The 57,511-nt window shown below is 39.0% G+C and overlaps 10 protein-coding genes and 1 non-coding gene across 14 annotated transcripts; 5 read left to right on the forward strand and 6 right to left on the reverse strand.

The window, feature by feature from the left end:
- Positions 1-1,652: 1,652 nt before the first annotated feature.
- On the reverse strand, positions 1,653-3,561 carry LOC116206500 (16 kDa phloem protein 1). Its single transcript, XM_031539338.1, has 5 exons — positions 3,495-3,561; positions 2,998-3,063; positions 2,721-2,859; positions 1,940-2,075; positions 1,653-1,817 (listed from the first exon to the last, which is right to left on the reverse strand). The coding sequence occupies exons 1-5, from the start codon at positions 3,559-3,561 to the stop codon at positions 1,653-1,655; spliced, it is 573 nt and encodes a 190-aa protein (XP_031395198.1).
- Positions 3,562-5,372: 1,811 nt separating this feature from the next.
- On the forward strand, positions 5,373-8,115 carry LOC116193229 (gibberellin 20-oxidase-like protein). 2 transcript variants are annotated; one of them, XM_031522035.1, is made up of 3 exons: positions 5,831-5,931; positions 6,075-6,435; positions 6,513-8,115. In XM_031522035.1, exons 2-3 carry the CDS (start codon positions 6,080-6,082, stop codon positions 7,126-7,128), a joined length of 972 nt encoding a protein of 323 aa, XP_031377895.1. In that variant the 5' UTR covers positions 5,831-5,931; positions 6,075-6,079; the 3' UTR covers positions 7,129-8,115. The 2 variants fall into 2 exon arrangements, with proteins under 2 accessions (XP_031377894.1, XP_031377895.1); XM_031522034.1 differs by having other exon boundaries at positions 5,373-6,435.
- LOC116193228 (transcription factor EGL1-like) lies at positions 7,990-12,591 on the reverse strand. The gene is made up of 8 exons (XM_031522033.1): positions 11,960-12,591; positions 10,991-11,248; positions 10,737-10,833; positions 10,585-10,599; positions 10,308-10,364; positions 9,367-10,206; positions 8,743-9,195; positions 7,990-8,338 (listed from the first exon to the last, which is right to left on the reverse strand). Exons 1-8 carry the CDS (start codon positions 12,094-12,096, stop codon positions 8,267-8,269), a joined length of 1,929 nt encoding a protein of 642 aa, XP_031377893.1. The 5' UTR covers positions 12,097-12,591; the 3' UTR covers positions 7,990-8,266.
- Positions 12,592-26,197: 13,606 nt separating this feature from the next.
- On the reverse strand, positions 26,198-27,790 carry LOC116200500. Its single transcript, XM_031531351.1, has 2 exons — positions 27,481-27,790; positions 26,198-26,642 (listed from the first exon to the last, which is right to left on the reverse strand). Exons 1-2 carry the CDS (start codon positions 27,758-27,760, stop codon positions 26,422-26,424), a joined length of 501 nt encoding a protein of 166 aa, XP_031387211.1. The 5' UTR covers positions 27,761-27,790; the 3' UTR covers positions 26,198-26,421.
- Positions 27,791-27,880: 90 nt separating this feature from the next.
- Positions 27,881-30,070, forward strand: LOC116200486 (riboflavin biosynthesis protein PYRD, chloroplastic-like). The gene is made up of 3 exons (XM_031531336.1): positions 27,881-28,418; positions 28,840-29,138; positions 29,247-30,070. Exons 1-3 carry the CDS (start codon positions 27,918-27,920, stop codon positions 29,857-29,859), a joined length of 1,413 nt encoding a protein of 470 aa, XP_031387196.1. The 5' UTR covers positions 27,881-27,917; the 3' UTR covers positions 29,860-30,070.
- Positions 30,071-30,174: 104 nt separating this feature from the next.
- On the reverse strand, positions 30,175-32,086 carry LOC116200517. Its single transcript, XM_031531366.1, has 2 exons — positions 31,854-32,086; positions 30,175-30,552 (listed from the first exon to the last, which is right to left on the reverse strand). The coding sequence occupies exons 1-2, from the start codon at positions 31,968-31,970 to the stop codon at positions 30,436-30,438; spliced, it is 234 nt and encodes a 77-aa protein (XP_031387226.1). The 5' UTR covers positions 31,971-32,086; the 3' UTR covers positions 30,175-30,435.
- A 76-nt stretch (positions 32,087-32,162) lies between these two features.
- LOC116200491 lies at positions 32,163-34,364 on the forward strand. The gene is made up of 3 exons (XM_031531343.1): positions 32,163-32,494; positions 33,479-33,533; positions 33,642-34,364. Exons 1-3 carry the CDS (start codon positions 32,279-32,281, stop codon positions 33,986-33,988), a joined length of 618 nt encoding a protein of 205 aa, XP_031387203.1. The 5' UTR covers positions 32,163-32,278; the 3' UTR covers positions 33,989-34,364.
- Positions 34,365-34,600: 236 nt separating this feature from the next.
- LOC116200508 lies at positions 34,601-35,498 on the forward strand. Its single transcript, XM_031531359.1, has 3 exons — positions 34,601-34,789; positions 34,890-34,951; positions 35,151-35,498. Exons 1-3 carry the CDS (start codon positions 34,732-34,734, stop codon positions 35,274-35,276), a joined length of 246 nt encoding a protein of 81 aa, XP_031387219.1. The 5' UTR covers positions 34,601-34,731; the 3' UTR covers positions 35,277-35,498.
- A 3,284-nt stretch (positions 35,499-38,782) lies between these two features.
- Positions 38,783-42,492, forward strand: LOC116192057 (AT-hook motif nuclear-localized protein 9). 2 transcript variants are annotated; one of them, XM_031520471.1, is made up of 6 exons: positions 38,783-39,594; positions 39,846-40,302; positions 40,928-40,995; positions 41,380-41,511; positions 41,719-41,880; positions 42,063-42,492. In XM_031520471.1, the coding sequence occupies exons 2-6, from the start codon at positions 39,930-39,932 to the stop codon at positions 42,276-42,278; spliced, it is 951 nt and encodes a 316-aa protein (XP_031376331.1). In that variant the 5' UTR covers positions 38,783-39,594; positions 39,846-39,929; the 3' UTR covers positions 42,279-42,492. The 2 variants fall into 2 exon arrangements, with proteins under 2 accessions (XP_031376331.1, XP_031376330.1); XM_031520470.1 differs by having other exon boundaries at positions 38,783-40,302.
- Positions 42,493-45,197: 2,705 nt separating this feature from the next.
- Positions 45,198-45,270, reverse strand: TRNAE-CUC. The gene has a single exon. It is a non-coding gene; the product is annotated as a tRNA-Glu (tRNA).
- Positions 45,271-45,594: 324 nt separating this feature from the next.
- Positions 45,595-49,924, reverse strand: LOC116200137 (FT-interacting protein 3-like). Of its 2 annotated transcripts, none has more exons than XM_031530864.1 (3): positions 49,678-49,924; positions 47,534-48,981; positions 45,595-47,411 (listed from the first exon to the last, which is right to left on the reverse strand). In XM_031530864.1, exons 2-3 carry the CDS (start codon positions 48,932-48,934, stop codon positions 45,771-45,773), a joined length of 3,042 nt encoding a protein of 1,013 aa, XP_031386724.1. In that variant the 5' UTR covers positions 48,935-48,981; positions 49,678-49,924; the 3' UTR covers positions 45,595-45,770. The 2 variants fall into 2 exon arrangements, with proteins under 2 accessions (XP_031386724.1, XP_031386717.1); XM_031530857.1 differs by having other exon boundaries at positions 47,534-48,986.
- Between the last annotated feature and the right edge of the window lie 7,587 nt (positions 49,925-57,511).

Here is a 57,511-nt window from a genome sequence, read left to right on the forward strand (position 1 = left end):
AATCAGATTGAGGTTAGTAGGACAACGAAAGGAAATATCATCTCAATATGATCCTCCAGTAGCTTCGGAGATTGCTGGTTTAGTTGTTGGTGATTTTGGAGAATTTGATCAACATAGAGACATTATCATTGAACAGAAGGATTAAAAAGAATCAGTGATTTACATCCTTCTTTTATGGCTCTGCAATATCCAATTTTATTTCCTTATGGAGAAGATGAGTATAGGCTCGGTATTAATTATCGAGATAGTCGTAGAAAACATCGCACAAGACAATGTGTAACAACAATACATTGTTGACGCATTCAGTTGTATTGAAGTAAGATAGATTAAATTATATACGCAAAAACCAAAAACAACCGCAAAAACCAAAAACAACCGAGATCAGACGTATACCAAGGGATCAAAGATGCTATTATGAAGGTGATACAGATGGAGATTCTATAGGCAAGCGTGCCATATTACCTGCAAGTTTCACAGTCGGTCCACGTTATATGATGCAAAATTATCAAGATGCAATGGGTATTGTAGGACATTTGGGTATCCAAATTTATTGCTAACTTTTACATGTAATGCAAAGTGGATAGAAATTCATAATGCTTTAAGTTTGATGGTTGGACAAAGATCAGAAGATAGACTTGATATCATTAGTCGAACTTTAAAATGAAACTTAAAACATTCTTATTTCTGATTTGAAAGACAAGAAGTTTGGTGATATTGTCGCAGGTAAAACTTTAAATTATTCTCTTTCATTATTTAATTATTAGGATATCTTTTTAATGCATATGTAAATATAATCTTACAGTTCTATACACAATTGAGTTCCGAAAACGTGGACTACCGCATGCTCATATATTGGTTTGGTTGCATTCCGACAACCATTGTCATCTAGAAAGTGCTATTGATTCAATCATCTCTGCAGAAATTCCTGATAAAGAGCATGACCCTATTGCACATGAAATTGTCAAAAAATTCATGATACATGGACCTTGTGGGGCTGCAAATGTAAATTAACCATGTATGGTATAAGAAAAATGCTCAAAACATTTTCCAAAAGATTTTCATAATGAGAAAATCATAGATACAAATGGATTTCCCACTTATAAAAGAAAAGATAATGGTCATTTTATTATTAAAAATGGTAGGGGGCATTTATATAGTTTAGGATGCAAAATTCTTACATTTAATAAATTTATATATATTTATTTAACTCAAATTGCGAGGGGGGAGGGGGAGGATTTTATTTTAAAAATATTAAATATATGACATATAAGTCATTTTCTCTTTCTTATTCGAAACCATGCCTTGAAATGCCCCAAACTCATTATTAAGATATTGAATATTTTTAGGAATTAAATCCCATGTCATCCATTCACTGAAAAAGAAAAAAGAAAAAAAGATCCATGTCATCTCACCCTTATCTTTATCCTAAACCCGACCATCAAGCATAGCTAAGGTTCATTTAAAAGCAAATTTCATTGCCTCTATGCAGTGCGGTGGATTTGCTTGTAGTGAGCCTTTACATAATAGTGCACGTCGAACATTATATGTCAATTAAAACATACCAATTTCTCCGATTAACATATGAAAAACCGCAAAATACATTCCGATTAATGCTGTAAACGAATTACTGAAAATACTTGATAATCATTGAATTAATTGTTCTTGTCTTTAGAGCTGCTCTTGTGACCTAATTGAGGAAGGAGCTTCCACCATGAAATCTTCCACTTCCAAAGCTTCACCATTGATGTCCAAAATGAACTACTTTCTGACCCATACTCTGCCACATCTTGCTTTCTTTCTTGCACATGCACTTCCTCCTGCCAGAAGCAAAATCAAGCACATACAAATTACTCAGTGTTGAATCATACGATTCCCACGATTATGTATTGCCAAAAAAAAGATGCGTGATTTCGGATGCATATTCCACGAAGATCCTTACTTGGATGGTAAATTTGAACCCGATGACTATCTGCCCTTTATAGGAGTCGTCTTCGAGGACTACGTTGTAGGGAGATGGTCCCACCTCTATTGATCCAGTGTCAAGTCCCTCTGTTATCACCCCACCAAGGTAGATTCTGCATGCCATTTGCATTCATTATAATTAGATAAAATCATATTTATACTCTTAGAAATTAAAGGAAATCAAAATAAAAGAAAGCAAGCCATCTTCATTTGCGGCCTGGCCCGTTTAAAATTCTTTACACTAGGCCCAACTAAAAGCCCTATCGACATCCGGTCTAGGGCTTAGGGCCCACTCGGCCCAACAAGGTATTCATTTAATACCAATTATCGATTCCACGATAAAAACACTTTGTGATCAGAGCAAACCGATATTTAAATATATATATATATATATTTTAATTAAGTTGATGACATCTCGTGTTCTTTTCAAAAAAGTTAATAAAGAATCTTGTGCTCGATCATGAGAAGGCAGAGGTCCACTCGGTGCATGTTTGGTATGATGGAATATAAACGGAAATGTCATTGTATTCCTTCTAGTCCTATTTCGTTTCACTGCATTGAACATGTACTTTTATGTGTAATGACTAATAAGTTGTTAGTCTCACATCCGATTTAGACTAGACTTTTCGGTAATTTTTTTAATATTTTGGGTGAAAGGGGGGGAAATCCGGCCTTCGACTAGCAAATTTTTCCGAACATAATATTGATGACGACATAGTATACGTAATATTATAAATTTGAGCAAAGGTACAACTCACATGGTATCTCCAACGAATCCACCCCGCCTGAAGAATTCCAAGTCCATAATTCTCATCTTCAGGTAGGTTGATTTTCTCCAATGAGACATTGGAAATTCAAATCTGAATTTCTCATTCCACCAGGCTCTACTATCCTTCCCTGAAATAACCCCACCAAATATATTATAACAAAACAGTTAATAAATAAAGAAAAATAATAACATAATAATTAAAAGGAAATTAATTGCAGCATATAAATAAATCAAGCGGAAAATCAGAATGAAATTTGATTTATCACCTTTTGACACTTTACTTTTGTATGCTTGTCCTCCACATTCAGCAACAACATAATAGGCCGGCCTCCCTTCATGCATTCAGCCAAATTTTCCCAAGAGAACAAGAAAAACATAGAAATTAGAGGAGAAAAAAATGATTTTTTTTAAAAAAAATTCATATATGATAGACCAAGCTTTCGATTTTCGGGTGTTGATTGTTATGAAATTTGCATAGAATTCACAACATCTAACGGTTTGAAGTTCCGAATCTGGGCTTGTTTGGTTTGTGGATGAAATTTTAGAATCACAATTCTAACTTAATTCTACCAACAACAAAACAAAATAACTCATATAAATTCAAAGAGTGGATCCCATTTATACCACTTTTTTCACAACAAAACAAAATAATTCATACAAAGTCAAAGGGTGGGTCCCATTTATATCACTCTTTTTCAAAATCAAAATCTAATTTTAAAATCCTACTATGAAACCAAACGCAGCATAAGATTTTCGGCCTTACTGAGGAGATTTGTGTGTTGAATGCCCTTAGCATCAACGAGAAGAACTTCAAGAATTCCTGCCGTCATCTATTTGCTGACAGACACCTAACTATCTATCTATCTATAAACATCAATTGAATTCTATTCTGTCAACAATCAAAAGTTTTGAAGAAGAAGAGATTGTCTCAATGGGTCAGCTCTCTCTTTATTTAACAAAAATCATTTTTGTTTATTTATTGATGGATCAATTGAATTTTTTTGAGTTACATGTTTGCAACCCCTTAGTAATTAATTTCTCTGGTCATGATAGAAAGCAGTTTTTCTTGGCTTGTTTCACTTGAACTGAAGATAATTTATTAGGGAGCCATAATCTCACCGCAGCTATCCGTTGGGCTAGGCCGAGGCGGACTTTACAATTTCTTACTCCTTGGAACCGGTCGACGTCGACGATTTGGTCGAAACTTCTATAGCCCGTCTTTGTAGTTCTGTTTTGTATTTGTTTTATTTTCTTTTTCCTTGGACTCCAGCTCTGCTTGTTCACCGAAAAAACAAAAGGAAAGAGGAGCCATAATCTATTTCATACAGTTAACATCACTTCCTTCAGAAATTAAAGGAGTGCATTGCAGCAGCAAATGACAAGCACTAATCTAGTTAAATGGAGACGGGGTCATTTGTTTAACCACATCCCAGTTCAATGGTGTCCGGGCCGCAACAACCTACGTTGATGTCACCAGCGAACAAGGGTAGGTCGATCAAAGCGACGTCCCATGGGCCGCCCAAGGTTGGGTGAGTAGATCTTGACAACTGCCTGGTTTGAGCTACCCAAACTCGAGCCAGGCTTGAAAACCTCAATCCGAGGCCCCTCTTTGTCAATCAGGGTTTGAGGTCGCCAAGCTGTTGATACTGTAAGAAGCATTGAATTAGGCCATCATGGCTTGGGCCAATAGCCGTTGGGTGGAGGAGCAAAATGCATACCACTTAGTATCCGAAAATCTATCCGTTTGGTTTCGCAGTTAAAATCACAAAAATTTTAACTTTAACTTTAACTCAACACACTACACAACAAAAATACATATTTTCAAAGTCAAAATTTTTAACTTTAACTTTAACTCAACACACTACACAATCATTTGTCATTTTTCCACAATCAAAATCAAACGCACCATAATAGATTTTGTCTAATTTAGGTTTGAACTGAATCTATCCCACTAGGGATAAAATTGTTCTAATCGTGATTTTTTTTTTCACTCATAAGATTCGAATTTGAGATCTTGTTTAAGAGGAAGGACGGAGCATGATTGCAACTTCATTTTTGGTAGCTGAGGAAGTGGAAGAGGAAGTAGGAAAAAAGTGAAATTATGGGCTTTTGCTGTGCTCGCCTCATTGATGTTTATCCGCATGCCATGGATCCCAACATATCCACCTACGTTTAATTTTAGTACAAGTTTCTGCTCATCCTATTCTCTCTCCTTTTTAAAAAAAAAATTAAATTAAGTATCTATCTATCTATCTATCTCTGTGCTTTTGATAAGCTCCATGAAACTTCTACTAAGTCAAACATTTTCTTTTTCCTTTTCTTCTGGAGGATCTGAAAGATGAGGTTTCCTCTTTAGATCATAACAGATTCCAGCTTGGGACACATTCACACTGTCTTTTTTGTTTGATTGAAAGACAAAAAAAAATTGCTTCAATGCGTGTCTTTCAAAAGCCAAGACATGTGCTGCTCTTCTTAATTAACTTTATCTATTTATATTTGCATGTGGGATTACCTTAATCTTTGGCACAAACCAAGAGCTCTCCCAATTTCTTTAATTTTTTACTGAATCATGCTTGGGAATGAAGCATTAGAAGTGAAAAGGACAGTCAAAACCTTTTCTCCACAAGAATCCAAAGCTCAAGAATCTGCGTGCCAACATTAATTAAGCATCTGTTCGACAATCCTTTGGAGATACAATATACATATATTTTGCTTCACTGGACATGCTTCTTGAGATTACTGCATTTGAATCCGGGAATGGCCGGAGGTGTATATAGTCGAGTCCAGTCAAGCTCCACGTCACGGGCTATGGACAGGGAGATCGACAGCGTGTTGCTGATCGTGGGTCGACCAAACCTTCTAGGAGTTCCACTGGTTGACTTGCTTAACAGCAAAAACAGCAATATATCCAATTTTAATGTTGATGCTCCATGAGAAAAGTATATGGTCAAACCCCATGTGGTGCCAGTGCCCTTTAGTTAGTTACCATTCAATGTGCCAGAGTTGATCATATTTTATTGAGTGATGCCTCTTGATCATACAAATAAAACGGCCCCGTTTGACAGAGGATATAAGAAACAACTAAAACGATTCTCCAAGTGCAGGACTAAGGAATCAGATCCTCGAACACCGGCACTGTTTCATCCTCTGATTGTATCGAATCCTTTCCCACAGCAATCCTATCGGTTCTTCCTCAGCAGGTACAACTTCCCCTCAGCAGAATCTAGGACATGTTCTATATCTGCTGACAAACTGTCTCATCAGTATGCTGTTGCCACCCAAGTTTTGGTCTTGTTTCTTGTTTTCCTGGAACTATTTTGCATGATCTCCTTCTATGCTGCAGAGAACATGTCCGAAACGGTCCTCGAGCTTCCTGTCCTAGACATGTCTCTGCCACTGGAAGCTGACCAGTCTCTCCTCGCGCCTGTAGCTGATGCCTGCAGGAAATGGGGATTCTTCCTCATCACCAATCATGGAGTCTCCGAAGAGCTCTACTCCAAAGTCAAGAACCTCTGCAAGCAGCTCTTCAGCCTCCCTCCAGACACGAAGCTCAAGCTCGGCCCTTTCTCCTCCGTCAAGTCCTACACTCCGCATTTCATAGCCTCCCCTTTCTTCGAAAGTCTCCGTGTCTCAGGACCTGACTTCTTCTCCTCTGCTCAGAGCTCCGCCGATGTTCTGTTCGATCAACAAAAACAGGAGTTCTGGTAATGTCATGATAAGGCCCATGCACGTACTTCTTTTCCTTGCTTTCTTACCAATAATAAGAGATTCTGCTCGACAGCAACGTGCTAGAAGAATATGGCAGCAAAATGGCGGATTTGTCCAAGAAAATTGTACAGATAATGCTAAAGATATTGGGAGAAGGCTCTGAGAACAAATACTACGAGTCTGATTTCAAGAACTGTCACGGGTACTTGAGGGTGAACAACTACTCACCTCCAGAAACTGTTGAAAACCAGGAGGTTGAGGGGCTGGGGCAGCATACAGATATGAGCTGCATCACGATCGTGTACCAGGACGAGATAGGAGGGCTCCAGGTGAGATCACAAAGTGGCAAATGGTTTGACATAAGCCCCCGAGAGGAAATCCTAGTCGTGAACATTGGGGACCTGCTGCAGGCTTGGAGCAACGACAGGCTCAGGTCATCAGAGCACAGGGTCATGTTAAAGGCACCGAGAAACCGCCTTTCCCTTGCATTCTTCTGGTGTTTTGAGGATGATAAAGCGGTGACCTCGCCTGATGAGGTCGTGGGAGAGGGGAGTGTAAAGCTTTACAAGCCCTTCAGGGCGGTAGATTACATAAAATTCCGGGAAAGTAGCGATCCTGGAAAGTTCGAGAAAGTCGGCTTCACTGTCAAAGGCTTTGCTGGGATCAATCAATTAGATGTCACACAATAAAGAGCTTCTCTTCAAGCCATAGTCATGGACGATCGAGATTTCTTTATTGCTTCTGATTATGTCCTTGTGAGTTTGTATTTGGAGTATGAGCAGTAATCAGAGAAAGAGTGACATCCCCCTTCTCTTGATTCATTCTGCAATATTAACTTCCAACTGGCAAGTACTTGCTGGCACCAGAATGAAAGGAGGACCACATGAACGCGGAGTATAACGGCACTAACAGCTTGTTTGGATTGTGGGTAGTGATTCATAACTCATTCCTTCATAATCCGTCATAGTCTGCAATCTAAACAAGCCATCAGAGTCTAAAGAGTCGAAAGCAACAGCTGGTTTGACTTCATCCTGTTGATGTCTCCCCATGATATTCTTTTTGTTTCATAGAGGTTTCGTGTGACCAAAGAGAGATCTCACATAAATTAATGCAGAGAGTTGGCACTAACCATGCAACCAACTAGCTTGGCAGTTGACAGTTCAGTTTGGCATGAAACGGGGTCAAATGGCACCATTGGTCCTCCAAATTGGGGCTTTTTTCGATTTAATCCATCAACTTTTAACAATCAAATTGACAATATGCAGACACAGTAAGTACCCATTTTGCAATTTTACCTGAATATAACGCAGAACCCTGCCCATTTATGTGATGTGCAGCGAGAAAGCACGTGTACAACCATGTGTGTTCTTGCCGAAATATTTGTCGTAGTGGTCCGGCATCTCGAAGTTTTAGCTCATGAAAATGGAGCACTTCTCACAAAACTTCAAGGACTTGTTTATGCCCGAACTCCAAACCGGTGCTTGTATAGTTGAACAGATCATTGTCGATTTCTTATTGTCTCTAGGAAAGTAGACTGTTCAGATGCTCCATTACAGAGAAAAAAAAACTCATCCATTTGAATCAAACAATACATAGTAATGAGATTCATGCACAACTACAGCTCAACTACTACAGAGAAGGATTCAATTCATTACCGAGAAGGATTCCTACACAATGTAACACTACACTAGGTTTAACATCCGACAGGAATTAAACAACAAAGAAACTGTTCCACCTTACCACGTACTCTTCATCACAAGCGAAGATAGGTAAGTCAGGATACAGAACCAGAAATTCCAAAGATAGTTGCCTCCAAATCCTGGCCCCTCAGCAGCTGCCCATGATTTTCCGAAGAGCTTGTTTAATCATCCCAGCAGGCGATATTGCTGCTCCCCGAAACTGAAACGAAGCCAAAAAAGGGTCAAGATTTGCACTTAGAAGCAACTGTTTGGTTTGATAAAACCTGTCCATTGACAAATTTCCACTTAGACATCTTGAAGCAATCAAAGTAAATAAGGAGAATGCACTTACACTGCAATTTACAGGACATTTTATGATCTCACACATCCTATAGCAAGCTTTTTTAGTTATTATTTTTCACAAGGGAAATACAAAAACAGGAAAATATTCTTCCAGTTTCCTGGAAACAAACCGATGCAGTAGCTGAGTTCAGTCCCATACTAATATTCTTCAGCTTATTTGACAGTAATTTTGTTTGTTTTCAATCCTATAAAGTTTTAATGGTGTGTAAAAACTGATGATATGAACATTAGGATATACTGCAAATTGCAATAACCACAAACCTTAGACTCGAGAGTCAATGTTAGAACCCCATCGCTTGTAGATGATTGAATGGAGTGCGCATCTAAGTGGAGATTATTTATAACTTCCATGATATCGAGCAGTAAATACTCTCTATAAGGACATCTCATCTCGATGTGAACTTCCCTATCCTTAATGTGGACTTTCAGATCCAATGGTTGACCTTCTGTTGGAAGGGCCCTGTTGAACTCTGGGTTTTCTGTCTCATCGATATCGGAAGCCTTCCTCTTGGTAATCAAAGATTGTTTCTTCCCGTCACTGAACTTCCTATTCTCGTAGTTATCAGATATCTGCTCACCCAAATCAGGGAACTTCCTTCTTGCAGGTCTTCCTTTAAAGTCAGTTGAGTCCATACAAGATTCCAACTCCTCAACTCTTGTCTCGAGCTCCTTTAAATACAATATCGTATCATTAAGGATCGATGCTTTATCCACCTGCCGCAATCACAATCCAGTTGGTCAACACAAACGCGAAACCATTAGACACCGATTGAGTTTGTTATATTTTGATATAAAACAACATGCACCCCTTGAAAATCTAAAGCTACTAGGAAAATAAGTAAGTTAACTGAAGTAAAGAAGTCCTTTAATCACGAATGGCATTACCTCATTGATTGAAGGAACCATAGACCTGAGAAGAAGAAACTTTTCGTTCTCTTTTCTCTTTACCGACAGAACACAACCTCTTGCACTCTGTTCTTGTTGGTTCTTCGACAGAGAATGTTCATACATCAGAGGAACCTTAAATAATATCCCTTTCAGTATTTTCTGCTGTTCCTGCGGGAATCTATGTCCTTCAAACATCTTCCAGCTCGCAAAGCTAGATTTGCATCCACAACATCTTCGAAGAATCTGTGTCTCATTGGATGGTTGAGAATTTCTTATAATGGTAGAAATAGTTTTCTGGTAGTGTGAAACATCACCATCATGTCCGAGATCAAGGGAGCTAAGTTTCGAGTGGTTGCACTCTTGAAGTTCTTTCAGGTGAAGGCTCTTGGAGCTCTCGAGATTTGTATTCTCTGGGTTCACTATTGCTTCCGATATACAATCACTTGAGTTCATTGAACATTGGAACCCATTACTGAAGTCATCTTCGAAGAAATGCCAACTCTCACCATTGATGCCTTCGACCATGAAGGAGTCTTCTGTCTCATGATTGTGTTCACAACCATTAGAGCACTCGTCAGGTGAATCTGCAGTAAGCTCCATTTGGACATTCCCGTTTGGCTCAGTTGGCCTTTCTTCGATGTCAATTCTTTCTGTGGACGAGAACAGATTCTCAAATACCAAGTTGTCCACAATATTGTCGTCGATCTTCATTGTCATAGGATCCCTTTCATGATCACCATTTTGTGGAACTAAGGACGATTTATCAGAACATAAGGGCTTGGAGAAATTGAGGAGAGCTACTTTGATGTGTTGAAGGAGACTTGGGTCCTCTTGTACCTAAGAAAATCGGAGAAATTTTTTAAAAAGCCAATCACTCAGAAGTTGCTTTCCGAAAAACCACTAGGTCAATGTATTCTTCGGCAATTGAAATTGCTTACCAGTTCAGTCACTCCAAGCTCGATCACACCTCCAAGATAGGGGAAGCATACCACTGTCTGTACAGAGATAGAGCACAAAAGTGGAGAAGTTTGTTACAGTAGTGAGATAAATACAATCATTGCTTACAGTATCTGGTTTACACATGTTTTCTCCTGATGTGTTTAAGGGTAGGCTGTTCTGTCGCCGTGTATTGGAATTGGCTGCTCACATAAACAAGAGAGAGGAGCCCCTGCTAATTAGCATTTAACAAGAGATTGTTTAAGAGAGGAAAAGTACCTGAATAGATGCACTCTGAGATAAGTTATCAATATCCGGTAGAAAGAGAGACCCCGCAGAAAATAAGGAAAAAAAATGTCAGTCCACTTGTCAGGTAAACCATAAATATATTCTTAACAATCAAAAAAATTATGAGCCCTCGGCATACGAACCTTTGCAAGTAGTGAACGAGGAAAGACTTTGCTGTCTGCATGCTGAGCATTGCACAACCAAATTGTATTGCCATTTGCTAATGCTCTTCCGGCCAAACTACAAAAGCAACAAAACAGAAAGTTTTATTGGTATTTCATCATTAAACAAACAACGAATTCAAGAGTGAAAAAGAAGAGGTTCATTACTTTTGCTAAAAACTGGTTGAAGTTCACAGTTTATGGAACCAAAATGAATATAAGAGATCAGTTCGTACCCTTCACCAGGATTAAACACAAAGGACATGCAAACTAAGTAGTACCACTCCTCATCCGTGAGGTCCTCCGGAGACAAAGAGGCAGAAGGCCTCTTAGACTGTTGATTTTCGCTTTCTCCTTCCTGTAAGGCTATATAGAGCTGCCTTAATTGCTCACTCCTCTGCAACCCGAACTTATCAGAGATAAGTTCTCCTTCTTGGACTGTCTTCCTCGTCTTAATGTCTCCATTGTAGAACCCATCTCCCCATTGGAGAACCCTTTTTGAATAAAGTACAAGAAAGAGGTCATTTAATGGAAGAAACTGAACTCGTGGTGGAAGTATATCCGAAAACGGAAAAGAAATACAGATCGGAACTGTTGCTAGTATCTCCAACTACTGTAGAAACCTTAGACAAGGAAAGAGCTAGGAAATTTCATCAAGTGGGGTATCATAAATCTTCTTTGCTTCACAGATGGTCTTGTTCTTGAGAAGACAAATGCGAATGGTCTCCGTTGATCTCTTCCAGAAACAGCTCCAAACAATATTATTTTCTCAGAAAACTACTAGCTGGGATAGCTTCAAAAATAAGAACTTAAGTACTAATACCGCCTTATCATCTCGAAGTCGTTCATCTTTTCCTTTGGCTTCGAAAACATCAATCAGCTGGCAAGCTCTCAGCTCATGTGCTTAATAAAGACTGTATTACCTCATTTTACATCAAAGTTGATGAAACTTTCTCCTCAATAACCACGAAAAGACCAGTTTTAGCAGATCTAATGCAATGTCACTTTCTTCACCATCAACAACAAGCACTCCAGTAAGCAGATAACACCACCATTTCTACCACAGTCCAACATCAGTGAACCATCTTAAGGAAACTAAAACTCAGTTTGGCTTTTACCCAAAGATCCTATTTTTAGATGGCTCATTGGACAATGGACGAGGAAAACCAATTAAAGAATCAGGGAGGAAAGAAATTGAACCATACCCTTGCCGGGTGGTTGACAGTGACCAGAAAATAGCATAGCTCCACTGGATACTCCTCACAGCAACAGCAAGCTGCTTCCTCATATTCTCGGGCACCCCCTCATGAGTCCCAATCCCATTTGCCATCTTGTCATTCATCGCAATAACAGATAATACAGAGGAGAAAAAAGAAAAAAGATATTACTTTTAAGCTAATGCTTCACCAAACCATCTTTCCAAAAACACCAGGCATCAGCATTGACTTGATTCCCTTCTTGGGACGAAATCTCAAATGAAATCAAAGCTTGAGGGGAAGGAAAAGGTGGCTCCTCTGTTTGTCGTGGGATGGAGGAGGACCAAATCAAGTGGGTGTTTTAGCTCAGTTTTTGCAAGGAGCTGGAAGTGAGGAAAGTTGTGGAGTTTATACTGGACATTTGTGAATAAATTAAAAGTGAATCTAATTCTTCGTAAAGACGTAAGTGTGATCGAGTTGACAAACCGTTTAACTGCGTTGTAGGCTTGGAAACCTATTAAACAAACTCGTGTCATGATCAAAGTTTATAGACGCCAAGTTGAGATTGAGTACATAGATGCAGAGTGGAAATTATTCTCAGGCAATAGTATCTTGATATTTTTTTACTAAAAAAAAATGAACATAATCAATAAAATAATGCTTGAAGTGACTATAGAGGGTGAAGTCTATGAGTTTAAGGAGTGGGACAAGTATACAGAGCAAGTAGTCCCCCGATGATTTTTGCTTTTACCCCTTCCTGAGCTTTTTACTGTCCACCCATGGAAAATTACAGGAAAATCAAATTGTTAGACCAATTTCACCTATTAAACCAATTTCACCTATAACAGAATGTCATTAACATTCATGCCCAGAATTACGTACATTATATCCTTTACTAATGATAAACTCATTCCTTTCAAGCAAAAAAAAAAAAAAAATACTCATTCCTTATTTATCAACATCAGCCAGATCTCAGGATATACTTTTCCAGTGAAAACGATGGCTGATATATTAATGTTGGTTAGTTCAACGGTTCGACGCTCATTCCGCTTAAGTAATGTCTCGGATTCGAGTCCCTATGAATGCATAAAAATTTTTATTCCTTAATAGATCAACCTGATTCGACTGAATTAGTCGGAATATTTCGAATATCTAGGTTGACACCGAAAAAAAATGCCTAATATGATATTGGGCAGCAGTAGTATATCAAGGGTCACTTTCTTGCGTACATTCGAAACCTAATATCGTAAAATCAATTATGAATTTCTATAATTGATTACGGGAGGAGTAGCTAGGTAGGCTCAAGCAAGTTGGTTTTTATGGATTGTTCTCTCCTTTCATGATGCACATGTCCTTGAAAGCCACACAATCTCCTCGCAGCAGATGCTGTTTGGGAAAACCGAGGAAAAGCATAAGAATTAAAAAGACAAAAGAAAACAGGGAAAAAAAATTTTGGGGGAGGAGGGGGGGCCCACACACTCGAGGGGGTACCATGCATAGTTCCAACTTTGTCATAACTTTTCTTGTTCAGGCCTCCTTTAATGACGCAATTCCTCTTCGCATCAAACATTCAGCTCCAAATGGTATTAACTCTTCTTGTTTGGACCTTCTTAATGGCAAAAGCAGATCTCCATATCCAACGTAAAAGAACTCCAAATCCATCGGAATCACTTTATGGTTCGAATGAGTCGGCATTCGAGCAAAAGCTTTACCCTGCGGTCTATAGTTTGACGATATTTCACGGACCCGTGTTAAGAACATTATTGATATCTTTCTTTAGGGAAAAAAAAAAAGAAAAGAAATACTTAGGCTTTATTTGAGAATTGAGTGGAGATTAATTGCACTCCATTTCAGTTATAGATAATTATATTTATTTTGAGTTATAATAATTGTACTGTTGAATTGTCAAAAAAAAAGTAATGAATAATTGAAAAATAATAATGATTGTGTTGATAGTGGAAAAAATAATAATTGAGATAATTTAATATTAAAAATTGAATTGAATGATAATTAAGATAAAAAAAATAATTGTATTATTGAATTGAAGTGAAGTGAATTAAAGTAAAAAAAATTCATTCCAAAATAAAGCCTTATTCTCTGCGTGCAGTCTTTCGAGGGATCAACGTGGACCGGTTGATAAACACATTTCTCTGTCATGCATGCTTTGTTTGACTGCAGGAGGAAGACCCCACCACCACTGGTGCAATCTTGAATTTTTTTCTCTTAATATGTACAATATAAGAATTTTTTTAATGAATAACATAATAAAAGAAATGTTGGACTGGTTAGAATGCAATATGATGAGAGGATATTTTGAGAATTTTTTTTTTGGCCAAAAGGAGTTTTGAGTTGAGATGGGCACCGTTTTATGAAAGAATGAACATTCCATTAGATAAAGTTGGAATACCTTCTTCATAGTTTTAGTAAATAGAAATTCATCAAAAAAAAAGTTTTAGTAAATAGAAATCTTTTACGAAAGTTAAATAAAATATTTTAACTGAAGAAGACAAATTTTAACCGATTCCCACTTAGGAAGGCTTTGATCGGAACCTCGGAAGGCTTACTGCATTTGTATTGCATTTATCTACTTGGTGTCATTTTTCACCTATATTCTCCATATAGTTTGCCTGAGAGGATCTATCCGAGAGTTTTCTCTTTTGTTTTCTTGAGTATTTTATCACGTAATTCTTCGGTTATGAATCCTCCTTACTTTCGAGGAAAAAAAAATCCACTTGAGATATGACGACCTCTGGTTGAGGACGCATGATTTTGGAGGTAAATTTTTTTTTTCGATTACAGAGGAGGCTCAAGGCCTAATACAATGAAATAATTATAGAAGTAATTTTAGGTTGTCTTTGATTGGATTTAATTAAGTGTCAAAATTTTGAAAACAGTTTTCTTTGGTTGAGAGATTCTTTGGTGATCCTACCTTACCGCGTGACATGAGGAAGCACTAAATAAATTGTAATAAACTAAATAATAAGTGTTTATTATTCGATTAATTGTGATAAGTTTTCTTAATTGAAGCTATCTTATTGGTTCTTACTCACCATATCATGATAATGCTGCGTTTGGTTTGTAAGTAACATTTTAAAATCAAACATTTTAAAATCAGATTTTGATTTTGAAAAAGAGTTGTATAAATAGTTATGTATGGAGCCCACTCTTTGACTTTGTATGAGTTATTTTATTTTGTTGTGGGTAGAATTAAGTTAAAGTGTTATTTTAAAATTTTTTAATGGTTCATAGAAATTAATTTTGTCCAATTTAAAAACTTGAAGTTTTTTAGTTTATTTTATACTATCTGCCTTTAACGTCTTAGAATTTTTTTTTTCCATTTTCAACATTTGATTCCAAATAAATTATAATATGTCAAAAAAATTTTAAAAGAAAGCATGAAAAAAAGAGAATGGAAACGAACGTGGAGGACAATGGGGGCGGTGTTGGCTTCATTGCCGGTGAGCCTCTCCCCTCTTTCTCTCTTCGAAGGTAGAGAAACGAGGGAGATTACGAGCTGTAAGTCTCTTACGGCTTGTCGATGGCCACCACTCCTCCTCTTTTTCAACCCGACGTGGTCATTGGCACTCGTTTGTGGCAGTGTTGGCTTGCGATAGAGTTACTGCTATGAAAATTTAGGTCGTACTCTCTCTTCAGACATTGGCCAACGACCCCTACCCCAACATACCCCCTCTCCCTCCGTCCCACGATTGCTAGTGTCTTCTGAAGATGCCAACCACCTCAAGGGGGGGGGGGGGGGGGGGGGCGCACTTTCCCCCTCCTTCCCTAGTATAGTTTTGATTTCCATTTTTATTTTTTAGCGCAATTACACTGTACTGCAGAGATTTTGAACTTTTTCATCACATTGAAAATACCGCGGAAATTTCACCACAAAACACGATATCTTTATTGCATAACACACCGTAAATTTTTCATCAATGGATGGACGGAATGTTGACATGGCACAGTTTTTTGGGTTCCTCGTGCAGACGTGAACATTCGTGGGGCCCATTCCCTTTTCCCTGAAAGAGATATCGTGCTTACAGTGAAAAAACCAAATTCATGTTGTATGATGAAATTTCCCAAATTATTGTGCTATATGGTGAAAAAAAAGGCAATTTATTGTGCTAAAATGAAAATAGTCAAATTATCATGATATACAATAAAAATCTCCCTCAAAGAAGATGGGGACCATTGTCATGCTGTTCAGAAAAAAAAAATCAATTTATCGTGCTGTAAAGTGAAAAAAAAATTAAATTATCGTGCTATATAGTGGAAAAAAAAACCAAATTATCATGTTATATGATAAAAAAACCCAATTGTGGGAATGCAGCCCATAATTGTCCACCTTTTCACAATGACCCTAAAAAATTTGCATCACTTTTAGTCCACCTATTGACAGAAAATTGACGATGTGTTGTACAGTAAAAAAATTTCAAAATATCGTATTATATGTTGAAATCACCTCGATATTTGCTATGCGGTGAAAAAATTCAAAATCTCATATTGTACGGTGTAATTTTTTCAAATTTTATTTTATTTTGAAATCACCACGATATTTTTCTTTGTTTGGTATTTGTTTAAATGAAAAAGAAAAAGAAAAATCAGCCTTGCCGGGGTGGGGGCCTTTGGGATGGTTCATAGGCTACATCATCCTGAGCAAGGATGGGCCGAGAGGAGAGTGCATGGAGGGTGGCAGTTGCTCTCGTAAATTGTTCACATTTTTAAGAAATTTACATGTTATTTAATGATTTTTGATGAAATTTCTTATATTCGTATTATATCTTGGAAAAACTATCTTACTATTCGCCCTCTTTAGGATCTCGTCTTCTAAATCCAAATCCTGCATATGTCGCTGATTCCGAGGGGTTGGGGTCACCGGCAAGGCCCCATTCCAAGCAACCACCTAGCCCGACAAGGGGCTAGGGCTCTTTTGCTTTTATTTTTAATTTTCTAAAAAAGCAATAGTTTTGTTTTTTTTTTCATATATTCCTATGCGTATTGTAAGGACAAGTGGAAAATATTTGACGGCATTAGTAGCTGTATCATCTGTCATTACTCTTCAATTACCATTAGGACTGTACATGTTATATGTGTTATTTATATGATGGATGTTTGTTTTACGTAATTATCTATATTATTTATTTACGAGAGAGTTGTGTTTTATAACTGCTACTCATGAAAATATAAAAAATAAATATTATTTAATTATTCGATTATCCACTTAAAAATAATAAAGATAAAATTAGAAAGAAACCGATTTTGTTTTAATCATTACAAAAAAAATTTTGTCTCGTTTCCTTTCTACTATTTCTCTTATTTTCTACAGTTTTTTCTTTCGCATCTCTCTCACGTTAATTTTTTTCTCTCCTTTCTCTCTCACAACATAAACACACCTGTAAAAATAATTTTTCTTTATTTTTCCTAATCTTTGCTATTATTTGCGATGAAATTAGTATCTAAAATTTTGTGTGTAGTACATGTGTAAATTTGTAACTCATGAAACGAAAAATAGTTTATGCAACATCTCATCTAGATTTGATTTTTAGTGTGGAATTTCTTTTGATTCCATGCGTAACGTGGATCATGCTTTAGGAAGTGTTGAAAAATTAAAGCTCACAATTTAAGTGCTTACAAAATTAAATATCTATAATATTAGGGTAAATTGCACTAGTGGTCCAAAATATTTTACAAATATTTCATTATGGTCCAAAAAGTTATTTTTCGCTACATGATGGTACAAAATGTTTCAAAATTATTTCATGATGGTATAAACCGTCAATTGGCTCTAACCCCGTTAACATTTTGCTGACGTGGCGCTTCTTATGTGTCACTTTTGTTACGTGGAACCAATCATAGTGCGCCACGTCATTTAAGAGAAAATAAAATTTTAAAAAGTCCAAAAAAAAGAGTAAAAATTAAAAAATTAAAAAAAATTAAATTTTAAATTTTAATTATTAATTAAAAGTTTTTAAAATTTTAAATTATTTTTAAAATTATTTTTAGAATTATTTTTAAAAGTTTTAAAAATTTTAAATTTTTAGAATTATTTTAAATTTTTCGACCACATCAGCAAGGAGGTGACACGTAGTAGCCACATCAGCGTCGGCTTGACGGCTTCAAGCTCGAGTTGACGGTTTGTATCATCATGAAACAACTTTGAAACATTTTGTATCATCATGTAACGAAAAATTTTTTTGGACCATAATGAAATATTTGTAAAATATTTTGGATTATCAGTACAATTTACCCATAATATTAAGTAAAACTTGTTTGACAATCCTTGAAAAATAGAAACCTCCTTTGTACTGTTTTGATTCAAATCATTCCCTTGACAATTTCGACAGTTGGTATCAAAGTAATTGGGCTTCCAGTTTCCCTTTCAGTTTTTCCCCTCCTACCGAAGTTTAATATTTTAATTCCACATGTACAAATTAATGAGATTACCAAAACCTTGTGATCGTACGTGCTCACTCAAGGGAGACATCGTTGTACGGGGCTGAAGGATTTTTGTTTGTTTTGGGTGCACTATGGTATTAGAAAGATCCATACGTCCCCGGTTAATTCAATTGAGTCGAGTCGATCTACTAAGGGGTAAAACTCTCCCAGCATAAATTTTTTCCATTCACAATACTCGAATCCGAGACTTTACTTAAAATAAACTAATGTTGAACAGCTTGAATCAATTCACATATTCGTGGCTAAAGAAATTTTATATATACATACGTGTGTATATACAACTCGGGACAAGCAAATCGAAACTTACGTTTAATTTCTTTATTTGACAGATATTAAACAAAAGCTTTGATATTTCTCTGCAAGTTTATGTCATCGTAAAATTTTCAATGTGAATCTCAGTTCGGTCGATCCGATCACAAGTAACCCTAGAATCCAATTATTAATATTAATTACAAAAGTTCAAATTCAGAAGAATCATGAGAGCACGTCTTTTTTTTTTCTCTAAGTAAATAGATGAGACCACGTCATCAACTGCATGATACATATTACTAGCTCTTAGTATTTCTTTTTAATTCTTCTTTGAAATTATTCCTTTATTATTTTGTGCATGCTCTGATGTATACATGTTATTTAGTTCACTCGAATGGAATTTTAATTATTGATAATTCAATTGGACCCCCCACACCGTTCCTTTTTTTTTTTAATAATATCAAAAAAGAGTCGACGCAGTCGGAATCGATCATTATGCTTTGTAATTAAAATATACCCAGTGCAGGACATATACAGTAATGGTTGGTGGCACTGACGGTGAGGCACGTAACTTTGAAATCAGAAAAACAATTAACAGTTCACAATATATATTTTATATAATACATATATTGCCGAATAGACAATAAAAATAACAATATATATAAAATAATATGCAACCATTCGATTAATTATTCATTTTAATCGTCAGCTCTTTGTTCCTATCCTTGGCTAAGCAAGTCAAATGACCTTTTGCTTTGTCCGTATCTTCATTAATTCCATGGGTTGCTTGAATAGTTTATTTATGTATTTTTCAATGAAAATGGCTTCATTTCACCTTTCACAAATCGGGTCCTCTCAACTTCTCTTTTGTATTCAGTGCTCACCAAACAGTTTGAAAATCAGTGAAAATATTATATACAATATATAATTTGAGATAAGTACACGTCATGAGTGCCAAAAGCTTGCTCACCTCCAACTTTTCACGTACATTGATTACACCATTACATAGATTAACCTACAAGAATCCCGATAAATAACTTAAAAATAACTTATCCCAAAATACTAATTAACACATGATAAATACAATAAAACTATTATCTAATAATCTATATAGAGTATATAATAATCGAAGAATTCATAGAACCCTACCAGATATGCTTGAAACGTAAACGCTAATTTCCTCATTAACCGACTCTTTTGTTGCAAAAAAAAAAACTAATTAATTAATTTAAATCAAATGTAAAAATGAGTGTTTCAAATAGAGCCATAGTTTAGTTATTTTCATGGAAATAAACAGTAGTAATAATAAAAAAGAAATAAAAAATTTTATATTCCAACGACAACAAATTAGTATATTTGAAGTTAAAATACTTTTATAAAGCAATTAGCTATTCAGTACTTATATATCTTCGACTTAAAAGTAGATTATCATTAACAATAATATCGAAAATCGATACAACTAAATTTTGATAAATAATTAATCTTAGTTTAATATACCAGTTAAATTGATAATTTAAATTAATAGTAATTATTTTTTCTTAATATAACAATAGTGGAAATAATTATCAGAACTTGTTTAATAAGCAAAAAGTGTAAGCCGTCAACTCCTAATTTTTCGACTCTTCATATATTTGAACATAACATTAACTAGTCATGAATATTTATTACCGATTAATATTTTTAATTCCGAGAGAATTTCTAAACTTAACATCAATTAATCATGAATATTTATTATCCATTAATTTTTCAAATTATAACTTAATTTTTAACTTTATAAGTTAACTATCAATTAAAATTTTGAAAACATAAAAGAATTTCTGAACAGTTAAAACTTTTACCAAGTTAGTATTTTTGGAAACCATATTAATTAATACAAATACTAATTTTGGTTATAAATAATAATCCCACCTGTGCGTGGGTAAACTATGTCTAGTTGATTATTAATCTTTTGTCCACTGTTTAGGAGTAGAATATGAATACTAGTATGTTGTTATCATGGCAAGCTGTCTCGATACAAATCAAATTACTCGTGTATGAACAATGTTGAGATACGAATTCTGCGAGATCCTGTGTTTTGTCTTGAAATAGTAAACCGATTGATATGATTTGTAAGCTGTAATGTGGGCCTAGATGCGTAAGGTGATGGATTGCATTGCATTATTGTGACAGAAGGGGGCCGCGAAGAGAGAGCCATGTCGTATGATACGAGACTGTCTCTATAAAAATGGTGCAATGCTGATGAGAACATATTGTCACAAGATTTTGCTCGTCTTGTTACTCCTTGTTTGGACTCAAAACAGTTATTATTCCTCCTAGAGTACTAAAATGCCCATATAAATATATTTACATGGAATATATCTCTGATGAAAATTTCGCTTGTTATGATCCTTTACTTCTCAATTAACAAATTGAAGATTATGGAATTCTATGGAAATCTGTTTCATATTTATCTACGCGATGATTTCGAGCACAAGCAAATAGTGCAGATAAAAAACAAAGTGTTCAAAAGCTAATTCGTATCGATTTTAGGGGCACCTAATTGCAATATCGACTCCTAATGCAACTTGGCACTTCTAAGCAGCTCTTTTTTTTTTTGGTGAGATCCTAAGCTTGATTAAGTAACTTATAAATGCAAGAACGTGTTAAAAAATCTAGTTTGTGTCATGTCGTACTTATGAGGATAAGGAAAACAAGTAGTACTTTTAGCCCATGATTAACTTGATGGTATGCGAGGTTATACAAATATGGTTTAATTTATTAATATATTTGCAGCAGGTAAGTATTCCATAATTTATTTACCTTCCCACGATTATTCATTGCGACTATTTAAAAAAAAGATATTCCTTAATTATTCCCAGTATTGAGAAAAAAAATACATTTCTTAATTATTCATAATATTTAAAAAAATTAGAGAGAAAACCTAGAGGACTCCAGGGCTCATGGCTCAAAAAACAAAACTAGAAAATAAAAAACAGTGAAGTTGTGTTTAGTAACGAAATTATGTTTGATTTAATTTGATTTGAAGAAATGAAAACAAAAGTAATTAGGAAAAATATATGAGAGAATTTGAAGAAGAAAATAAAAAAGTAATTATTGTGTTGTTAAATTGAAGGAAAAAATATTTAAATCAATGAGAAAATGTTGAATAGTTAAAAATTTTAATATTAGAAAATTAATTGTAATAAAAATAACATAAAATATGAGATAAATTTCGATAAAAAAAAATAAAAAAGTAATGATTATGTTATTGAATTGAGATAAAAATAAAGTTAAATTAAGTCAAGGTAAGTTAAATTAAACTTATGCATATTATGCTCTGACATATATATCATCCACGTACAGATGGGAAAAAATTAACGTCCTTTTAGTTAACCAAAAAAATATACTGCGTGCCCTAATTATGTTTGCTACCATTTTATTCAGCAGCTTTTTGGCCTTCCCGAGGACATATATTTTTATATGTAGACCAAATCGTACATGTTGCGACCCGTGACAGAAGGATATTACCTCACGTGCCCATTAATTAAAGATATATAATAGCAACGGCCCCCAATAATTAATACAATGAGGATACTGTGTAAAGTTTATACTTCCTAGAAAATTGTTGTGGTTATATGGTCACTGAAATATGTAAATCAAGTGCGCTTTTACTGCCGTGAATCTATTGTAAAATTTTGAGATTACAACTGTTTGCTTTAAAATATGCATTGCGTGTTAGATACAACGAGAGTATTATCATGTACTTGTTAACAGTCTCCTCGGTCGTGGATCGAAATAGTTTCGAGATTCATCACATAAGATCAATACTGAACAAGGGGTTAACATGTGTACTGTTGCCATGTTGAGCTTATGTTCTGAAATCATGCAAAATTTCAAGGTGATTCCACTTGTCTATCACGAAAGATTTGTTAGATTCACGTAACGTGTTATTTATTTATTTACATGTATAAATAGTGAATCATGTTTTCACCGGACGGAATTAAACTTTCAAAGCATATGGCGGTCATATCAAGAATTTCACGGCACATGTTCATAATACCACACGCTATACATATATCTCACGTCTGATTATTTCACGCGGTCAAACCTTCAAAATGAGAAAATTCTAGATAGTCTTTTTTCTTTCTAAACAACCATAATAGTATTGTAATGATGGCAGTACATGAATAAATTTTGGGTCTCTCTCATACACGCACATTAATCATGCTGTCCCAAACTATACGGAGGAGTGTCCATAATCCATGTTTTTTTTTTCCTCTTCAAAACGGTAATGAAAATTCTTGGTTCATATTCAATTAGATACAGCAGGTAACTGTAAAAGTAAATATAAGGAAAAAAAATCCAAGCAAAAAGTACAAAAATGAGATATATCAATTGACCAACCGGACAATCTACGGAAAAAAAATACACATAAAGCCATAAGGAAAAAGAACGTTACAATTGTAGAAGCCATTTGAAAACCAATAATTTCGATCGACTACCTTCCATGGTACCTATAGGTAATGTACCTTCATATAATATGCTGTATCGTCTACTCTTGTTTTACGTTGAACTATTATCGAGAATCCAACTGTTATAAATGTGAAGTTATTATCGAGAATCCAACTGTTATAAATGTGAAGTGAGGAGGTGGGTACCATATAGGGACCATTTTCAGTCCGTGGCTCAGAAATCATTCAACGCCTGGAGACCGTCAGATTAGCCCCTTTAGCAAGGGGCCCTTGCCCGCCTCAATCTGATGGTCCGATCCCGGGACCAAAAATATTTCTTAATCTTCGAATTTTGATTCATACATGTACTGTCCTCGGTCGGAGTTTATCCTATATGTTCAAATTAAATCAATCTTTTCAACCCACCAGAGCTTGGAAGAACTTACGTTGTTGCAATAATATAAAAGTCTCATTGTTTGCATCTGTTTTGTCTTTTTCTCTTCATCAGCTCTTTGAATGTTATGCTTTGTCCCCTTCTCCTGTTTTTGTTTTGTTCGTTGTAGTTTCTTTTTGTTATCAGACAAAACGCAGAAACCGACGAGAGAAAGAGTTTATAAGAGAGAACGCAAAATCAGCCAACACCATCACATGCCATGGGAAACACGAGCGAGAAGAATTATTGGTCTGAGTAGCATCTATATGTGTATGTATGCGTGTATCCATCGACAGATTATTATTAATTATTGCCATCAAAATTAGTACGTCTTTAATCGTTTTATCACACATGATTAGTTGCAATAAGTTGCACGTATGGTGCAGAGAAACTGGGCGATGGGAGTGCGTATTGTTAGAATTAATTACGATATCAAAGAGACAACGGCGTGCTATGTTATAGAATTGTCTTGTTCTTGTCACGAGCTCGGGGAAACTATTTTAAGACATTTGGAAAGTTGAACGGGGCATGTCCAAAAGTTATCTTCCTCGAGCTGATTATGTTATCATCTTAATCCAAAATCAATTATTTTCTAAGAATTAACTTAGTCAAGATTATACAGTTAACGTCTTTCAATGGGCAAAAAGAAATAAATAACATGAATTCATTAACATCAAATGGATTGGTTTGATTTGATGGCTGACTGTTGCAATATTTTTTTCTATGTATAATAAATTATCCAAGTTCGACATAACGTGAAATCATCTTAAAAAGAAATATTAATATTAAGCCATATACGCGATTCGCACGATCGGATCTTCCTTACCGCGTCTAGCGCGAAATTTGAATATGTTTTTATTATTTCATAAAAAACAACAAAAGAGAAATATAACATCGAGTGCATTTATGAGTTTGGCTCTCGCCTCGGGCTGTCATTTCCAAAAGTAGAATGGCTTTTTGGGTCTTGGATTCCGACATTAATTCGTCGAACACATATTTATGGAAGTATGACAACCAGCATTAATTATGTTTGGTCGACACGAGGAATTTTTACCAGAACGGCGTCGTCAAACGTGAGTCCATTTCTTCTATTGGGATTTTTTATTTTATTTTATTTTTTTCCTGTTAAGTGGGGATGCATTGCTATTCATAATCACGAAAAGTCTTAATCCTGCAACTTGCTCATGACAAGGATGGATAAAAAGGACTCGACAATCTTCTAACTTTGTAAGGAAGTACACGATCCATACACACACCGGATGTATAGGTCCCCCAAAGATATAGCACACGGCACGAGAGTATATCTTATATACAAACCAAATCACGTGGTCTAAGTAAATAAATAAAAATCCAATTAAAATTTTTCTTTAATTTTTCGTTCACGAGACATACGGTTTATCCACTATAGCAGGTGGAAAAGGGGCTGGAAGGCGTACTGGTCCAGTGGCAGCGACAGTGATCAGTCACATGAAGTCGTAACAATTGCAGAATTAAATTTTTACACGTGGAGGGATAAAATGGGTATATATAATCTCTTTTTCTAGAATGCATCGGCACGTACTTCTTGGAAAACCGACCTCAACTTGCAACACAATATGTAAAACTACTATCATAGGATTAGGTGAAGAACCAGGAGTTTGTCAAATGTCATGCGCACGAGCGCATCGAACCGAACAGGATGATAAATTTACTCGAAGCATTCATCGAGGTACGAGCATCCACAGCAAGCCGCTGCATTGCTCGCTCCGGCTTTTGATGGACTTCCTTCTGTTGGCCCATTTGATAGAAGGAGATAGATACATGGGCTCAAGAAAGAAATGGGCCACTGCAAGGGATTCTCTGTAATTCTGGCTTTCTGTTCTCGATGTCTTATGTAATGATTTTGATGAATGCAGCAATTCCCTGCCGGTAGTTTTGTTTGTGAGAACAACGTTTTGGTTAGATGATCCGGATTGGTCTATCCAAATGATCATAAGAAGCTTATACGCATTGCTTTGCCGGATGATTCGTACAGCTGCGAACTCTCTCGTGTCTCATCCCTGACTGTGATTTCTGAATCTCAACAGACATCCGAGCTCAGCATTTGTTTCCTCGTTTCTTAGTCCTCACAGTAGTTATTGGATTATAGAAAATGTTCATTTTATCACGGTGCTTTGCCTTCACTGCCTCTTCATTTGACTGCCCGATTTGCCGGTGAAGGGTACAATTTTGGATCAGAGGCGGCCTGTTAACCCAGATAGTTTATTTGTTGTTTTTATCTCACAAGACACAGACATCAACTCTTGCATTCCGATGTCCGGGAAAGTTGATCGAAAGGGGCTCGAACTTTTTGATAATTGATTGCCTTGATTTAGAGATGCGTTTACCACCTTCTGTTGATGTCTTATGAACAGCCATGATTCCTGGGCTCGAGGAAAGTTAAAAGAGGAACGTCTTAGCTGTGGACGAGCCTCTTTATCTTCATATAGATTCATCAAGATGGTGTGGAAGGTTTTACCATCTTATGGATTTGAGTTGACATGACAAAATATCTTCAATTCAAACAGAAAATCCACGAGCGATCTGATACTCTAAGCCTACCTGACAGAGACATTGCAGAGGATGGAATCGACGAAGAACTATTACTTGACTCTTATAATCAGCACTTGCAGTATTTCTGCAGCATCGAAGTAGCAGAAAAACAGAAACTGCAGCTTTGTATATAAGAGGAGGATGAGATATGCAGCAGGATCGGTGCAACCTTCAATATTTTTTCACAACACTCTTATAGTACATATCCAATTTCGGTCATGGTGATCTTTAAAGTACAATGCATGGCACCCAATCGCCGTAAGATTAATCCTAAAAAGCATTCACACTTAGCATCTTCAGTTATTCCTATCCAAAAAGGGAAAAAAGCATAGTCAACTAGTTCTTTCCTTCCTAAATGCAGGATGAATACTGCTCGGGTTTGAGTTTAGGTTGTCAATCGTAGAGATACACTCTTTCATCCGCTTCAAGAGGACCGGCATTCCAGAAACATTTTTCAAAGTCTTCTCTTTGAGCAACTCGATCTTCTTAGCAGTCTCTCTTTCCCTGTCAGATACTGATGAATCCTCACCCGGTTCAGAATTCCTGCTTAGACCTGCAAGACAGGTGGAGATTCAGCGCTGATAAACTCCAGGATCTACGATAAAATGATCAACAATGAGAAATTGGGAAAGGAAAGGAGGACACACGGAAACATCTGTGAAACAATGATGCCGATGAAATTTATTCCGGCCCAGTTCATCGCAATCATATGAAGGACTATGTTTGTAGTGGCTTCCATGCTTGTATAAGCATCAACTACTAAACGTTTCCCTTCCAAGTTCCATGGCAGTTGGCACAGAGGCCATAAAGGTTCAGGATTACCATCAGCTCATGTTTGCTACAAACGAAAAGTTAAGAGAACAGAACAGAACATGCTGCAATTTCCACCCATTTCAGTTTTATGCGTTTCTTTTGCCGAATATTTTTACATGTTTCTGCAACAACAGGAGTATCTTTCCATGAAACACAAACTTCGAATCCGTGACAGAAAACACCATAATCAAGAGATCAGATTAGTTCACTGGGCAACACTGTATCTGTTAAACCGAAATGAGTTCTTTCACTAGCCAACAATACGATACATTCGATTCGCATCATGTGCATCAACAAATGTTAATCTCCATGGAACAACCTTTGAAACTGCTACCTCATTTTGGAAGCCCAACATTTCCTACATATATTCCTATCAAGTTTCTCGACTTTTCGCAGAGTATTCTCGGAGTGCATCGAGGAACGAGTTAACTGGCTATTACAGGTTGAAAACCTAAAAGGGCACCACTGCTCAGGGAAATCAAAGCTACCCACAAATTACGCAGCGGCAAGCAATAGAAAAGCCCGATGGAGCAGGAAAGGAGAAAACCTAGAAACGGGAACGAAGCGAGTAGTAGTACCTTGGTGAGAAGAGCTGGAGGGTCCGGCCGCGGATCCGAGCTCTACCGGGGGCAACTCGGGCCTGTGAGCAGATGCGAGCAGAGAAAAGGCGTCCTTCAGCTGGTCCGGGAGCGTCCTCCGGAAATGGAGGATTTTCTCGGCCATTTGCTTCACTTCCGACTCCAATCTCCTCAGCTCTTCTTCCGATTCTGACTCCATTTCCGCGTCTTCAGGTTCGAGCACTACAGCTCGCACAGGGTCAGGGCCTCCTATGGCCTGGTTGGGTCTCTTCATCGCCATTGTTGGGATCTTTTTCGGAGCTTCGGTTGCCTGCACTGAGACTGAACGCTGAGAAGAGTTTTGAAAAGTACCGGGACAAAAGATTCGGGTCGAACTCAGACACTCCGACCAGCATCTGAACCGACCCGTTTCTGCTTCGGGTCTGATTAGAAACGGCATGGGCCATGGCGGCTGTTTCTCTCACCAGCTTCTTCTTTGGTACATCGCCCCCATCATCTTCTCAGTCCGACTCTCTCGTATTGTATTTGAAAACAAGGAACTTTGCTTCTTGCTGCTTCTTCTTCTTCTTCTTCTTGGGCTGCCCCGGAGAATGCAGACGCTCAAGTTCTTTCCACCTAACCACAGTCTCAGTCCACCCAACTTCCCTTCGGATCGTGGGTCCTGTCGGGCGAGCTCAAAGGCTGGATTTTTTTCCAGTTTCGGCGGCGTGTCCTTCCGGCGACATAGCTATGGAGCTCCGAGTAGGGTTCGGATTAGATGTGGAGCATCGCAGGACCCAGAGGGTGATGATGGGTATTACATAAGGAGGTGTGTGGAGCTTGCAAGGACAGCCATTGGGCGCACAAGCCCCAATCCTATGGTGGGCTGTGTCATTGTTAAGGATGGGAAGGTTGTAGGCGAAGGCTTGCACCCTAAAGCGGGTCAACCTCATGCCGAGGTAAATTAAACTCTCTTAATATCTTAAAGCTGAAGAAGGAATTCAAAGCATTAGCTTCTTATGTTGTTCCCTTTTTAGATTTCATCACCAAGGCAGGATATTGCTGATGGCTTTTTAGCTCATTGCTGAAAATGAAGTTTAAGGATACTTTAGATAAGGGAGTCCGAAGAGTTTTCTTCCTTGCACCCAGTGAATTCTTCATTATTCTGCTGAAGAGTAGATTTTATTTTGAGATCGTGATGTTATGCCTCTCGCGTTTCTCTTTTTTTCGACGGATCGATTCCGAAAGAGGACTTCTTTTTACCGGAAAATGATTAATCTCAGAACAGGTGTATGCCTATTTGGGACAAGAATTTGTGTTTGCCTTATTTGGTGAGTTTGTTATTAAATTTGTTGATCAAAGGATGAGATTGATATGCAGGTATTTGCTCTGAAAGATGCGGGTGGTTTAGCCGAGAATGCGACCGCCTATGTGAGCCTGGAACCGTGCAACCACTATGGGCGGACTCCACCATGTACTGAAGCCCTGCTTAAGGCCAAAGTGAAAAAGGTGGTTATCGGAATGGTGGACCCCAACCCGATTGTGGCTTTGAAAGGGGTTGATAAGTTGAGAGCTGCGGGAGTTGAGGTGACTGTGGGCGTGGAGGAGGAGCTGTGCAAGAATCTGAACGAGGCATATATTCACCACATGTTAGTTGGAAAGCCCTTTGTTACCCTCAGGTAAAACTTCACATTGTAGTTTCGTTAGGTCAATTTCGAGAAAACTGGTAAGCTCGGTGAGAAATGTTATTATGCATCTGTACTAAGAGACACTTTTGGTGACTGCAGATACTCCATTGCTCTAAATGGCCAAGTTCTAGATAACCTTGGTGAAGGAGCTGATGAGTGTGGGGGATACTACTCGAAGTTATTGCAGGAATACGATGCTGTCATAATTTCTTCGACCTTATTGGCCAAGAAATTATCAGTTCCCAAGTCCCAAGAACCTGGGGCTAATCAGCCTATGAGGATTGTAGTATCAAAGGGATCCAATCCCAAGCTTGATGTTCCTGCACTCGCCTCGGACTTTGGCTCTAAGCTTATAATCTTTTCAGACAGGGAGAGAGTTCGAGAGCCAGACCTTGCCACTGATGGAATCGAGACTGTTGTTTCCGATCAAATAAATATGCATGAGATCTTGGATTATTGTAAACGTCAAGGGATCTGCAGCGTATTGGTGGATTTGAGAGGGGATATCAGTGATCTCGAAGAGCTTCTCGAAGAGGGCATTGAAAAGAATTTGGTGCAAAAGGTTTTAGTGGAGGTGCTGCCGTTTTGGGATGGAAACTATGTTCATGGAAGCGCACAATTGACAAGAATTGCGAATGGATTGAAAATAAAGAACCTAAAGCCCAGAGTTATCGACAAGAGCATTATTTTGGAGGGGTATTTTCAGCAGTAAGTGGCCAGAGAACTCTTGATGGATCTGGATGATGTATAATTTGTAATAATGGCTCGATGAAGTATAGCTTCATCGTAATAGGAGCTGTGTCCATAATGACCATTTTAAGAACCACCCGGTAACCCGAGAAATGGGCTTTGTTACATTGACTCTCATCCTCAACCTGGAAACAAGAGTTTGTGAAGCTGATAATCATTAGTGCTATACTCTATACTCAGTTTCATTATTTCCTCTTTTTTCAGTCACATACCTTTGCTGTAACCAAAAGAAAGCATCCAAGAACCTCAGAAACCGATCATAGACAAATACAAGAACGACAATTAACTCTAGGATCTAATCTTGGTTAATCCGAAAATGAATAGTCGGACAGTTTGACAACTTACAATCAATCCATGATCAAAATATTTTCATGAGGTAGTGTAACGAGTCGCCACCAAAATAAATTCAAATAAGAGATGCATATTAAAGAAAACTTTCATTCATGGACATGATTCTTTGATCAGCATAAAAAAGTGGTCCATAGCCTAAAGTGACTACATGCTGTTCCTGTACAACTGTGTTCGGCTGCTTCAAAGTCTAAGGATTTTCCTTTGAGTTGTTGCCGCTCCCTATCTGGTTTTCCCGAGGCTTCTCACTTGATCCGAGCACAAATTCTTTTGCGCGGTTTTCGGCTCTTAGTATTGCCTTCTTAATCTGCCAAGTAATTCAATCTTAGAAACAAGATACACTTTAACAGAAATAGGAAGCAATTTCAGCGGGAAATGAAAATGAAGATCAGCAATTTGTGAAACGACGCTAATAGAACAAGGGAAGTCACGGAAGCATAAGGCAACAATCTACATCAGGACACAGATATACTTCAGCAATATCAGAGGAATATCGTAAATATACCTAGGGAAGGCACAGAGCACGACGCAGCAACCTACACCAGGACTAAGATAAATGCTAGCAACATCATAATTGCTTACATGACATTGTTGGATCTAACAAGTTCCTGACATTTTACGATACCCAAAATTGACCGGCAAAGGAAATTATATGGTACTACCAGGGAAACGTGCCCCCTATCAGATGTTTCAATTGAATAACTCCAATATGTGATCACTTTTGGTAGTGCGAGCACAATATTTGGTATAAACCCCATCAAATGTGTGAACTGAATCTACAAATGTTTTGAAGAGGGTACGCTAACCTGGGGTTTATTAGCTCTCGACTAGCATTAACATCTGTGAGTTTGTATTTATGTGTATGGTAGTCATACACTCAGGTTAAACCTCTATGATTGGACTGAGTATTACGTACATATATGATATCTACATGTATAAAATTTCACAGTCCGATCAAACGATGAGAGAAAGACCAATATCTAAAACAAACCTCAAGGAAAAATACTTGAATGCAAAATGACAATGCCAAGGTAAATTGTGCAATTCCTATGAATATAGGGCAGAAACACAAGTGACAACTTAAGATCTTGCAGTAGATTGGATCACACTAGATAATAAAAACAATACTGGATTTAATCCTCGCAACATAAACAGCCTCTCAGAAGGCATCATCTTTACCACGGGAAGTAATTCCTTGTAACGAAGATACGATCGGAGTTATCGGTTTACAGAAGTTGTCCCTTGTTTCACAAACAAGGTGAACCAGTGCCAATACCAGAAGATTCCCGAAACTAAGCAAACTAAGCCATTCAAGAGATATAACAGGCCCCCTACAATCTATTGAAATTGGTCAGCCTATTTCCTCGAATGCTTCGATTAACCGATGTCCTTACCCCGCCACTGGGAACCCTACTATTTATATGGATTTTCAATTCTACAGTGTCAGGGTTGAAACAACTAAAGGTGCAAGCCGCTAATTTGATTGCAGAACCTTTCATGCTTTAACAAGTACACAATTTTCATCATCTGCCATTTCTGGGTAACCCGAAACACTGATCTTTCCTGCGACAGAAACCGGATTTATGCACACAGGAGGAGGTAACTCACGGGATCAAGAACATTTGGTTCGGGGCCGTAGTCAGCAGTCAAGAGAAAGTACGAAGCAGTTATGGTGGCCACCATTGTCGTTCTCCTCACGAGTTTGTCTGTCCTCGGGCTCATCATCTTCCCGTCAATGGCGGTTCCCCTCAGTCGATCAGTCTTGAGCAGCACCGTTTCGCAGGTTGAAGAAGGTTTGAGAAGAGACGGTCGGAGAAAAGGCCCTAACAAGTTTCCATTAATTGCAATGACACCCCTAATGTTATCTTTAATTAGAAAAAGATCCCTGTCTTTTATAAATCCGAATCTCTATCCTCCTCCCTCCGTTTGCCTTTCTCCTCGGTTCTTGATTTGTCTCGTCAGTAGTCGTCACTCCATTGCCTGCTCTGTCCTGTCGCTTGCTGAACCAGAGACAGAAGAAGAATCGTCCTTCCATGGAAGACCCAGAACCTATTCCAGCTCAGGAGACAGAAGCCGTACCCCCGCGATCACCGCCCGAGCAGCCACCGGCATCGGCTCCGGCTCAGGCTCAGGCTCAGGCTCCACCTCAGTCCAAGAAGCGGCCGCTTGAGTCGAATCCCGCGATCCAGCAGTCCAAGTACTTCAAGATGCGTTCTGTGCTTAAGGATCTCCGACCCCATTTCATTGAGGTTACTCCTTGTTCTCCAATGCATGGTCTTTCTTTTCTTTCCTGTGATGCACTCACTATGATTTCGTTTTCTTGCCTGTTCCTGTGGCCTGTCTGATCTTGTCGGATGGTCGGTATATCCGCTAGATTGGTATTGAAATCGGATTTTTCCGTTGATATCTCTTGTGGGTAAGAATCATCACTGTCAGTGTCAGGAGGAGTAGGAATCACCGGTGATGTCAGAACTTGCTCCAGTTCCTGCAGTTTGAAGTTGAAGTGTGTCTTATGATGGCAATGTAGAATTCGATTTTACTCCCGTCACTAGGAACATCATACAAGTTTATTTTATGGTGGGTCTGAGCGTTTGATACCATTTGTAATAGCTTAAGCTCGACAGGGCCAAGGTGGAGGCGATCGTGACTTGAGTAGCATTTGCTTTGCCTGGATGCTCGATTTGCATTGTTTATTCATGGTTTGAGGATGTAATTCTCACTGACGAGCCAAACAGTATCTCCTGTTCATGACATGAATGTAAATGAAATCATGTATTCGATGCTAATATCAAGGTGATAGAGCACACAATTCCATGTTTCATGTTAGCTTGCTCATGGTTGTAGTGCAGATGATGTTTTGAGAATTCCGGTTGTTGCATTCTGTAGAATAGGATGTGTAACACTTCAAGATTGCTGCGGTCTCTCATATAATAGGTGATTAACAACAGTAGGCAAGAAGCAAAGACATTGAGCTCTTTGAAGTTTCTGATGCATAAATTCACTTGAAGTAGGATGTTTGCTCTTTTGGTGGACATGTTTTCGGAATATTTAAGGTTGGACCATTTAGTGATTTAGAAGGATGGATAGAGAAACTTGAAGATATATGGAACTCCTTCCCTTATCTTCGATTTCTCTTCACATTCTCTTTGGAGATTATGTTATTTCGTTTAATATAATCGTCCTGTCCAGGGGCGTGTTTTTCTGATGCATTGTTTCTCTTTGCCCTTTTGAAGGTGCTTAAAACATCCAACTTCCGGGAATGTAAGGCAGCAGAAGAAATTCGAGAGCGTGAGTTTCTAAAAATTCATCTCGCTGTCTTTCCTATGATAGTGCAAAATTTTCCTTGTCTTTTTCTATGTCCATGAAATCTCAGTTGATTTCCTTACAATCTCGCAGATGTGAAGATTCTGATGGACCTGTACAGGCAGATGGTTACAGAGACGGCCTCCATGGCCAAATGTACCAATGTTCCTGAAGGTCCAACTACGACCGCGGAAGCCAGGGACAGTCAAAAGGTTCGGGACTTTAGGCCACCAGAGAACCACCGAACAGATCAGGCATTCAACGAACTGTCTGAAAATAAGCAGCGAGCTGAGGATGTTGGGAACGGGCAATCTATGATTGGGGGATCAGCTTTTGGTTGGAATTTTGTTACCTTTCCAACTAGTGGGAGTGAGCCGGTCTATTATGGCGTAACTAAAGAATCATTTCGGGCGGCACAAGTTAACTTACAAGGACAGTGAAAGAACTATATATCAGAAGCGATAGCATATGAGGAGCCACAGTTAAGCCCTCGACGACTCGAGGGATGAATTTAGTCCTGTCAGACTCCTTCAAGAAGCTGAATCCAATTGTGTTGTTTTGCCTTGTGTACCTTCCAAATTAGAAAATTACCGCGTTTCTGCTTCAATTTGGTATGTATTTTGTAAGTGATGGTCTAGCCATTTGAAAGGTGATTGCAAGCTTTCAAATAGACCAGAAAAATGTCTTTAAGGGGGAAGGAAATGCCCGTACTATCCGCGCATTGGACTTAAGGTCGGGAGACACGGTGTGTCCTTTTCATGTAATCAACAAATCCATGATACCTGAAGAGAGAAAAAGATTATGCTTAGACCCGAATTTGGTCTTGAGGTACATCTATATCTCTCATGTCGTAAATCGCTTTGATTACAGAATCGAAACACCTTATTGAGCTTGCGACGCGACTAATTACCTGAAAAGGAAAGTGCCGATGTAATTCGTCCTATGAAAATGGTCAGAATTGAGAAAGGGGCTGAGGAAAGACAAGGTTAAAAATATAGGGAAAAAAAAAAGTAGTATAGGGAGAGTTAGGTGAAAACAAGAAGAAGAGGGATCATTCGGTAAAATGGTTAAAGAAAGGGGGTGAAATCGAGAAAAAGTAAACTTCAGGACGGCGCTAGGGTTCATAATTGCTATTGGAAGTGCAGGGGACGAGAGGAAGCAGAGTCAGATCAATCGTCCTAAAATGTCGAAGAAGAACAATTTGGCTAAGAGGAAGAAGCAGCACGAATTCGACCTTCAAAGTAATTAAACCCTATTTCATCTGTACTTCATGCGAACGCTACTATTCAATCGCATTCATCGATGAATTCTTGAATTGATTTTTTTTTTGTTGGGAATCAGGAGAAAAGGAGGAGAAGAAGAAGAAGGCGAAGAAGCTGCAAGCGAAGAAGAACAAGATGAAGGTCTGTTTCTCAGCTTTTCGTTTCTGTTCGTAAGCTTGAAAATCCAGTTTGATTGGGTTGAATAGTTAAAAAGTGGGGAACTTTTGTGTTGAGTGCATATTCGGAACGGAAGGGTGCTCGCTGATTAATCGCCATGAAAATGATGCTTTAGCTTAGCTGTTTTGTGGATTGATGATATAGAGGGAGCTTGCTGTTGCAGGTTGATGGTGGTGGGAAGGGAAAGAAGGGGGGAAGTGGGTTTCAAGTCGGGAAGAGGAAGGTGAAGACGAAGCTGACCGCATTGACCAAAGCTAAGGTGTCACAGGCAATGGAGCTTGACGAGTGAGGTTCGGATTACGTGAGTTAAAGTTGATTTCTTTCGGGTTAGTGATCTTTTCATTGTTTGTTACTGGCCATAGATTTGTAGCTTAGTACTTACCATGTACTCGTCGAAAGAAGAATTCTTAGCTTTTTAATTCTGTACTCTGTGTTCAATGAAATTTTGTTGAAGGGAATTATCCGTATAGAGAATTTGATGCTATAGAATATGCTTCATCTTTGTATGAGAGATTTTGTGCATGTGATAGATGTGTAGATTTCTGAAAGAACCTAGTACCCGGCAGTTGCAGCTGATGATTTGCTGCATATTTGTGAAGTTGTGGTATTTCCCGAGTTAACTTGGCGAAAGTCGAGGTTCGAGGCTGCGTGTTGTAGTTCCATAGCTTTGTGGTGGGGGAGTTAAATCCTTATTGAAATGCATAAGAGTCTGTTCGAGAAGCTTGGCAGGTCTAGCCTAGTTCAAGAGAGTGAATTGATATCCATCAGGTAAGTCATCGTCGACTCTGAAAATGAGAGGAGGTCTCATTCATCTCAGATCAGTAGTAGAATAATGTGCAAGGGGAATGTAGGAGTTATTCATTGAGAAGGCCACTTCACCTAGATCGGGATTGCGAATGGACGTGGGTTGAGAGGAGGGTCATCTAGTGAGCCAGCAAGCAAGCAAGCAACCAACTTGATCTCTGCTTTTCACCTCATGCTGGGTTTCCCCATCATCATATTCCTCATTCCAGTATTGCAAATGAATGCCCACTTGAAAAGGACCACTTATCTTTGCTCTATCCCTCTCTCTCTCTAGCCGCTCTTGCCCCGTTCGTCCTCTATACTAGTGAATTTACGGTATACATTTTTTATATGGACTGTGATCGGTGCGCCATATTGGTTCATGTATGGACATGGAGAAAATATACCTTATCCTGTTTAAGTGCCCCTTTTGTAATATAGGAAGGAGACTGATGTCCCCTTCTTAGGGCCACCGAGCATGGACTCGCCTCCTCGTCAAACTTGGAGGCTCGAAGCAAAGGGCAGTTGAGGCGAAAATGTCTTCTTGTGTGGTAAGAGAAAATAGGAAATCCAGTTGTAATGTTCCTCGACTCGCTCTCATCATCCGGTAATGCTATCTCAGTCACGTCCTTGCATTTTTCACTAGTTGATATTCCATATTCATGGGAACGGAGGTCGGCTAACTCTGAAGTCAAAACAGCCTGCTGTTCAGATACTCCAGGCTGGTTTGTCATTTTAAAGTCTTTGTTTCCGGTGGCCAATCCTACTGATACAAAACACTATTGTGAAGAAAACCGATCGATGTTCAGAATAAGAGGACGATCGTTGCCGGATTATCGAACGTTTGAGTGCGAGGTTCGGGAAATACGAACGAAGATGGGACCCAAGAGGGAGGAGAATCTGATGAGGGAGCAAATGGGTGGAGAATACAAAGGCAAAAGAATTTGCAAGTTGGGGATGGGGAGATTTGGTGCGTGTGGATATGGTAATCTTGAAAACAGCCCTCTCAGAGATATTTTGTCCACAGCAGCTTTGATTGATGGGCCCATCGCAACCGTTGGCCCAAGCCCGTCTCCGTCCCCCCAGTGCTGTCACCTCCAACTCTTCCCTTCCCATTTATACTATTCCCTTCCGCGCCCCCCACCCGCACACGCTCCCACGCGCTTCTCCACACACGTGGCCTCCAACGGAGTATAAGTAGGCCGGCCAGTTAATGAGAACTAAACATGAAATTAAATATAATTTTTTTAAATTTTTAGACGAGAATGTATAGGATCCCTTTCTTGATTTCTTTTGAGATTTTGTGGGCAGATTTCATATTTCGAAATAGAAATAGAGCAAGAAAATATACTTCTCTGTTTAGAAACGGAATTAAATTTAACTTAATCTCACTTTATTTTCGCTAACAATATAATCATTACTTTTTTTTAATCTTTTTTTTCAATTTAATAATAAATTCTCTCATATATTATTTTTTATCTATTATAACAATTAATTTTTAATACTATATTATCTCACCTATTAATTAATTTTTCTTCAATTCAATAAATACAACAATTATTTTTTTATATCCTTCTTTAATTTAATAATAAGTTTTTTCAATTACTTGTGTCTTTATCCCGTTAAATCAAATAAAAGCATAATCATATTCCGTTACCGAATGCACTATAATTTTCCTTCTATTTTATTTTTCCTAAGATTAAAAAAAATTATTTTGAAAATTAAAGACAGGAAACTAGCAAGCTCCCTAACAATATTAGGAGCGTGTGCCACGACCCCATCGATGAGGTCGCTGGTGAACTCATTGGAAGGGATTATAGTCGACAGGCAAGCCCTAAACCCCAAGAACTAGAGGGACCTCAGACATAGATCATCCTCAATTATAGGACATGGGGCTTGCTAGGCGGCTACCACCTCTAAAGTGAGGCACTGATATTTGCTTACGACCTCACTGGTAGGAGAAGTGGCTAGCAGAGATTTCCCTTAACCCCAAATCGAGAGAGAACTCAGATCTCTCTCACAATTTCGATGTGGAAGGCCTGCCTGCCCCCCACATCGTGAGGAATGATTATGGTTCCTTTTTCTTTTTTAGTTTTCAAAATAATTTTTTAGAAAAATAAAATAATATGAAGAAAAAAATGATATTTTCAGCAAATAGACACATATGATGTCAAGTATTTCGCTACGTCAGCGAAAGTAAGGATAATATATCCTATTTAAAATGAGGGGATGTCGATGTCTTGACGTAAGTATAGAGAGTGTTGTAAAATTTACCCATTTTTTAATGAACTAAAAAAAAAATATTAGCCAACGTGAGTTGATTCAAGTAGTTCAGCGCTTATAGCAAGGCTCTTATTTGAATATTGTGAAAGGATAAAATTTGCGATGGAAGAGTTTTACACCTGGTCAACCGGACTCGAATCGGACCAGTGGGAATATTAGATTTCTATATTCCAATGTACTTCGAATAAAAAAAGAAGCAATGACCTATAAAAAAAAACAATGAATTTCACTGGAAAAAAAATTGTTAAAGCCATAAAGGTTGATTTAAATAATTCGATATTTGTTCTCCTCAAATAAGTCGCAAATTTGACTTCTCGGTGAGCTGACCTGACTCAAATTAGATTAGTTGAGACTCGTTAGGTTTTGAGATACTAAAGTACGCATCAAAAACATTATAGGAAAACAATTGAACACACTATTTTTTTTTCTTTTTTCTTTTTAACTTCAAGGGAGTTGGCTAGCATTCAGGAGGAGCTAAGTATTCATCCCAAATTCAAATCCCCTTAAGGTCACCTGCCACAATTTAACGCCTTGTTTACCTTCTTCGTGTGTCGTGGGAGTGCAATGGACTCGAGGGATTACTAGTGCAAAGTCTGAATAGCATGGTCATCAAGGGGGAAAAAAAAATCAACACGCGCCTTCCATGCGCGTATGAGGAGGCATAGCTCACGGACCAGCGGAGTAAATAAGCTCACACGACAACACCCCATGCACCCATCCCATTTACAACGGTCCTATTCTTCGCTTCCTCCCCCTCCCTTCGGAGTTCTTCTCTTCTTCCAGACCAGACAGACCGAGAGGGGAGAGAGAGAGAGAGAGGATCAGTTTACTATTCAGTGTTATCCACAGAGAGCGCCTTTTTCTGTTCAGGCTTTTGTTTGCTTCCTCCCCCATTGCAAATTCCAATTTCAACTTAGCCCAGTTATCATCATCACTACTCCCACCCACAGCGCCCCCCCTCTCCCCAAGCCAGCCAGCCAGCCACCCACAGCTACAAGGATAAGAGATTGTGATAAAATAAGACAGCTTTTCAGCAACACAGACAGCAGACACAGAGGGGGGGAGAGAGAGAGAGAGAGAGAGAGAGAGAGAGCTCTCTTCCTGTTGTCCTAGAAAACTGCAATTCGATATGGACCTGTGATAGCCTTGAAGCTGTGTTGTTGTGGCCTGTTGGGTCGTGAGGAGGTTCCTCAAAACAATGCCCCGTCTGCCATCTTCTCTTCTCCCTTCTCTGCATTCAATCAGAGCCTTTAATTTCCTCTCTGCATACACTGCTCCCCCAGCTTATTAATTTCTTCACCCTTTGAGCTCCTCTTCACTCCTCCTCTTTGAATCTAGAACCCCGTTGCCTTGAATTTGGTGTTAGAATCTTTGGATTTTTCTCCTCTTTCTCCGAGTTGGGTTAATGTGCAAGGAGAGATGCTTGGTGCTAAAGTCTTAGCATGCTTGATGGGTTGGTGAGAGTGGACCTGCTCAAGTCTTCTCCTCCCCCTTCTCCATCTTCAAAATGAAGCCTTTTTCACTCCTTCCCTTTTTGTTCGGTAAGCAGTAGATGCATACTTCTCCATCGCTTTGTCTCTCTTTCAGCTCCAAAGCTGCAGGCTTTACTTCTCCTTCCCCCCCAATCTGCAATCTTTTCGCATACCCTTTTCTCGTTTCTGCTGCTGCTGCTGGTTTATGAGTTGACTTATCTTGATCTGTTTGAGTCTCATCTTCTTGGGGGGCACTCCCGAGTGTTGTTTTAGCTGATTTTGGGCGGTTTTATTGGCCTGCTTTTGTCACCTTGTTGAAGATCTGAGCCAGGATAAGGCTGTGCTGTAGCTGAATTGACCTTCTTGGAGGGCTTTAAACTGTGCATTCCTCCAAAAGTAAATGCATGGATCGGAGAGACACAATGGGAGGTTCTTACTACAACACCCAGAGAGGAATCTCAGGGACGCAGCCCCTTAATGCCGCAGGCATGCAGTTCCAGTCCAACTTCGGGGCCGGCTCTATCGGGTCGACCCTACAGCCCGAGCCCCCCTCGGGGTTCTCAGCCAACATGGGGCCCCCGTCTGTCGTGCCCACCGCGCCGGCCGAACCCATGAAGCGGAAGAGAGGGCGGCCGCGCAAGTATGGGGCCGATGGGAGCGTCTCCTTGGCACTCTCCTCGGCCTCGATCTCTCCGTCGGGTTCGCTGGGGTCCACGCAAAAGCGGGGCCGAGGGAGGCCTCCTGGTTCAGGGAGGAAGCAGCAGCTAGCTTCCTTTGGTGAGTTATACTTTCCTATGGTTGTGCTGATTGCTTGCTTCTTATGTGTATATATACTTTACTTTGATCTGAGCTCCTTTGGAACTGCTCAATTTCTGAATAATTTATTAGAGACCTATGCTTTATTTTATTCTGCCTTGGTCTTAGGGTTAATAATAAAGAAGTCAATAGTGATGAACTTTTCTCCAGCATATATTGAGCATATATTGAAGACAATCTGCCTTTTCCAAACAGCTAAAGGACACTGCAAAAAAGGAGATAGAACATCTTAGTTTCAACTTTATTATAGGATTTTCACTCAAAACAAGTTAGCTAAGACCTATTATTATAATGTAGGTCTCTTTTGCATTTTATTGTTCCATATAGGATGTACTTAGTTCCTCGGACATGTCGGATTTTGTGCAGTTATGGCTGTTACATTGTTTGTGCCGACTGACTGCAAAGTGGACTTTCTGTTTAAGAACTTGCTAAACATATTTTTCATCTTTTTTACGATCCGAACATTTTTGGTCTAATTATTGACTAAACCTGCAAATGTAAGCGGAAATTCATTTACTTTTACTATTCTTCTGTATGCATTTCTTTGCTGGGAATATTGAATAGCAAATGCTTTACTGATTGATAGGTGAATTGCTATCTGGCACTGCTGGGATGGGATTTACTCCTCATATCATCACCGTGGCAGCAGGAGAAGTATGATATTTTATTCTAAAAATAATCTATACTCTGTTCCCCTTCAAGACACGCCTGTCAATTGAGCAATAATTCGTTAAGACGGGGGAATTTGAGGCTGTTTTTCTATTTGGTTTGCTTTACAAATTCGTGAAATTAGTATGTGAGTTAGGCTGGTGCTATGTGGAACTCTCTTGCCCTTCCTCTCTCTAACAATTTTTTATAATTTGGTGAGGAAAATGCAGCTCTTAAGAGAATTGTTGGTTCTTGAGTTGCACCTTTGTGGACCTGAAAGGATCTATGGGGTTGTGTGTTCTTGAATTCGAGTTTCATTCAGTGTAGAATACTGATTTCCACTCGGCATTTTGCATTACTCGCTAATAAGACTCCATTTTTCATGTTCAGGATATTGCTACGAAAATCATGGCGTTCTCACAGCAAGGACCAAGGGCCATATGTATATTGTCTGCTATGGGTTCGGTATCTACCGTTACTCTACGACAGCCTTCTAGTTCTGGTGGTTCTGTCACTTATGAGGTTTGCTAATCTACTCCCAGTCTTGTTCGTAATTAGCTATTGGTACTTTTTTGTTTTCTTTTCCTCTTTTCCCTGCTTCCATTTCTCTGACAACTTTCAACCAACTATCCGAGTTTAATGTAAGAGCTGCTTCAAGTTTCTTTTCCTTAAAATTTCAATGTGATATCTGACTTCTTAACTAGTACTTCAATATTTTGACTCCTGCAGGGTCGTTTTGAAATTTTGTGCCTTTCGGGGTCTTACTTGCTCACAGATAACAGTGGTTCCCGCAATAGAAGTGGCGGTCTCAGCATTTCCCTTGCCAATCCTGACGGTCGTGTCATTGGTGGAGGAGTTGGGGGAGTGCTTATTGCAGCTAGCCCTGTTCAGGTAATCGAGCTTCATGTGTTGCACTTACACGATCTATTCTTTTGAATTATGTGACATGAATTGGCAGAGAGAAATGACACAGGACCGTTAGCTTCATAGCAAGAACTATCTGAACTAGTCAAGTAAATCTCGATTTGTTTTTCAAGCCTATGCATCTTATATAGTAAGATGTGTGTTTTCAGGTGATCATTGGGAGCTTCTCATGGGGCAGTTCGAAGATGAAGAACAAGAAAGGGGATGGCTCAGAAAGGGCCCGTGTCTCAGATAGTCTGATTGGGAGCCAAACCTCTACTCCCCTAAGTCAAAATCTAACTCCACTCCCCTTAGGTGTTTGGCGTGATTCCCAACCGACGGATCTCGAAGACGTGCACGTTGACATCGATCTGATGCGTGGATGACAAAAAGTTTTTGAGTCTTGCGATTTACTCATATTAGTGCGATGTATAATCTTCTTCCTCTTTGAATGGTAAGTTAAGATCTGAATCACTTTAGTTCCAATTGACGGTACAGTGGCTGACTTGTTCTTGGAACGCCCATCACAAACTGACATTGTACTTTATATTTTACTTCTTAGCTAATGGAGAAATTGGTCTTCTGGAGATTTTTCAATCATTCGGTTTCTCCTTTGTTTTATTCGTGCATCTCTTTCCGACTTAAACTAGAGAAGACTGGGATGATAAAAGGGGTTCATATTTGGGACTCCAGTTGTATCTGTATACTTACTAACCTCTTGACTCTCGACTTATTGCTGACCGGCGAAGAATGATTGAGCTTCCCCTAGAGAGCAAGAACTCAAGTTTCAGGTTTTTTTCCTTGTTCTACTTTTTAAATTGCCGACTCTCCTGTTGCAGGGTTCCGAGAACAGACTTGTTCATTCGATATTTTTGCAGTACAGTCTTGTCAGACAGATCACAAAAGTGGCTGACTCTATACTTTTCTACTCTCTGATTCTTTCCTTTACTCTGTAAATCGAACATGAGGACCGTCTTGAATGAATCGGTAGTCATGTTCGATCATTAACTAGTTGTTATCAGATCGTGCCCGATACGACTACTTCAGAAGTTAGATTGGTACCCATCTGCTAATGCAATCAATGAAAAGATATGGAATGTGTGAGAGCTGTCAATGAGCTCGATATGAGGTGGTGATGATGAAGAAGACGGTTTTCCTTGATGAGGGTGACAGCAGGTGTTCTTATTCAGCTCATGGCCTCTATGTGGTCGGTCAACGGTCCTGCAGCCTTAGCAGGAGTATCTGGGGCAGGTATCATCCGTTGGTCAGGGCGATGAGATGCCTAGAAAGACTCATTGTTGCAGATGAGACAGATTATACGTGACCTTGAGCGACCGACTCTCAACAGCTACCAGAAGGGTGGGGTGCGGTTGCCGGGGCGTCTTTGGAGTGCCACAACAGGTTTCCACTCGGATACTATGCCGAAGTATGCACCCATGGGGGCCCTGTCCATGGGATGGTTCATCAGCCAAAGCCAACGTCATGTACGATTCAATTGGAATGGCGGTGGATGAGTACGACTTAGGCCTTGCCTCGACGGCATTTTTGGCAGTTGTGTGGCAGGGCCTGAGGCGTGCCCAAGGGCATGTTGGACAAACCGAACATTTTCCGATCCATCTAAACCTACTAAATTTTATGCTGGGAAACATCGACTATGATCGGATACAATTCCGTTGCCAGGACTCTAACGAGATTCTGCCGTCCGTCTGAAGCTCCAATTATAAACTAAAAATGCCAGATTCGTGCCCAATGCTTTTTTCCATGATGATTTGGTATTAATAGTTTGAATGTGTGAGCTGTTATATTTATTTTCATGTCGAATTGATATGTCACTTTCTTCCATACCATGCATACTATAGGAGAACGCACTCGCGTTACGTAAGACAATGTAAAAAAAATTTTAAAACAGTAATTTAATTTGGTTAAAAAGTGACACGATTCACGGTAATGTGGATTTGGTGGTCGTTTTACCAAAAAAAAAATGCGGATTTGGTGGAACATATCCTCGATCCCCTTCCTTCCCTCTCCCTCGAAAGCAAAGAAACCCTTAAACAGTCCTTGTTACCAGCGCGTTCGGCTTTGGCAGGGCGCGTCGGGCGCCACGCCATCGGGGATCGAGAAGTCATGGCAATCTTTTACCTCCCGGTTGTCTTCGATCTTGGTATTCTGCTGTATTTTTCTTTTCTTGTAATCTTCTCTTTGACATTTTATACTGTACTCGTTTTTGTTATCGATGGACAATCATTGATTGCTATGAAAAAAAAAGTGATATGATTCACATAAATAAAATTGTATTATATACGTCACCAACGTACGCTGGAAAGTAAAACTAATTTCATTTTTGAATATCGTTGATGTTCATAGCGCGGGTTGCCTAGTAATTTTATCTTATGAGTTATATGTTTGAAGAATTTAATTTATTAGTTCACACAATAAATGCTAATTTCGTATAAATTATAGGTTACCATTTCCTAAGCATGGGTTTTTTGTTTTCTTGTAATTTATGGTTAGTAGGACTTGGGTGGGGCTATTTTCACGCCTTTTGATACACTCCATTCACATATGATTGGACAAAAATACCCCTGGTCTAATAATGTTTTTTTTTTGGTAGGAAATAAGGTATTATTTCCTTTCCCTCCTCTCGCCCATCTTCATTTCCTTCTCTGTCCACAGATTTGGTGGCCCCTCCCCGTGACGAGTGAAATTATTCGATGATAATATCTCGTCATACCAAGCCCACTGCATCAAATGAGGAAATTGATGTTAATGCACTCAAATAATTATCACAATTATTGTTAATTGTGATAATCTCATTGATTTTTACTTATCTATCTCATTGTGAGATACTACCACTTAAAATTTAACTTTTGAATTTTCACGTTATAAGAAGTGAATTTTGAACTTCTCTAACGAAGCCACATCATACATTTCAAGCATTTATCGTGTTTTTATTGGCATCATAATTTTTTTTTTGTGGGTTATGATCGAGTGATTGTTTCTGGCTATGATCTTCCCTTTGCTTTCCAATGATTACCCATGCTATATTCCGTTCATGGAAAAGAAATTGCTATAGTCCCTTTGTGTTTCATTATTAGAAATACTAGGAAGTAAACCGCATGATACCACGGGTCAAAAACTTTTATTTGTATATCTTTTAATTTAATTAATAACTGATATATAGTATAATTAAAACTATTTGTTTGTAAAAATTAAAACTTCTCCATTGCTAATAAACGATTCATATTTTATAATAAATTATATTAGTGCTTTTATTCTTATTCTCATAATATTGAAATAAAAATAAATTCCGTTGCCAGGACTTGAACCCGGGTCTCTCGGGTGAGAGCCGAGTATCCTAACCAACTAGACTACAACGGATTATTAATTTGAAAGCTATACACAATTATATCTATTCCTTAAATATTGAGCCATTACGACCACCACATAAACAGTCGACCGAGTAAAACCGACGGCAAATATTTCGTCATGAAATCTATGGTGGCTTGTAGGAGAATCCTTCCGTGAAATCCAACAAGTGGTCATTAGAATCTACCATCGACATAACTTGCTTGATGTTCAACTACCCGATTACTACCAGTCTAGCATTTGCCAGGTAGTTCGGTCGGATACATAAGGATCTACACACTTGTGTTTGGTCCCGAAAGGAAGGAGTGCACGGAGTAGATGATTTCATGCGAGAGATTGTGCCAAAATAAGCCTATATACATAATTTTGTCAGACACCAAGTAGTTCATACAGAGGAGAGGTTCTCTGTTTTCACATTCCAGCCAAAGACCAACACACAATCAATCCGGAAAAATTACATGAAAGAGATTCGAACCCATGGATGAGAAAATTTTTGGGCATGGCCGGTTAATTTACAGCATACTGTCTGTCCTAGCAGGCAGCCGGCGGAAGAAGTTAAACGGAACTGAGGGCATCTTTCTCCTGAACCTTGGGTGCCTCATCGTGTAAACCCCAGCCACGAGTGCCAGGAGCTGGAAAGGTGTGATGTAAAGCACAATTGCAGCCACAAGACAAAAGATCAAAAATATGAATGAGGCCCGGGTGTCCCGCCAGCTAAGCAGCGCCTGGATTCGCTCCCCCTGGCTTGCCACATCACCCACCACCGACTGTATCCTCCCCGCTACGCTCCTTAACCTGTCATACCTCATCCTGACAATCTCAGGGCTCCGAGTGGTTGGGAAAGTGTCAAACTCCTCATCAAGCTCATCAGGATGAACAGCCTCCGCATAAGAGAGCCTCGTGTTCATGTGGGGAGGGTACCGTGGTCGGTAGTAATAGTTCCAAATCCCAATCACGAACATGTAGAGGAAAGCAGTGGGTAAAATCAACTCTGGGAAGTAAATAAGCATGGCAAAGAGAACATGTACGAGGACCGTCGTGACTGGGTTCTTCCACATGCAGACCTCCCCAAACCACTTATTCATCGCTAATAATCCTGAGAAGACCGACATAAGCCGGAAGAAGTTTGCCTTGCTCCGCCTCATGCTCCACAGGTGCGAGTGCACATCAGACATGTACTCAATTACCTCCTTCTTGAGTGGTGGCTCAGCTCGTGTGAGGCGTGCTGCCACTATGCTGACAGCGTGGTGGCGCAATGAGTCCTGCTGTATCACAGTTAGCGGCCGAACGTAATGCATCTTTGGCAGGAGTGGCCTAGCATAGAGGTACATCATATTTAGCATAGATGTACATGAGAATCGTATCGCCAAGTGTAACTCGCCCATCTTCTTGACTCCTGATGGATGGAGGACTAATAACGGGTAAGAGTGAGTGTAGACTCGGCCTGTTTCGAGGGTGGATATCCGGATTCGAACCTTCCCGATCTTTGCATCCCTGCTCCCGTTAGACCCACCAATTAGTCCATTGTCAAAGACTCCCACAGTAAGGACAGTGGCGGGGTCATAGACCTCCCATGTATACTGCTCATTGTACTTGGGACTCAGGCTGTTGATGATCGTCCGAGTGCGAACCCATTTGTGGCCGTACTTTGCAACGCAGTAAGTATCCGACGTGCCCTTCCCATCTCTTGTTTTCATAGGATGGAGTCCATCGGCATTGAGAATCCCAAGCTCGAGCACGCCAATGGAGGGCTTCCACAACTGCCTAGCGGTGGGGCGGAGATCACTGCTATAGTAAGTTGACTCATCAAGGACATGATACCCTCCTTCAAGGCAAACTCTGAGGTGAAGCCGACTGAAAAATTTATCCTTCTTCAATTTCTCCCCATCCATGGCAGCAGCAGTTGACTTCTCCATGTTGTACCACCGGCCTCTGAGGATCTTATCATCAACCCGCTTATCAACTGTGCTCAGAGGTATGATGACTTTACCAATAGTTTCATCCTTGTTGGGGCCAGCACGGTCTTCTACCGAGAGGATCAGGTGGTCCTCGAATGGATCAGCTGCAACAAACATCATCTCTTCATTCCACATTGGATTCATGTTGCGGGCCTGCACAGTTTTCGTCCGGAACACCTGGTTTCCGATTTGCACCTGAAGCAGAAAGGGGCATGCACTTAAGTTTTTGTACTTTATGATATAATGTCAATGATAAATATGCAGCAGCCAAAAAAAAAAAGTGCGACAGTTTTCTATGTCCAGGTCGTTATTAATACCTTCACGTACGCATCAGGGAACCGATTCTTGTCCGACGAGACCAAGTCCTGAGCCTCAATCACATTGACCCGCAAATACCATAACCTTGGCGAGTGGTAAACTTTTGATCGAATATGTGTCTGACTAGAGGGAGGCACATCATCTGTCACGGCAGCATCAGAATGCCAAGCATCAGGAAATGCTTCATCGGCCTGGGTCCCAATCCAGACTGCGAGCATGAGCTCTCCTCCTTTTTTCTTGTCCCTATTTTTGTCTTCAAGCCGATACCATTCTGGAGCCAGTGGACTATCAGGTGGGACGCGTGTGGGAACCTCGTGGAGATCAAAACGGACACGCCCAACAAACTCGTCGAGTACGAGGTCCTTGTCCCGAAGCACCACCTCCAGCTCTGACGCCTGCATCCTGTCTTTTGCAAAGGCAAACACCTCATTCCACTCGGGGTTCTTATTCTTCTCAAAGTACTTGGTCCTTCCCTTGTAATTCCCAATCTTAACTTCCACATACGGGTCGAGGCTCCCTGTGACATCCTTACTAGGGAGATCACGGGCCTTCACAACCCGAACAAACAGGTATTGCATCTTCTCGACGAGATCGTATGTGCTTGTGGGCCTATCACCTGGTATGACCCGCCCTCCTACAATTTGGCCTCCTCCGAGATATGGGCTTGTTTCCTTCAAGGCATAATCTGCAGGCTGCATTGAGGGGCCTGAATAAAGAACTCTCGGGCCCTGAGGGCCACCTCTCATCTCGTAAGCCCCATAGTTCGTCTTTGGCGGGCCTGCCATTTGAGGAGGAACTGTCATTTGAGGAGGAACAGCCTGACGCTGCTGCGAGTCTGGGTTAGGGAGGTGATGGAACGTGCGCCTCTGCCTCAATCCCGACTTGTCACCAGAAAAAGCATCCGACATCGAGTCCAGAGTTTGCTCGAGTGAAGCTTGAGCTTGTTGATCAGCCGGCATGTTCGAGTCCATTGCGGGAAGCGGGTTCGAGGTCCTTATATGAGGATCGTTTGTCACAAAGACTTTCAAACCAAGCTCTCCTCTCGCTCGCGACCAAATGGCAGGTTTTTCCAAAGGGTAATGGAGAAGAACAGCGTCCGAGAAGGGAACAAAAGATGTCCCAGTTAGGGAAACCTTTCCGATACATGTCTTCTTGTTGTTGGACTTAGTATGGTGGTAGACATGGGCATCAAGGGTGAGCTCCGAAAGTTTATGAGGATCGGAGATATTGAAGTAGAAGCTCTCGTTCCAAACAGGGTTCACGTCTTTTTCCTTTGTCGTGGTTCGGAACTTTTGGTTGTCGAAGTGGATTTCCACGAAAGCATTTGATGCCCCCTGCCCATCTTTGGCAAGAAGGTCGTGAGCACCCACGACCTCAACACCGAGCTTGAAATGAGACATACAGGCAACCGGAGAGATTTGTCAAGTAACTTCAGCACTAACCACACCTACACTGAAACAAAGACATAACAAGTTTAACGAACATATTTGATTTTAAGCTCTAAATGGACTACCTCGAATGCCATAATCATTAACAAAATCAAACAAACAAGAGATATTGTCATGTCTATGAAACCACATATCCGAACGGAGAGCAAGCACAACTTGATTGACTTGATTTAGATAGTCAAGAATATAGCTGAAGTGAAGAACATCATAGAAGAAGTTAATCAGAAAAATCCCATCTTTTCTTCTTTTCCCATCCTTTCTAACTGTGCCAAATCAAATTGGCCATAAATTATACAGAACAGAAAAAAAAAAAACTCAAAAACCAAGAAGAGAGAGGGGGAAAAAAAAAGAGAGATGGGGAAAATCGTCTAATTCAAAGCATACCAAAAGCAAGGCCAAGAGAATATTCAGTATTCAAGCAGTTCCCACTTTCCCTGCGAGAATACTTGAGAAAGGGGGAAAGAATCGAAAGGGTTAAATGCAAAGAGCAGACAGCCGCCCGCTTTCTCGTAGATTCCGAATAAAATCAGACAATCGCCATAAAGGGTGGCGCAGAATCTACGGTATCTTCCTCGATCAGCGATCCTCGCTTCAACAGAACAACCCCAACCGTACACATGGAAAAAAAAAAACAGAGCAAAGCAGAACACAGTGGCACAGCCCTCAACCCAGCCGAGGCCAAAAAAGAAAATCACCTTTACCGAAGCCCGAAAGCTTGCTCGAGCCGTGGTCCTCGGGGAGGAGGTTAAGAAGAAGAAGAGGATGAAACAAGGAGTTGGGGTTGGGATGTGGTGATGGAATTGAACTGTGAGTGATTGAGGGAAAAACAGAGACTTGTAAAACAAAGGGGGATGAGAAGGGAGGAAGGGCCAAGGACGTTTCTTGGATGGTTCAGAGGAAGAGAGAGAGAGAGAAAGGTCTACCACGAAAACGAGTTCTTATTCTTTGTTTTTATATTTTTCTAAAACGGGCTGCGAATGGAAACGTTTGAAAACGAGTTTTCTCTTTTTAATAAAGGACTGAAAACGAGTTTCTAATTGGTGGGCGAGGAAGGAGAAGGGGAGGATGATGATGAAGCAGTGGACTGGAGAGAGGAAGGAAGTTGGTTCCTTTCTACTGTTTGCTGTCTGCTCTCCGTTTGTCCGTTTCTAACACTGCCGAATATCTCCGTCCTCCCCATCTGAATTTGTTTATTATTTAATCTTTATTTTTTGATATTGATAAAATAAAATAAAATATTTAAAATATTAAAGTAATTTAATTATCTGGTTACTCTTTAAAAATCGTTTTTGTTTCAAAAAAAGTTGAAGAGGTCCATTTCGTTAAAATTATTAATCTTATCTTCTACATAAGTGAAGCTCATGGCCTAATAGGCTAATACAAGACTAGCCAAAGTTGATAAAGCGGTATGAAAAATTCACTAGCGAAGATTGAACTCGATCACCCATCATTTTTAGATGGTGACTTGTGCCACTGCGCCAAGTTTTATTCATATTAAATTTATATTATATATATATATGTGTGTGTGTGAATGTGAAAATTTGATTTTGCACAGCTTTTTTAAAATTTAAAATTTATTTTTATATAAATAATTAGAAGTTGTCAATTTTCAATTGGAATTTTCTTTTAAAAAAAGGTAACATAAATAATTTAAAAATCAGAAAACCCATTACGGGTTACCTCCAAAATCTGATCAATTTTCTCCTCTACTGCTTTTTTTTTAACCGTCTACCCTTTTAAATGAAATAGGATATAACAACAAATAATAAATTTGAGCAGAGATGTAAAACCTGAGGTTATAATAATAATTGGGAAACAAAAGCAACTCATGTTTTTTTTAATCATAATGAAAGTTTATGGGCCTATTATAAAGATAAAAAAATAAAATAAAAAATAGGAACACAAAAATCTCATTGATAAGAATCGACTTCGGAAACTCTTGGTTATGTGTCCCACTGCAGTGAGATCCATGCCTTAAAGTCAAAGCAACTCATGTTTAAATTGGCCAAAAGCTAGAAGGCAGTTATATTTCAGATTTTTGCAACAAAGGAAAAAAAAAGCGAATCTATTGCTTATATTATTGTATCATAAATCCATCTATATTTTTTTATAAGTAAAATGGTGGATAGCAGTGATGACAACATTGCCGTCTTTCACTACGCAATGTTCGAACTCTTGTATTCAATCGCGAACATATCAGATGAATTGAACGACTAGCGCAAGTATTGGCCCCGTTAGTGTATGGGCCTAGTATAGTTCATAGAAGTTGGAGATGACCCCATGCCCAAGTCAAATAGCCCACCCTAGCATATGTCCATGGAGGATTCGAACTCGAGACTTGGGGGTCTCCAAATCATATGGGAGTGAGTTTAAAACCACTAAGTCATCACCCTGATAGTATTCGCTCCATCTATATCTATATATATGTAATTGTATCCCTTGCAATAAATATGATTAGATAAGTAAATTTTTAATGATATGTGGGCAGAAAGGTTAATATATATGAAATAAATTAGGTCAAAATGTAAATGTCTATTGAAATAGGATTTAAAGGGTCAATATTTAAATTAAATACTGACATCTTTGTCAAATTGAAATTAAATTAGTAATGAAATTTTATTTGAATTAATTTATGTAGGTATCTTCGCCCTCATTCTAGAAAATTTTATTTGTAACAAATTAATTTTTAATTGCTAGGCTAATTGTACAATTTATAAACTAACTAAAACTTATTATTACAAAGTTAAATTTATTATTAGACTATTGCAATACAAATCTCCTATTTTTTAAATTTAACTTAATTATTGCAAATAAAATTTATATTACGTATAACAAATTAATTATTTTATGTGCATTAAGTTACGATTATCTGTACTTTGGATTTCGTATAAACTTTACTTGAATTAATCTATGTAGGTATTTTTGTCCTCAATCTGGAAAATATTATTTGCAAAAAATTAATTTTCAAGTAATAGGTTAACTGTACAATTTATATAATTGAATTAAAATTTATAAGTAAAAAGTTCAAAATATTATTAATATATTGCAATACAAAGCTCCTATCATTTTAAATTTATGTTGAAATATTTATTGTAACAAATAAAATTTATGTTGTATATAACAAATTAATTATTTATGCTCATAAAGCAACAATAAAATTATGTGTACATTATATCCTACATAGTTTTTGAAAACTACTTTATTTAAAATGAAACTATAATTAAATTTGAAAAACATAAAAAATTATTGGAAAATAAAATTATAATCACATTTAAAGCAAAAAGTTCAACAAATCTCTGTAGAAAAATTACCCGTGCGAGACACGGGTGAAAGAAGACTAGTATATATATAATTGTATCCATCCTAATAAATAGAGGTAGAATCTTAAATATGTTAATTAATTAATATGCAATATAGATTTTAAATCACAATAATAATAATTATTATTATTATAAAGAAATAAATATATCCAATGTACGGGTTCAATAGCCTAGTATGCAAATAAAAGATTTTGAGTTTTGTAACTGAAACTTTCCGTGCCTATTTCATTTTTCTATCTATTTATTAGACTTATGAACCTCTTTTATTAAAAAAAAAAGACACTAAGTATACCTGTTGATAAATATATTTGAATCAAAATAATGTGATGACCTCCATTGACTTAGATTTCTTCATCATATCAATCTGAATCTAGTTTAATAAAACCTAATCTGCATCTTAGATTTTTTGATGAATTTCTTGTTTTATTAGTTAGACAATGCAATAATAATGTTTATGACCTAATGATGTTTGGTGGAGGGTCAACATGGAATAAACCTTTTCATTTTCTTTTTTTTTAAGCTGAAATTTTTATTTTCTACTAAAGAACGCGTAAAATGCTGGACCTAGGAGAATATATTATATATCATCACAGTGTGGAAGAAGAATGGAAAAGAAGGTTGGCCTCAAAATCAGATATATATTGCACAAGTGGATCACGGGGCCACATGATATGACTCTTTATGGTCAGTACATTATTTCTTCGTTTCTCATTGTTCATGTGCTTGAATTGAGGGGACGGGGTCCCAGTGAAGTGAATATGAAGGTAAATGTTAACATTAAAAGCGGAGCGAAATCACGAATTTATAGTACATTAAAGAGCCGCATATTTATTTATTTTAATGAAAAGTTGAACAGTTGAGGAATGGCTGGCTTTTGTCAACCCCACATTATAATCTATGAGAATCACTTCTCATAAAGAAAAAAACTTCTCTCTCCTAAATTGAGAGCCTCTCTCTCCCTACTCTTTCCTTGATTGAAAGCATCTCCATCTCCATCTTCTCCTTCATCTCCTTCTCCTGCTACTCTTTTGCTCTGATTCTTCACCTGATCACTTGACAACCTACAACATTCAAGCAACAACAAACAACATTAAGTTCGTGCATTCAATCCAGTAACAACCATCACAGAAGATCTCTCAGTCTGTATCTCCTATTCGCCACAAATCTTATCATTGATCTCCAGCCCTGCAGTTCTTTTACTTCATTCAATATGCCCAACTGCCCCTCCTTACCCCCTTCAGCTCTCCAACATCCGACAACAACCAATCCAATCAACCTTACTTCCACACCAACACTCTGCATGAATGTTAATGGCACTAAACACCCTTTTAAGCACCCCTTCTCCTCCGCTAACACATCCTCAGCACTACACTGCTAACCAGAGAAATAAACCAAAATTACAATCTTACCCATCAACCAGTCCCCAGCCTCCCCTCCAACCGCATGACACCATACCACCAATGGACCCTACTGATTTCGACACCTCCCTTGCTGAAATGTTCGACTCTCAAGTGTCCATGACACATGGCCAAGCCATCCTAGACCTCCCAACCAACGAAGTGGAGATACAAGACCAAATCTCATTAATCCTACTCATCAAACCCTTCGGTTTTAAGCCCCCACCTCTAAAAAGCGTCATCCCCCGCCTGCTACAAGCTTGGAACATAAAGAAGGGCGTCACCATTACACCAAAAAAATACACCAATGACATTCTCATTTGCCTCTTCAAGGACAAAAGAGACATGCTCTACGTTGAAAAGGACCGAGTTTGGTCGGTCCAAGGGGCTCATATGATGATTACTTGCTGGGATTGAGCAATATCGCTGGAAGAAATTGAATTTGACGCTATCTCATTCTGAATACAAATTAGAGGCATTCCACCTGAATTGCAATCCAAGGAAAACATCATAAAGCTAGCACAAAGAGTAGGGAAGGTGTTGTAAATAGATTGGAAGGACTCAGAGACGCTTCCGAAGTGCTACGTCACACCAAGGGCGCTTGTTAAGGTCCCAATTACACAGCCACTATACCCTGGGCTCCTAATCAGAAGGAAAAACAGTGTGGCTACTTGGGTGTTCTTCAAATACGAACACCTAAAAACCTTCTGTTACGACTGCGGAACAATTGGTCACAACCAAGCCCACTGTACGTCGGAAGCTCCAGTGACTCTCGATCTCTATGGCCCATGGTTGCAATTCGACCTCCAGGCAGACCTCCTACCACCGCAGCTAGCCAAGGAACCCACTGCTACCCCATCGTCGCCAATGCCAAAGCCGATCTCGGCTACCTACAAACCCGAATTTGAAACTCCTACCTAAGGTCGGCTCCATGGTGCTACTACCCAAAAAATAGAGTGGAGGTTCAATCAGACATCATCGACTGAAGAATAGAAGGAATTGACAACACGAACTTAATTGTGGCGGTAGGTGGTATAATCTTTAACATTATGACCGTTGGAGGAGTAGATAGCCCATCTGCCACTGAGGATAGTTTTTTTGTGTATGGCTAATCTGGGGAGCAAGGGGAAGAAGGTTATTAGGAGAAGAAGCGGATCGTGGGCTCTGCAAATCGATACCATGTATTCAGGAATCGTGGATTAGCAAGCTCAGGTGGAGGCCCAATACCGACAAGAGAACAGCCCATTCCGAAGCCATAATCCACAACCGACCAGCCCATATCAAAACCCTAGCCCACACATGTCCTCAGCTAGTCAAGTTGCCACCGGCCCACACACTTTCACGGCTACCCATTTTGCTCCTAGCCCATTTCGAACAGCTAGCCCACTTGATAGCCGACCCAAGGGCCGCGGCTCCAGCAAGCAATCCGGCCAAACAGTCACAGCCGATTCTAAATCCACCGAGGAGATCGTAATCACATTTCCAAAAAGGAAAGGAAAATTCGAGATGACGATAGAAGATTTCCTTAAATTCTCGGCGCCCTACTCCAATACCATTAACAAAATAGCTAAAACTATCGGAGAACCATGGAAGGGAGATTGAAATCAATACAAATGATGAACCCTCGGATAGGAAGTGGCCACGGTGACTAATGGCTTGTAATACAATATGGTATACACTGGTAACAGATGGAAGAGCAGATGGAACCCTAACAGATGATGACTGATTATTACGAGGAGGAGGGGAAACAAGAATCCAACACCGATGATATCCAAATGGCCGAGGAGGCGGGCCTTATCAAGCCTCCAGAGCAGCCATGGGTCTACTCGCATGGAATTGTCGGGGTATATGGGGAGAACCGACAGTTCGAGCTCTGCGCCTCCTCGTACAGAAGCATAGACTTAGTATGATCTTTCTATCCGAAACTAAAGCTTCATCCAGCCACTGCGACAAAATAGCAAAGCGTTGCAACCTCGATGTCATTTTCTCGGTAGACTCCTGAAATACAGCAGGATGTTTGTGCTTACTCTGGAATACTGAGCTTAAGGTAACAATTCTCAAATTTCTTTATACTACATTCATGCTATTGTTGAACACCATGTCCTGCCAGCCCCTTGGATTCTTACAGCTATTTATGGACCACCTTATTTGCATGAAAAACCACGTTTTTGGTCCAAACTAGTTGAACTTGCTGATTCTATTGATCGACCTTGGCTGTTAATAGGGGATTTTAGTGAAATATGTGTTGCATCTGATAAGATAAGAGGTCGTAACTTTGCTTCATCTTCACGATCCTTCCTTGACACTTTGCTAAACCATATTGGTTTCACTGGAAATCCTTTTACCTGGCATAATAAAAGATTAGGCCTAGCTTTCATAAAACAAAGATTAGACAGAACCGTTGCTAATAATGAATTGAGAACTGTATTTCCAAGAGCGGTGGTCTTTCACCTCCCGCAAATTCGCTTTGACCATAATCCTATTCTATTAAAGTTTTAGATGGATTCCTATGTCAAACCTAGACCCTTCTGTTTCGAGGAAGCTTGGACCAGAGACAAAATGCTTGTAATAGAATAGTGCATGGCTTAAAAGCGTACCAACTCTCTTCCAAAATCAAAACAATAAAGAAAGACCTCAAAAAATGGAACAAAGAGGTGTTTGGTCTTTGCGACACTAACATTGCTGGAATCATGGAACGAATTGAGCAAATCCAAGCTTAGCGCCCAACGCCGGAAACCAAAGAACAAGAAGAAAAACTCATGGCCAAATTAGAAGAAAATATCATCAGGAAAGATGTTATTTGGGGCAGAAATCGAGGGAACTCTGACTGAAAGAAGGGGACAAAAATTCTAAGGGTCCGTTTGGTTTCGGAGTTTGATTTTAGAATCGTGATTTTGATTTTAACTCTACCCACTACACAACAAAAACACACGTTTCCCAAGTCAAATTTATAATATCATCTCATTTTTCCTTTTCCACAATCAAAATCAAAGTTACTTTAAGTCTGAAACCAAACGCACTCTAAATTCTTCTATCTCTCAACTATCGTCCGACGCAAAACTAATCATATTGCAGCCATTAAGGACAATAAGGGGGTGTGGAGACAAGACCACAAAGGAATATACAACTATTTCCTAAGTAACTTCCAAGAGCTCTTCCATACCTCACATCCAACAATTCCCGTTGATTTAGAAAGACTCATAAACGCCACCATAACCTAGGAAGAGAATCAAGGCCTAACTCAAATTCCAGACGACAAGGAAATTCTCATCGCCTTAAACTTTATCCCAAATTTCAAAGTACTAGGACCTGACGGAATTCATTCCCTGTTCCACAAGCACTATAGGGAAACAGTGAAACCACTCATCCTATTAGCTGTTAAGAACTTCTTTAGATCGTGCCACATTCTCAGGGAATGGAACAACACATTTATTTGCCTCACATCGAAATGCCAAGGAGCTTCCACCTTCAAAGACTTCAGACCCATCAGTAGATACAATGCAAGCTATAAAGTTATCTCCAAGACAATTGCAAATAGACTCAAACCACTGCTCCACAAAATCATCTCCCGGAACCAGACCGCATTTATAGAAGGAAGATGGATAAATGGGAATGGACTACTTGCCTAAGAGATCCTGCACACGATGAGGAAAACGAAGGCACGAAAGAAATGGATAGGAATGAAAATCGACTTTATGAAAGCTTTCGACAAGTTGGAATGGATCATCATTATCAAGATTCTGGACAGACTAGTATTCCATCCAACATTCATATCGTGGATCTACCAATGTATCTCGACATCCTCCTTTTCT

The sequence above is a fragment of the Punica granatum genome, chromosome 1 (genome assembly GCF_007655135.1).
Source record: "Punica granatum isolate Tunisia-2019 chromosome 1, ASM765513v2, whole genome shotgun sequence".
In the NCBI taxonomy this organism is placed as follows: domain Eukaryota; kingdom Viridiplantae; phylum Streptophyta; class Magnoliopsida; order Myrtales; family Lythraceae; genus Punica; species Punica granatum.

Bases quoted from the DNA above. Each gene is read 5' to 3' on its own strand.
- LOC116200517 (XM_031531366.1), bottom strand. From the start codon at position 31,970: ATGATGAGCCCGAGGACAGACAAACTCGTGAGGAGAACGACAATGGTG. The intron at 30,553-31,853 runs GTGAGTTACCTC...ATTACTTGGCAG, and splicing joins AACCAAATGTTCTTGATCCC to ATTAAGAAGGCAATACTAAG.
- LOC116193228 (XM_031522033.1), bottom strand. From the start codon at position 12,096: ATGAATGACAAGATGGCAAATGGGATTGGGACTCATGAGGGGGTGCCC. The intron at 9,196-9,366 runs GTAATGCCATTC...TGATTGCGGCAG, and splicing joins TGGTTCCTTCAATCAATGAG to GTGGATAAAGCATCGATCCT. The intron at 8,339-8,742 runs GTTTGTGGTTAT...GCTTCGTTTCAG, and splicing joins CATTGACTCTCGAGTCTAAG to TTTCGGGGAGCAGCAATATC.
- LOC116200137 (XM_031530864.1), bottom strand. From the start codon at position 48,934: ATGTCTCATTTCAAGCTCGGTGTTGAGGTCGTGGGTGCTCACGACCTT. The intron at 47,412-47,533 runs GTATTAATAACG...TTTCTGCTTCAG, and splicing joins TCCCTGATGCGTACGTGAAG to GTGCAAATCGGAAACCAGGT.
- LOC116200491 (XM_031531343.1), top strand. From the start codon at position 32,279: ATGGAAGACCCAGAACCTATTCCAGCTCAGGAGACAGAAGCCGTACCC. The intron at 32,495-33,478 runs GTTACTCCTTGT...GCCCTTTTGAAG, and splicing joins TCCGACCCCATTTCATTGAG to GTGCTTAAAACATCCAACTT. The intron at 33,534-33,641 runs GTGAGTTTCTAA...ACAATCTCGCAG, and splicing joins AGCAGAAGAAATTCGAGAGC to ATGTGAAGATTCTGATGGAC.
- LOC116206500 (XM_031539338.1), bottom strand. From the start codon at position 3,561: ATGACGGCAGGAATTCTTGAAGTTCTTCTCGTTGATGCTAAGGGCATT. The intron at 2,076-2,720 runs GTGAGTTGTACC...AATGGCATGCAG, and splicing joins GGATTCGTTGGAGATACCAT to AATCTACCTTGGTGGGGTGA. The intron at 1,818-1,939 runs GTAAGGATCTTC...TGCTTCTGGCAG, and splicing joins GGTTCAAATTTACCATCCAA to GAGGAAGTGCATGTGCAAGA.
- LOC116193229 (XM_031522034.1), top strand. From the start codon at position 5,756: ATGCCTCTTGATCATACAAATAAAACGGCCCCGTTTGACAGAGGATAT. The intron at 6,436-6,512 runs GTAATGTCATGA...TCTGCTCGACAG, and splicing joins CAACAAAAACAGGAGTTCTG to CAACGTGCTAGAAGAATATG.
- LOC116200508 (XM_031531359.1), top strand. From the start codon at position 34,732: ATGTCGAAGAAGAACAATTTGGCTAAGAGGAAGAAGCAGCACGAATTC. The intron at 34,790-34,889 runs GTAATTAAACCC...GTTGGGAATCAG, and splicing joins GCACGAATTCGACCTTCAAA to GAGAAAAGGAGGAGAAGAAG. The intron at 34,952-35,150 runs GTCTGTTTCTCA...TTGCTGTTGCAG, and splicing joins CGAAGAAGAACAAGATGAAG to GTTGATGGTGGTGGGAAGGG.
- LOC116192057 (XM_031520470.1), top strand. From the start codon at position 39,930: ATGGATCGGAGAGACACAATGGGAGGTTCTTACTACAACACCCAGAGA. The intron at 40,996-41,379 runs GTATGATATTTT...TTTCATGTTCAG, and splicing joins TCACCGTGGCAGCAGGAGAA to GATATTGCTACGAAAATCAT. The intron at 41,881-42,062 runs GTAATCGAGCTT...GTGTGTTTTCAG, and splicing joins TTGCAGCTAGCCCTGTTCAG to GTGATCATTGGGAGCTTCTC.
- LOC116200486 (XM_031531336.1), top strand. From the start codon at position 27,918: ATGGGCCATGGCGGCTGTTTCTCTCACCAGCTTCTTCTTTGGTACATC. The intron at 28,419-28,839 runs GTAAATTAAACT...ATTGATATGCAG, and splicing joins CGGGTCAACCTCATGCCGAG to GTATTTGCTCTGAAAGATGC. The intron at 29,139-29,246 runs GTAAAACTTCAC...TGGTGACTGCAG, and splicing joins AAGCCCTTTGTTACCCTCAG to ATACTCCATTGCTCTAAATG.
- LOC116200500 (XM_031531351.1), bottom strand. From the start codon at position 27,760: ATGGCGATGAAGAGACCCAACCAGGCCATAGGAGGCCCTGACCCTGTG. The intron at 26,643-27,480 runs GTACTACTACTC...CCTGTCTTGCAG, and splicing joins CTCCAGCTCTTCTCACCAAG to GTCTAAGCAGGAATTCTGAA.